This window comes from Enoplosus armatus, chromosome 6 (assembly GCF_043641665.1).
Source record: "Enoplosus armatus isolate fEnoArm2 chromosome 6, fEnoArm2.hap1, whole genome shotgun sequence".
NCBI lineage: Eukaryota > Metazoa > Chordata > Actinopteri > Centrarchiformes > Enoplosidae > Enoplosus > Enoplosus armatus.
This window is the reverse complement of record NC_092185.1, coordinates 21,957,507-22,028,744: the sequence shown is the minus strand read 5'-3', so window position 1 is coordinate 22,028,744 and position 71,238 is coordinate 21,957,507. Positions and strand designations below refer to the sequence as shown.

The following is a 71,238-nucleotide window of genomic DNA, read 5'->3' as shown; positions in this document are numbered from 1 at the left end:
ACCTTTCACCCCTTTCAATCCCCCCCTCAGTGGACAGCACAGTGGCACAGTGATTAGCACTGCAGCCTCACAGAAACACCTCCATCTTGTTTCTGTGTGGAGTTTGTATGTTCCTCCCTGTGTTTGTGTGGGTTTACCCCTGGTACTCAGGTTTCCTCCCACAGTCCCAAGACATGCACATTAGGCTCATTGGAAACTCTAACTTGACCCCAAATACATTAAAAATCAAATAAACAATTAATCAAATAAAAATTCAATCATATTTCTGCATGTGTCTGCTTCTCTGAATAACAATATACAGTATAAATACAATCGTATGACATTATGGTTGGTATAAAGTACAAGTACTGGTGTCTGTCATCAAATAATGCTTTTATAAGTTGTGATTTAATCAACACTGAAATCCTCTTTGGACAGAATCAATGTTACGTAATAAAAGATGTCGTTCCAAATGAGCCAGAAGCTGGTTCTGTAATCGACAGACAGTGGTGGAAAGTATTTAGTCAACAGTAAATTATGTAACTGTACAAAGCAAAGGTGTATAATAGGGTTTGGCGACTGGACGAATATATCAGCGATTGGCTGAGTCCATCGCCGGCTGTTTTCTTTGGGAATGTATTTCTACTTCTACTCCACTACATCTTAGAGGGAATTTTGTACTTCTTAGTCCACTACATTTATTTGACTGCTTTCATTACTACTTACTTCATAAATTAAGATTTTACATTAAAAACATATAAGTTTATAAAATAAGTCTAATTATTAATTATTACTTGTCACATTTCAGACATTTCTGAGTTTCTGTCAGTTCCACCAGAGAGACATTTCACCTCTAAACTTCTCATGTGGTTTCATGTCAATAACTGTTCAAGGCCCAAAGAGATAAATGAATCAATAAATTAATTAACAAATATAAGTAAAATGTAAATGTTTTAACAAATATGTTTATTACGAAAGAAGCACATGTAATATTCACACCTCCCCAAAGTGACACAGTTCTTCCATGCCAGTGAATAAAATTGCTAATAACCGATTGGACACTCAATGAACTTTTGGATTAGGCTTCGTGACAGTGTTTTCCAGGTGTGATAGTGTTTTCCTGTTTGTTTTTTTCTATAGATCCGTGAGCAGTAGTCCTTTCATCCACATTTCAAATGAGTTTATACAGTGCCAACAGTAAAGAGGGAGGTGTATGTGTGTGTGTGGTGGGGGAGTGGGTCAAGGCCAGATATAGTTTTCATATCTAGATTTAACATGAAGATCAAATTCAGACCAGTTTTTTTAAGTATGATTGATGGGGTCCTCCAGTGATTTTGTGTTGCACTTCCTTTTAGTTGGTCTTCTCATAAACAGATTTTAAAAAGAGCAGCAGATGCAGTATTGTATTCATCTCCTGTATAGATCAGAGTGCAAAAATACAGGATCCTACATTTTCTATAATGCTGCTAGAGCGCATCTTTAGTTAGACCCTCGTCGTCTCAAGCTCAAACCAAGATAAGCCTGTTATCTGTATGTATGAGGGTTATTTTTTTTCAAACTTTGGAAAGCTACTTTCAGAGCCACAAAAGACACAAGTGTTTTTACAGGCTGTGTGGTAGCTACTCCTCGTGATGAGTAAACTGAACTTCACGTTCCAAACTGTCCCTTAAAAGTGCTGCTTACAGTGCATGTTAATGCATCAATAATAATATATTGACTATTTCTACCCTTGATGCTTTTAGGTACTTTTACTGAATAAAAGTAAAGTGTTTTTATACTGTGTTATTAGAGCTACTTTCAGATCACAATACATCTCCCCACACTGGAGGAGAGCTAATAAATCCATTATCATGAAACACCCCTTTTTGTTTTTTAGTATTTACAGCTCTGATTGAGTCAATGATTCTCTATAGCGGCAGATGAGGCTTTTTACTGCTGTAGATGTTTAAGGTTGTGCTGAGTGTTCAAAATCACCAAATTTGGCGATACATTCACTGGACAGGAAGGGTTTCAAATATTGTAATCTAAAAGTAACTAAAGCTGTCAGACAAATGTGGTGGAGTATAAAGTGCAATGTTTGCCTATAGTATAAAGTTGCATAAAATAGTAAAGTAAGTACCTTAAATTCCATTAAGAGACCTATGTTTTTTCCCCTCAAACTTTATTGAACTCTCAAGTTCACAAAAAATCAGAGCCCGAATTATCAACAGATATGAAACATGTGGTCAGTACAGTAAAATGAGATTCAAGAAACTTAAAGTCGTAATGCATTTTGTTTCCATACATTTAAAGAACCATACAATAGTCCACACGCTTTAAAGAAAACATAAAGAAACATGTTATTTGTGAGACAGAGTTTGTCATTGAAATTTAGGAAATTCAAGTCAAGTAAGTGAGGACTGAAGAAGATCTCTGGACATGGAAAAGGTGAGGGGAGACACCAGGACAGTGGAGACAGGGACTGGGCTAACAAACTAAACCTGTTTTTCAACAGATTCGATTCTGCCCAGTCTCCCTCCCCCACCTATCCTGCCCTCCACTCCGCCCCCCTCCTTGTCCCCTTCCTTATCAACACCAGACCGTCACCAGTCCACAACTCCCACCACCCCACCCCCCCTGTCACCCCCCACCCCCCTCTCCTTAACAGCGGACCAGGTGAGAAGGGAGCTGAGATTCATCAAGGTGAGAAAGGCCTCAGGGCCGGACGGTATCAGCCCCAGACTCCTCAAGGACTGTGCAGACCAGCTATGTGGGGTGGTCATGCACATGTTCAATATGAGCCTCAGTCTGAAGAAAGTCCCGGCCCTGTGGAAGACTTCCTGCGTGGTCCCGGTACCCAAAACGGCGCACCCCAGGGAACTCAACCACTTCAGGCCTGTCGCCATGACCTCTCACCTTATGAAGACCATGGAGAGGATCATCCTCAAACACCTGCGACCCCTGGTGAGCACAACGCTGGACCCCCTCCAGTTTGCTTACCCTCACGGAATTGGGGGCGATTCCCACCTGGAATACACTGGAAGCACTGTGAGGATCATGTTCTTTGACTTCTCCAGTGCCTTCAACAGGCTCAACAGACTGATTAGGCGATCCGGCTCTGTTCTGGACTGCCCGCTGGACTCCAGTGAGGAGGCGGGGGATAGGAGGATGTTAGCCAAGCCGACATCCATCATGGACAACACCTCTCACCCCCTGCACGAGACTGTGGAGGCCCTGAGCAGCTCCTTCAGCAGTTACACCCACGGTGTAAGAAGGAGCGCTACCGCAGGTCGTTCATTCCGACTGCTATAAGACTGTTTAACAGCACTGCATAATTCTGTACATTGTTGTTGTATTCTGTTGCTAGTGCTATAGTGCAAGCCCATAAGGCTCAAACTGTTGGATGATCTATGATTGTGTTTGCAGGATATTCAGTTAAGAATTAAATGCTTGCTTGAACCAAGGACAAAATATGTTATTGCGCGTAGGATGAGAGTGTACTGTGGGAAAGAAGACTGAGTTCCTCATTAGAGACAGTCACACGAGGTGGTTAGGGTGAGACAATGTCTCAAACTTCTGCTTTACACATGTTGTCTTCCCTTGAGTGCGCTGAGTTTCAGGTAACACCCAAGGTCGGAGTCAGACGAGAAGGAGGAAACCAGCGGAGCCAATCAGAAGACAGGACAATGCCCGTGCACATTCTTTTGTCCGTACTTGTTTAAATACACTGGATCAGGGAAATATAGTTTGTCAGACTGTGGACTGATCAACACTGTTGTTGGTTAGGGAGAGGCACATCTGATCCAGAATTCTGTAATTGCTCATTGCTTGCTAAAAAGATTCACTAAAGAGTTTGAACTAAATTCTTTGGTGTGGACAATCACTCATTTCTTGGTCTTTTGAGAATTCTGAATACTGTACTCACCCCGTGGGGGTGAGAGTTTTCCTGCCAACAGCACCAACAGCAAAAACTCCTTCAATTTGGTGACCCCGACGTGATTCTTAACTGACCAGCAGCGACTGGACAACGAGCGCGGGAGGCAGGTGAACACTGCGGAGGAGAAAAGGGGACCCCAACTCACAAGGTAAGCACCACCTTTTTTTTTTTTACCAACATTCTTTTTATTGATTTTTACAACTTAACACCCCCCATATTATTCCAGTTCTTGGTTGGGTATCAGTTCAGTGAGTTATACTCTATTCTAGTCCGTTTTATAGAAAAAAAAAATCAAAACATATTTCTGTTGTATTGGTCACTGCGGAGGGCCACTATCTACCCGACCCCAGGCACTTCCATCATATGCGTCAAGTCTGTTCCCGTTATGTAGTATATGAAGGGGTCCCAGATCTGATGGAAATTATGTTGTTGATGTTTTATTGTATAAGTAATTTTCTCTAAAGGGAGAGTTGTAGATAGCTCGGACAACCATCTGCTTACTCTTGGTCTTCTGATGTTTTTCCATGAGAGGGCTATTACTCTTTTTGCCTTTATGCTTAAATCTACAAATATTCGTTGATTCTTTTTAATTTTCAAATTATTTGGGTATAAACCTAATATAAACAGCTGTGGGACTAAGGGTACTTGAATCTGTAAAATGTCTTGGATGCATTGTTTCACTTCTTGCCAGAATTTTTGTATTTCAGTACACTGCCAAATACAGTGGAAAAGTGTACCCTTTCCCTTCTCACATTTGGTACAGATATCGGGTATGGCTCTATCATATCTGTTGAGTTTTTCCGGGGTTATATACGTTCGCATCAACCAGTTATATTGCAGTAACTTCAGACGAGTATTAGTAGTTCTCGATTGTGCTTTGGTACATGCCTCCTCCCACTCTTCCATTGAGATGTCTTCATGTAAGTCCTCTCTCCATGCCTCCAGCCTCTCCACGGATGACTCTGTACATCCATCTACCAGGTACTGATATATTTTGGAAATTAAGCCCTTCCCTAAACAATTCATGGTCATTAATTTTTCTATGATAGACAGTGAGGGGATGCATAAAGTTTGATTTTGTTGTGTTCTAATGAAGCTTCTCAGCTGCAGGTATTTAAAGAAGTGTTTATGGGGTATGTTAAATTTATCAACTATTTCTTCAAATGTCATCAGCACCTTTTGCGGGTTGTAAAGATCTCCTATTTTTCCCAGCCCCTTTGTAGCCCAAGATTTAAATCCCTCATCTGCTTTTCCTGGAGAGAAGGAGTCATTTCTCCATATTGGACTGAAGACAGAAAGAGAGGACGTCTCTTTCAGATACTTTCTAACTTGGTGCCACACTACAATCATGTTTCTCACTATAGGGTTTTTTGTATTCTTTTTAAGATTTTTGACATTTGCTGAGTACAAATAAATAGGGAGGGGTAGACTTAGCTGGAGTTCCTCCATCTCCTTCCAGAGCGGAGCATCTCTGTCTGTGAAGTAGAACAACAATGTTCTTAACTGTGCTGCCCAATAATACCAAAGTGGAGTGGGACATTTAAGCCCCCCTCTGTCATAAGGCAAGTACAATAGTGACAGTCGTGTTCGGGAACGTCTATTATTCCACAAAAATCTAACAAACAGTCTTTTTAGTTGGGTGAACAGGTTACTTGGAGGAGGAAGTGGAAGATTTTGAAACAAATACAATAGTTTAGGCAGTATATTCATCTTAAGGACATTTATTTTCCCTATTAGTGACATTGGTATGGGTGTCCACCTAACCAGTAGTTTTGAGATTTCTTCCATTAGTGGTTCGTAATTACTGGCTACCATATCTTTAAGTCGTGGGACAATTTGAATGCCCAGATATGTGAAGCAATCTACTATTTTAAATTGAGTGACTATTTCAGGAGGACTTTTACTTTCTAATTGATTTAGGAACATTATTGATGATTTAGATTTGTTCAACTTATAGCCTGAGATTCTCCCAAATATGTTAATGAGTCCTAATAATTCAGGAATAGATTTTTCCATATTTTTAAGAAATATTATTACATCATCCGCAAATAGGGCCAGGCGATGTTCCTGTTATCCAATTGATATGCCTGTTATGTTTTGATGTGTTCTTACAGCTATTGCCAGTGGTTCTATAGCCATAATAAACAGCAGGGGAGATAAGGGATCTCCTTGTCTACTTCCTCTTTGTATCTTAATGGTTTTGGAGATATTACGGTTAGTCATAATTTCAGCATATGGTTCTGTATAAAGTAATTTTATCCATTTATTAAAGTTTTCTCCGAAACCAAAACGTGTAAGGATCTCAAATAAGTAGGGCCATTCAACTCTGTCAAAGGCTTTTTCAGCATCCAATGACAGCAATGCTGTATCTGCTGTCCCTTTTCCCTCATATAGTATATTTAGAAGTCTCCTAACATTATGGAAGCCTTGCCTACCTTGGACAAAGCCGTTCTGATCTTTGTCTATAATGTTTGGAATTATTTTCTCAAGCCTCCTGGCTAGTATTTTACTCAAAATTTTTAAGTCTACATTTAAGAGACTGATTGGCCTAAGATTTTCACATTTGTTGTTTGGTTTGCCCGGTTTTGGTAGCAAAGTGATTAGTGCTCCTCTTAAGGATGTTGGAAGGATTCCATTATGAAAAGATTCACCAAACATTTCTAATAGTGGTAGCATCAGTCTATGTTTGAACATTTTATAAACCTCAATGGGTTTCTCTAATTCTTCTTTGATTGCTTCTGATATCCTAGGAATGTGAATATTGTCCAAAAAATAATTAAATTCAGATGTATTTGGGTCTATTTCTGAGCCATAAAGCTTTTCATAAAATTTCTTAAAGGCTTCATTTATTTCAATTGGGTCTACAATGTTTTCATTATTATCGTTTTGTAGTTAAGTAATAAGTCTTTCATTCTGTAGTTGTTTGATACGCCATGCCAGCACTCTGCCAGGTTTTTCACCTTGATCATAGAATGTCTGTTTAAGTCGTAGTAAACTTGACACTGCTTTCATTGCAGATATATCGTTATATTGTGGTCTTAGCAGAAGTAGTTCTTGGTGAGTATCCCAAGAGCCTGACTGGTAGTATTTTTCTTCTAATTTCTTTATTTTTGTTTCCAATGATTTTGCTTTCTTATACGTTTCTTTGGCTTTAGAGCTAGTAATGTTAATTATCTGTCCCCTAATAAAGGCTTTAAATGCCTCCCATCTGATACTTCTTGAGGTTTCTGTTGTGTTTGTTTCAAAATAGTATTTGATTTGTTCTTCTAGAAAGGTAACAAAGCCTGTATCAGTCATCCATTTTGTTTTGAATCTCCATTTGGGAATATCGCTCATCAATTTGGAATCATGGTAGACTAAAGAATTTGGGGCATGATCTGACAGGAGTATGGGGTCGTAAGAGACCTGTTTTATTTTACATTTTAGTAGTGCTGAAACCAGAAAGAAGTCTATACGTGAGTATGACTGATGTGTACTGGAGTAACATGAATATTTTTTATCATTGGGGTTCTCTTCCCTCCAAACATCGATTAGGTTCATTTCTTTCATGAAATGCTGAATTACGTTCCTACTTCTCGGATGTGATTTGTCCACTCCTGAGCTTTTGTCCCTCTGCGGGTCTAAAGTGCAATTAAAATCGCCTGCCATAATACAAGTACCAGACAAAGACGCAATACAAAGAAATAGGTTTTGGAAAAATGTAGGTTCGTCTGTATTTGGAGCATAAATATTTATCAGAATTAATTGTTCCCTGAGAATACTCCCCTGAATAATCAGGTAGCGTCCTGCTTTGTCTTTGATAACTTTGTGAATCTGTAGCGGAATGGAATCATGGACCAAAGTCATGACACCCCTTGCCTGAGAGGTGAAGGGGGCTGACAGAATTTTCCCCTTCCACCTCCTCCTCACTTTTAGCTCATCTTCATACATTAGGTGGGTTTCTTGAAGGAACACTATTTTAGACTGTAATACTTTAATCCTGTTCATAACTTGTTTGACCTTTTTTATTTTTTGTAGTCCTCTGCAGTTCCAGGATGTAATTTTAACCTTCAGTTCAACAGACATATGAACAAGTAATTTTGAACTTCCCCAACACTTTGAGTAATTTCCAACCAGACAAAAAGAAAATAGAACAAAAACAAAATACAAAGTTATTTCCCTCTATCATCATCGATACACCTGAATATTCCCCAGTCAGGTGTTCCCCCACCTTCTAATACTGGACCTCCAGAAAGCAAAGAGCTGATCCACGCAACGTGAGGATCAGTATAGCTAGCTGATGGAAAAATAAAAACAAAATAAGCCTAACTACTCTGCTACTATAATTCAGTTTTTAAATAATCCAACAGGTGAAAATGGCACCTATATTTTCTTAATTAAAATAATGCATATTAAACCAGTGAACTGTTTATTATCTATAGACGGGGGAGGGAGAGAAATCAGAACTTAATGTAACAAATTAAATAACTTTCACTCTCCACAAACGTCAGGATATCAGAGTAATGTTCCTTTAACAGTTTTTAAGTGATGTTTCTTACTGTTATCATCCGCTTATTAATACTTCAGTCCGGTTGTTTATCCGACTGGACCTTCTTAATGAAGTGATCGGCTTCGTCGGCGCTGTTGAAGATGTGTGAGCGGTCCTTGTAGGTCACTGTGAGTCGGGCAGGATGGATCATGCCGGAGCCCCAGTGATCGGAGTCGCCGCCGTGTCTCCTAGAACTCTTTCAGCTTCTTGTGCATCTCCGCCGCCATGTCCTGGTAAAACCTCGCCGGTTGGTTCTTGTAGAGGATCTGCCGCTTCGCCCTGGCTGCTCTCATCACCGCTTCTTTCTCTCTATAGTTCAAGAACTTCATTACAAGGGTCCTAGGCGCGGAGTTAGTTTTATGTTCTCTTCTTGGTCCGAGCCTGTGTGCTCTTTCCACCGTGAATTTTCCCCGGTGCGGCGCCAACTCGGCGCTAGCATTAGCATTAGCATCGGCGCCAGCGTCAGTGTTAGCTTCCATGGCTTCATTGTTAGCGGTTAACTTGGACTTGACACTCGGTGTTGTAAAACCCTCGAGGCTAGACTGGAGTGCCCGGCCGCGGCCCGTCCTCCCTTGTGACATCGGTACTTTCCTCAACGCTGATGTTGCAGTTAGGCCGAACGTCACCCCCGAAACAAGCTTTTTAGGAAGGATTTGGTGGTTCTAGTCGCAGAGCAGACTTAGCCCTCTCATGCATGGATTATGATAAACTCAGTCAGGATTTTGTTTTTATACATCTTTAGGGATGTAAAACAAGATTTGAAAAAAAAAATTTTTTAATCTTTATTCTATAAAGATATATTTATCTGTCCACTCAAGTGTACTTCATGCATTTTGTACTGTAAAAAACATCAATGTAATAACATAGTAGTTATGTAGGTATAGTTGTAATTTAGTTATAAAGTTGTAATATGGTATTATGTTGGAGTGGTAGTGGTTGGAGAGGTAGTTGAAGTGATAGTGGTTTCTATTTGAGCTCTATTGATTGATTCAGTCATTTTTTTCACTAAGCGTTTCTATTCACTTTAGGGATGTAACACAAGTTTACAAAATAAAGACATAATCTCTCTGAACTAAGGATAGTGTGACAAAAGTAACAGTCACTGAACTGAGCGTAGATCCTCATAGTATCTAGTTGGTGTTTCTCATATTCCTGTGAAGTTTCTGAACTGTTATGTCTGAACTGAGCATCTCCTCTCCTCTTTTTGAAACTATTTTCTATGATAGTTGCCAAAGCATCCGGGGCACAAAGCTACAAGACACTGCACGCATGTGTACTTGGTTCTTCGTGTGCACGCAGCATCTTGGCATCTGCTGGCATTTTTTGTTTCCTTAAGCTCAGGCCAGTGGTTTCCAGGGGCATACCGGATCTCAGGGGGGGCCTTAGACACTGCTCTCCGTTTTGCCAGTGGTGGAGTGCAACTGGGTCTGCCTCTGGCGTGTATCTTCACGGATCCTGCATTGATGAGAGCACGAGCTGTCGATGCCTTGAAATGCAGAAGATCCTTTGCTTCATTTCCAGACATTCTATAGAGCTGCCAGGCATTCACAGTTGTGACGTCAAGGAAGTGAAAGAACACCCTGATGTACCACCGTTTGTTTCTGCGTCTGTGGGGATACATTGCGACACACTGATCCATCAGATCCACTCCACCCATATGCTGATTGTACAGCTTCACAGAGAACGGCCTTTGGATGTTGAGCATCTGCTTCTCTTTCTTGCTCCATCTCTGTGCCACATCTATTGGGGACAGGCCAGTGCAGGAAGAGGCCATGTGAATCACTGAACTATCCAACCAACGGGTGACAGTGATGTTTTGCCCATTGGTCACGACAGAGACAGATCCTCTTCCTTTTTGCTTGAGTTGCTTTTCACTGCTGAGCTTCTCTGTTGCTTCTGCATGTGCCAGTGCCATCCAGCCTCCTCACCTTCACTGTCACTGCTTGATTCTATTTCTCTGCTTGCACCTTTCTGTACTGGCAGCCATTCTTCATCACTGCTACCAGAAGCACACTCTTCCTCACTTGAGTCTGGAAACTCCTCTATTACCCTGTATGCCGTTCTTTCTGAGCCCTACAAAAATATGGATGTATATATTTTTTTTAAAAACTCAAATTACATTCTAAAAACATAAAGCAGTTGATTTAAAGCCAAAGCATTACAGGATATGAATCATTTGCAAGAACAACATTGGTAGTAATTGACATTGCATTTAAGTTGAAACATAGCTTGTGATGCATGATGTACAATTGAGTGGACAGATGATTAATCTGTATTTCCTCCAAATATAAAATCAAATCTTTACATAATATGTCAGCTTAGATGTTACTTGATGCAATTATATTTTTTTTACCTGCACTGGTGTCTTTTTATAGAAGGTAGAAGCCGAAATAGCGGAGGTGATTGGTCTTTCTCCCTGTCTGTCGGCCATCTTGTTTTCACTGGCTACTTTTTCCCATTGCAATGACCAGCCAATGGGATTTTTTGTATGGGATGATGCAATAGGTTCCACTAGAGTGGACTATATGCAGCACTGGCTGAAATTGCAGGCATATATAGAGAAAAAGCACTTTTAAACAGCTGTACACTGTAGTGACCTCTATGCATGAAAGGGTTAAACACGTCCTTTCAGCAAGCCGCCATAACCGGAAGTCAAGCACCACCTTTTTAACAAAAGTGTGCATATTGGACAGTACTAAATTATCCTCCAGCACGTAGTTCATTCTTCCTCCTGCTAGTATTTAAAAAGGTGTAATCAAAGGAGCAAGCAGTGAGCAAAAAGGTACATAACGTAGACAATTCAGAGGAGGTTTCGGACCTATAATTCCTGAAAAGTCTAGTGTTATTGTTGCATGCACACGGGTTCTACGAAGTAGGGGGCTTCGGGCCTTAAAAGCCTACACGTAGGTGAGTCTCGTAGGGGGCTTCGGGCCTTAAAAGCCTACGAGATTGGTATTGTGTTATTGTTTCTACGAAGTAGGGGGCTTCGGGCCTTAAAAGCCTACACGTAGGTGAGTCTCGTAGGGGGCTTCGGGCCTTAAAAGCCTACGAGATTGGTATTGTGTTATTGTTTCTACGAAGTAGGGGGCTTCGGGCCTTAAAAGCCTACACGTAGGTGAGTCTCATAGGGGGCTTCGGGCCTTAAAAGCTTACGCGTAGGTGGTTCTCGTAGGGGGCTTTGGGCCTTAAAAGCCTACGAGATTGGCATTTTGTGTTTGTATTCCTGTTCTCGTAGGGGGCTTCGGGCCTTAAAAGCCTACGAGATTGGCATTTTGTGTTTGTATTCGTGTTACGTAGGGGGCTTCGGGCCTTAAAAGCCTACGAGATTGGCATTTTGTGTTTGTATTCGTGTTACGTAGGGGGCTTCGGGCCTTAAAAGCCTACGCGATTGGTATTTTGTCTCTTAAAAGTTTTAAAGAGCACCGGGAGCACCGAGTGTTTAAACATAAGTGTTGTGTTAAGGGAACTGTCGGTTGGGCCTGGTGTATGTTAATTATTACATGTATCACCAAGAAGGTAAAGTATTGGGCTGGTTTGGATGGACAACTATTTCATGAATTAAAAGATCAGGATACTGTGTGAATCTTAAACACCCAGTGGGAGACCGCAGTTTCTCTCTAGGAGGATCTGTAGAAGATTGTCTCTCAGCTGCCCCGATTGACCTACAGGAGTAATTCATGAGATATTTCCATGTGTAAAGTACATTAATCAATTTGCAAATACATAACTAAAGGATTAATCTATAAACATGGAAGGTGAATTTGATCGTGAGAAAGCAGAGTTTGATATTCCCACATTGAAGAAAGACTCAGGAGTGCCTGGGACTTGGGGAAAGAAGTGGGAAGTAGTAAAACATAATGTGCTAGTGTGTCAGCCAGAGAAGAAAGGAGGGAAAATCTTAAAACAGTTAGAGGACTGGTACGGAACAAAACGACAGCTTGGCTGGTTTCCGCATGATGACTGCAAAGGAGGCATAAAAAAGACCCTCCAGACACGACTGACACAGCTTAAGAAACAGCTAAAAGAGGCAGAGCGAGACCGTGACGCAGCAGGAATGTTCAATAGACAAAAAAGTAAGAAGCGAGTGGAGGAAGTGCAGCAGGATATGATGTATGTAAATCTGATCTTGGTTTCACATCCCGTCACCACACTCAAGTCACTCTCACCCCCCTCCGCACCACCCTGTGGAGGTGAAGGGTATCAGATGGTAATGCAACATCCTGGCGCCCCTCCTCCCTATAACCCACCTCTTAACCCAACCCCAGGCCCCATCTCTCCACCCCCACTCCAGGCACCAATGATAAAGTTCGAGGGAAGGGTGAAGTAGAGGAGCTCAAAGGCCAGCTTTTGAAACTACAGCTCCAGCAGGCCAGAGATCAGGCGTCAGATAAGAAAGCTAGTGCTAAGCAACATAAGCAAATGCTGCAGATGGCTTCCACAGAGGTGGCTGCCACTCCAGCTTCTCTTCCACCCCCAACTCCACCCCCACCTCCCCCTCCTCCCCCTAATCCATATCCTTATTACCCCGTACACATCCCAGTACCAGTACTCACGACAGGTCAGATGTTCCAGGGCACAGGAAACCAGGGAGGGAATAATTAAAACAATGGACAGAAACAGGGAGGGAGGAAAGGAAATAGGGGGGGAGGAGGCGGGGGATAGAGGAACAGGGGATGTTTTATTTGTGGAGCAACTGATCAGAATCAGAATCAGAATCAGAAATACTTTATTGATCCCCGGGGGGAAATTGTACAGCACCGGTGCTCCCATTCCAGAGTAGGAAAATAGCATAATTTAGAACTAAAGGTATGTACAAAATATAAAAATAAGAAATAGAAAATAAAAAATATACACATTTACAGTATTTAAGTGAAGTGAGGTAAAAAAATATATATATATACAGTAACAATGTATATATATGTATGGATGTGTTGCACTGTAGTGTATAACTATATAGGTATTGCACTATACATGTATTGCACTTAAACAATCACAATAAATAGTGAGGTAGTGTATGACAGATGAAGTAGATATAGATACAGATTTCCTGTCTCTTCCTGAGTGTCTGACACTCAGAGGGAGGAGTTGAACAGTCTGATGGCCACAGGCAGGAATGATTTCCTGTGGCGCTCTGTTGTACATTTGGGAGCAATGAGTCTCCCACTGAAGCTGCTCTTGTGTCCGACCAGTACGTCATGGAGAGGATGTGAGACATTGTCCAAGATGCCCCGCAGTTTAGACAGCGTCCTCCTCTCTGACACCACCGTCAGAGAGTCCAGCTGCACCCCCACAACGTCACTGGCCTTGCGGATCAGTTTGTTGAGTCTGTTGGAGTCCGCCACCCTCAGCCTGCTGCCCCAGCATGCAACAGCATAGAGGATAGCACTGGCCACCACAGACTCATAGAACATCCTCAGCATAGTCCGGCAGATGTTGAAGGATCTCAGCCGCCTCAGAAAATAGAGACGGCTCTGGCCCTTCTTATAGAGGGCATTAGTGTTCTTTACCCAGTCCAGTTTATTGTCTATGTGAACTCCCAGGTACTTGTAATCCTCTACAATGTCGACACTGACCCCCTGGATGGAAACAGGGGTCATCGGCGCCTTGGTCCTCCTCAGATCAACAGTCAGTTCCTTTGTTTTTGTCACGTTGAGCTGCAGATGGTTCTGCTCGCACCATGTGACAAAGTTCTCCACAGCAGCCCTGTACTCCTCCTCATCACCTTTGCTGATACATCCAACTATTGCTGAGTCGTCAGAAAACTTCTGAAGATGGCAGGTCTCAGTGCAGTAGCTGAAGTCCGTGGTGTAGACGGTGAAGAGGAAGGGAGAGAGGACAGTCCCCTGCGGGGCCCCGGTGTTGCTGACCACTCTGTCTGACACACAGTGTTGTAAGCGCACATACTGTGGTCTGCCAGTCAGGTAGTTGACAATCCAGGACACGAGGGGGGCATCCACCTGCATCTCCGTCAGCTTCTCACCCAGTAGAGCCGGGCGGATGGTGTTGAACGCACTGGAGAAGTCAAAAAACATGACTCTCACAGCGCACGCCGGCTTATCCAGGTGGGCGTAGACGCGGTTGAGCAGGTAGATGATGGCATCCTCCACTCCAAGTCGGGGCTGGTAGGCGAACTGAAGGGGGTCCAAGTGTGGCTTGACCAAGGGCCGGAGCTGCTCTAGGACGAGTCTCTCCAGGGTCTTCATGATGTGGGAAGTCAGTGCCACGGGTCTGTAGTCCTTGGAGCCACTGGGACGCGGCGTCTTTGGAACAGGAACGAGGCAGGATGTCTTCCACAGCACGGGGACCCTGTGGAGACTCAGGCTCATGTTGAAGACGTGGTGAAGTACTCCACATAGCTGGGGGGCACAGGCTTTAAGCACCCTGGGGCTGACACCATCGGGGCCTGCAGCCTTGCTGGAGTGGAGTCTCCTCAGCTGTCTTCTAACATGGTCGGCAGTGAAGCACACTGTAGAGATGACCGGTGGGGGAGGGGTGGTGTCGTCAGGTTGAAGAGTGCTGTCAGCCTGGGGACTGGGGGACGAGGTGTGAGGAAAGATCTCACAGGGGGGTGGGGGGCTGTGAGGAGCAGGAGGGGGTGGGGGGAGTGGAATAGGTGAAGGTTGGAGGCAGACAGCAGAAGAGTCATGGGGGGGTTGAGCAGGGCCCACCGAGTCAAATCTGTTGAAAAACAGATTAAGTTCGTTGGCCCGGTCCACACTGCCTTCAGCTCCTCTGTTGTTGCTCGGCCTGTAACCCGTGATGGTCCTCATTCCACTCCAGACCTCTCTTGTGTTGTTCTGCTGGAGTTTACACTCCAGCTTCCTCCTGTACTTCTCCTTGGCCTCCCTGATCTTTACCTTCAGTTCCCCCTGGATCGTTCTCACCTCGTCTCTGTTGCCAGCTCTGAAGGCCCTCTTCTTTTTATTCAGTATGGCCTTGATGTCCTTTGTCACCCATGGCTTGTTATTTGAATAACAATGGACAGTCCTTGCTGGGACAGTGGAGTCCACACAGAAGTTGATGTAGTCCGTGATGCACTCTGTGAGCCCATCAATGTCCTCTCCATGCGGCTCACAGAGTACCTGCCAGTCAGTCACCTCAAAATATCCCTGAAGTGTCTCATAAGCCTCCTCTGACCATCTCCTCACTGTCCTCGTGGTTGCAGGCTGGCTCTTGACTAGAGGCACATAACAGGGGTTGAGGTGCACTAGGTTGTGGTCTGACCTACCCAGAGGGGGGAGGGGGGAGGAGCTGTATGCATCCGTAACGTTAGCATACAGTAAGTCCAGGGTCCTCTCCTCTCTAGTGGGGCAGCTCACATACTGTGTGAAGGTGGAAAGTGTCCTAGCCATGGTGACGTGGTTGAAGTCACCCGAAATAGCAATGAGTGCATTCGGGTGTTGAGTCTGTAGACGGGCTATGGCGGAGTGAATGACGTCACACGCCGACTTCGGGTTGGCAGAGGGGGGGTGTAAACAGTCACAACAATGGCATGTGAGAACTCCCTGGGCAAATAATACGGCCTGAGTCCTACAGCCAACAGTTCAATGTCCGGGCAACATACACGATCCTTGATGGTGATGTGGGAAGGATTGCACCACCGGTTGTTAACGAGAACGGCAAGCCCCCCTCCTTTGCGCTTACCGCTCCCGGTGCAATCCCTGTCGGCCCGGACGGTCTGAAAGCCGTCGATGGATACGTTGTCGTCGGGAATGTCCTGGTGCAGCCATGTCTCCGTAAAGCACATTAAACTGCACTCCCAGTACTCCCTCTGACTCCTGGCCAGCGCCGTCAGCTCGTCCATCTTGTTTGCCAGCGATCTCACGTTGCCCATGACGAGAGAGGGGAGACACGGTTTATATCTCCTTTTCTCCATAAACCTCTGCTGTCTCGACCCGACTCTCTTCCCTCGTCGCTTCGTTCCCCCTCTGCATCCTCTGTGTGTTTTTCTCCGGATTTCAGCGGGGATCTCCGATGATCTGGTCTCCAAGCCGGCCGGCTTCAGAGCGATCAGCTGATCTCCGGAGTAAACAATGCGGCCTAGAAGTTGCTGCGCGACCGTCCGATGTTTGAATGAAAGTAATTCCAGAGTGAAAAAAAGTACCAGAACTCTCTCCACCAGCATGTTTGAAGAGGGTACAACTTCAAAAGTCAGTACTCAAAAAGTTCTGAGTTAACTAAAGAAATAAAGGAGAAAAGTACGAAAAAGAAGAAAACAAACAGGAGCGACTGTAACCGGCTGCATGCACGTCGGCGCATGTGCTCAAGCAAAAGTTGGGTCAAAGATTGCCCTTATAATAGCTATGGTCAGCAGCAGGGAGGAAGCGGTGGTCCCCCAGGGGGGCCAGCTTTCAACCCACCCCAGCAGGCACCCAATCCACATATGGCTCCAGGAGGATGGTCAGCACATCCTGGTGGGTGGGGGTAGTTCCCACAGCAGCCATAGGGATGCCCAACAGAAGGGGAATTACAGGGCTTGGCAGCTCCCTGTTTTCCTCTGAAGGTGAATGGGAAAACAAAATGGGTCATGGTGGACACAGGAGCTCGCTACTCAACCTTGAGTGATCCACCTTGCAGACTCTCACCCACCTATGTTTCTGTTTTGGGATTTTCTGGCACTGAACAAAAACTGCCTTTCACGGAGGAAACTGTTGTGACTGTGGGAAATCAAACGCTGAGACACTCTTTTGTCTACGCCCCTGACTGTCCTGTGAACTTGATGGGAAGAGACTTGTTGGTTCGCCTGGGGGTTGCAGTGAAATGTGCACCACAGGGAACATCCCTACATTTTCCTGACGGAACTGTGATCACCTGTGACTCTTCTTGTGACATATCGGGTAAACAAATGCCCTTGGGGGCCTCAGCTCCATATACTGCTGCTGAACCACCAGCTGACATATATTGGGTACTGTTAACTACAGAAAAGAATCCCTTGATAGACCAATTTGATTTATGGGCTCCATGGATTCACTCTCTCACCTCCTACCACCCTGTTCCCGACCCTCCCCATTGTACTCTGTATTATGACAGGAATGAAGATTGGATATATAAAGCTCAATTTGAGGAGAAGGTGGAGGGTGATATCTGGACCCTCCATGTAGAGGGCATATATGTGGGCCAGGAAGGAGTGGCAGCAATAGTTATACTTCCCGAGGACAGGAAATCTTGGTATGAAATGTCAAACACTGCCACCCCACACATATCTTTGGCCTTGCATGCTGGGCATCAGGCCAAAGAGTTGGGTCCCATGGTTAAGAAAGCACTCACACTCACAGATTGGCAGCCCACACAAATACCTAGGGTGTTTATCTCCCCATCCACTCACATGTACCGTATCCAATATCAAACAGACCTTAATGGCATATGTCAGCATGAAACTCTCACCAGGCATCATGGTAGAGAACGCACTGACGGGGATGGGACGCAGGAAATGCTCAGGACCCTACCTGACTCACTGTGGTCACCTGGACCCTTTGATGTTGGTTTTTGCAAAAATGTGAATCCTGTCACTTTCTCTGTCCAACCTACAGCTGCTCCTATTTGGCAACCACAGTGTAAACATAAACAGGAGGCCACGGATGGTATTAAGCCCACCATAGAAGGCCTGTTACAGGCCGGGGTGTTGAGACCGGCACAGTCACAGTGGAACACCCCCATCTTACCTGTTAAAAAACCATCTGGCACATATAGAATGGCTCATGATCTAAGAGCTATCAATCGTATCATTACCTCCCCCGTCACCCCTGTCCCCAACCCCCATGCTGCTCTTGCTATGCTGGATACTTCACACCAGTTCTTTTCTTGTATTGATCTGGCAAATGCTTTTTTCTGTCTTCCCCTGGCTCCACACCTGCAGGACATGTTCTCTTTCACATATGGGGGGCGGAGACTGACGTATACGTGCATGCCACAAGGATTCTTACTTTCCCCCTCCATTTTTAACGACCTTTTGCGTGCTCAGCTTGCTGACCTTGATATACCAGACGGCTGTCTGGTGGTCCAATACGTTGATGATATTTTGGTAGCGTGTCCATCCCCTCATACATGTCTACAGCTCACCCGCTCCATCCTAATGCGTCTGCATACATGTGGCTATAAAGTGTCTAAAACTAAGTTACAGTGCTGTAGAGCTTCTGTTACTTTCCTGGGGAGAGAGGTCTCCGGCACGGGTGCTGATATCTCTGCATTACACAAAGACTCGATTTTAAATCACCCACGGCCAGAAACAGTTAAGGATATGCTCTCCTTTTTGGGTCTCACGGGATACTCCAGACATTTTGTGCCTGATTATGCAGGTAGGACTGAGTCTCTGCGTGCACTGGTTAAAACTCAGGGGTGCCGCAATCTCAGTGCCAAGTTGGATTGGACGGTGGAAGCCGATTCAGATTTTATTTGTCTCAAACAGGATCTGTCACAGGCCACATCTTTGGCGCCCCCTGATTACACTCAACCGTCTTTTCTTGATGTTTCTGAGAGACAGGCGTCTGCATATGGTGTTCTCTATCAGAAACAAAGGGGGAATAGGAGAGTGTTGATATATTCTAGTGTACTGTTTGATGTGCAGGAAAAAAGAGCCGCCCCCTGTGTCAGATATGCAGCAGCAGTTGCTAAACTGACAGAAAAAATCGCACACGTAGTCATGCATTACCCACTGATAATCTTAACCTCGCATGCCACAGTGGCATTTGTGACATCCTCTGCATTTACACTGACACCATTGAGACAGAGCAGGATTCTCAAAGTGTTAACACAACCACACATAACATTTGTACATCAAGGTATCAACATGGCAGAACAAATCTTGGAAGGGACACCACATTGTTGTATAACAGCTACACAGGACAAGACCAAGGTGAGGGCTGATTTGAGTGAAACACCTTTGACAAACCCTGAAGTGGAAATGTACACAGATGGCTGTTGTTTTAGACATCCAGACCGTGGGTTACAAGCAGGATATGCTGTGGTAGAGCTAGGGACAGGTGAGACGCTCAGAACAATCAAACAGGAACAGATGACAGGAAGTGTGTCAGCACAGAAAGCAGAATTAAGAGCAGTCATAGCAGCGTTAGAATTGTCACAGGAGAAAAGTGTAAATATTTATACCGATTCAGCTTATGTACATAATGCAGTTCACAGGGATTTAACAGGCTGGATACAGGCAGGTTTCATGACAAGTGGAGGGGAAAGCGTGGCTCATGAAAAAATGATGAGGGAATTAGCGGAAGCCTTACAACTCCCTAAACAGGTGGCAATAATGAAAGTCAAAGGACACAGCACTCTAGACGATAGAGAAGCCAAAGGAAATGATGCAGCTGATCAAGCAGCAAAACAGGCAGCAGGATACACTGTAAATATGATAATGCTAGCCACAGACACACAGATCGCTGATGATGTAAATATGGAAACAGTCAAAACAGCACAAGAGACTGTATCAGAGGAAATAAAGACTCAGTGGAAGTCAAAAGGGGGACAGCAAAACAGCCAAGGAATATGGCATGTAAATAGTCAAGTGATAATGCCCCCTCAGTGGCTACACAGCATGTTGACAGACTCATGGACCTGACCACAGGAGCATCGGACAAATGACACATGACTTACGACACTGGTGGATTGATGGCAAAAATGCTATAATTAAAAACTTTGGTAAAGACTGCTCAGTGTGTCAAACCTGTAATGTAAGACCAGTCCTTAGAGTAGAGGCTGGCAAGTATCCAGAACCAGCTGCACCAGGCCAGGAACTCACTATTGATTTCACAGACATGTTAAACCGTGAGGGTGGGAAACGCTATATGTTGGTGATTGTGGACTCCTTCTCAAGGTGGGTTGAGGCCTATCCCACTGCGAGGGAGGACGCCACATCAGTGATAAAATGTTTGATAAACCATTACATTCCCACTCACGGTTTTCCCAGACTAATTCGCTCTGATAATGGAACACACTTCAAAAACAAAGACCTGGAGAAAGTTGAAAAAGCATTGGGATTGAAACACAAATATGGGACCGTATATCACCCTCAGTCTCAAGGTAAAGTGGAAAGGATGAATCAGACATTAAAAAACAAGTTACTGAAAATTGTAATGTCATACAAACTTAAGTGGCCAGAGGCCCTGCCTTTGGCCCCTCCTGGGAGTGAGAGCTGCAGTAAATAGGGAGACTAGTTTGACTCCTTTTGAGCTACATCATGGCAGTGAAATACCTGGTCCAACTCACTCCCTGAAAGAAATCTCTAATGTGGGTTATAAGCCATATTATGTGAAAATAAACGCTCTGGTGTCAGAATTCTCCATCCCCACAGATCCACCAACAGGAGAGGGCCTCTCCACGCGGGGACAGGAGCCAGAGCCAGGACCGGAAGGACCTCCAGAGTTCCTGTATCTGAAGGCCATAAAAAGAAAGTGGAGTGAACCACGGTGGACAGGACCGTTCAAAGTGACAGCCAGAACGCAGGCTGCAGTAAAACTGGCTGGGAAGTGTAACAACTGGTATCACCTCTCTCAGTGCGCCAAGAGCGCCACTGGACAGGAGAAGGAAGCAGAGAGGAACTAAAAAAAAGAAAAGTAAAGAGCATTTTTAATCACGAGTGTATAACGAAGTTCTATAATTCATATGCTTCTTTTGATTTGTGTGTGTGCGTTTAAAACAGAAATTGGGGCCACTCTTCTGAGGAGGACAGAAGTCCCACAGGGGAAGGTTCTCACGTCAGATATGGGGGGAGGTTCCGCCCCATCGCAAGAATGACCTGTTGAGGACACAGGCAGACGTGTTGAACTCAGTTCGTTGAGTTCAAAAGGGGGAGTTGTTGTTGTATTCTGTCGCTAGTGCTATAGTGCAAGCCCATAAGGCTCAAACTGTCGGATGATCTATGATTGTGTTTGCAGGATATTCAGTTAAGAATTAAATGCTTGCTTGAACCAAGGACAAAATATGTTATTGCGCGTAGGATGAGAGCAGGATGCAGTTCCCCATATTTTTTTATATCTGTATTTATTATATGTATATTGTTTTTTAAAAAAATACTTCTGGTTTTTATTGACACAGTGCTTGTCTGCTGTGTGTTTCTGCACCTTTCTGTCTTTGCTGCTGTGACTTGTAAATTTCCCTGCTGTGGGATAAATAAAGTCAAAGTCTAAAAAGTCTAAGTCTAATTCATCTCAAGTATGATATCTTGTTGACTTTTGAGAAAAGGTCAGAAAAGGGGCCCAAGGCATAGCTGTAGCTTTATGAGCAGTTACTGCTGCAAAGAGGAATGTGATGTAAAAAAAAAAAATGCATGTCACAATCTCAAAAAAACCTTGTACAATCAATCAGATCTAAGGTCACATATAAAAGTGATCCAAATATAATGTGAAAGTATGAGATTTTTGTTCACTCTGCACACAAAAACCTGGGTTTGGGTCACATTTGCATGACACATAATTGACATAATTGAACCCCCATTTGATGGGTTTCAGTCATGTAAAACACATTTTGTTTCAGAAAAAAACTTGCACAATAGTTGCTTAGGTTTCTAGGACAACCGAGCCTATGTGTACAGATGTTCTCAGCTGTAATTGTACACTGTATGGACCTGTAATTGAACTTTTCAAACTGGTGATGTGGCAACTTGGTGCTCCACATCTTGTCTAGTCCAACAGCACCCTCTGGTGGTCGCAATTATACATTCATCTTACTGTGCATGACATGCAACACTGAAACCTAAAAGCACTGATACTGATAGCTGCAGCACAATCTATTGGTCAAATAAGAGTCGCAAAGCAAGTGTCATTTGGTTTTGGCAATAGATAGCAGGACAAACCTGGCAGTTTGTGCTTTTTACTGGTGTAAGAGCCTGGGACATCTTTCAGGAGCAAGGCGACTTCAGAAACCTGTTGCCATTTTTAGCATTGCCTCTCCTTTTCTGAGCATTGCATTGTTGAACCATACTTATTCATGTGAGAAACCCATTTTTGCTCTTTTCATATAGGCTGTGCAGACAATAACAAAAATATACATGCATGATACAAAATACACCAGATTTGTTTACCATTGTGAGTCACACATCTTTCTGTGACTATTTTGTAAATTACTATCATGTTTGGTAAGAACAATCGACAATAATTCAGAAAACTCTTGTAGAAAATTAGGATTATGCTTCGGGGGTCTATAAATGCTTAATGCAAGAACGTGTTGTTGAGTTCTAATAACCATGGCTAAATATTCAAAGGTTGAGAAATCTGCATTCAGTGCAGGTGAACAAGTTAGAAAAGATGGTTGCTATTCCACATTATTGTTATTTTGAGCAGTAGAGAAGTCTAAAATACTGTATACTTGCACATAAATGCCAGCCTGTTTACATTTAAGATGAAATTGTCTTGTGTTTTTTAATTTTATATCTTTGTTTCCTCTTTATTGTTTGATATTACGTACCAATGATTGGTTATTTATAACCCTATTGGATTGATGGACATTTCAAGCATTGTGAGCAAGTGAATTCTGACAATAACTTGTATGTGCTGCAACTGACTCTCGACCATTGTCGATTATAAATGATAAATTATGCAGGTCATAAAATCAGTTTTCCCAACAGTATCATCTTTAGCTTTAATCCACAATTGTACCTTTCACTTTTTATCAGAGAACCAGATGTTTTCTAACATCGTTGCTGGTGCATTTCCAAACTACAGGGTTAGAAATGCTTCAACTGTCAGTCACCTGACATCGTGTTTTCGGAAGAATGAATGAATTTCCGTAACCAGGGGCGACTGGGATAGCTCCTCCCACTTTTTCAGTCTACAGAGAAAAAGCTGTTAGAATGCTCCATCAAAGGAATGGAACCAACTATGATGCTTTGATGCAGGATTCTACAACTGCTTGAGTCATCACCACAGGCTTACATTAGGACACACACAGAGTGACATTAACTCATACCAACTACACACAACACACACGTTACCAGTCAAGTAGGATCTACTACAGAGACAATCTTCTCCACACAAATAAAGTCCACTACAGACAAAGACAGTCTACAACAGATAAATACAGTCTGCTACAGACAAATAAAGTCCACTACAGATAAAGACAGTCCACTACAGACAAAGACAGTCTACAACAGATAAATGCAGTCTACTACAGACAAAGACAGTCTGCTACAGAAAAATAAAGTCTACTACAGACAAAGACAGTTTACTGCAGACAGTTCAATGGATCGAAGAATCAACCCAGGAAAAAGAGTTCGTTTTGTTGACGATGCTCGTCAGGGCCGTCCAACACCTCCTCTGAACTTACACTTTCTGCAACATGATCTTTATAACGCTCACCAGGAGATCTATCGCCTGAAAGAGCAGATAGACGACCTGTTGCAGAAAAACAAGAACTTACTGACCCAAAAGAGGACGCTTTCCCAGAAGAGCCACGATGGTCTAATTGAACTAAGGAAGCTGCAGGGGCTTTTAGAGGCCAAGGAGAAGCAGTTCCAGGAGGAATGCAACATGAGTGGCGCAACCATCAAAGACTATGAGTCACAGATAAGCTACCTCATGAAAAATATGCGATTCCGGGTGAAGCAGGTGAATTTCATTAAGCACACGAACCAGCTGGAGTACAACAAGCTGAAAGAAAAGTCGGAGGAAGACACACAAAAACTCTCACAGGAGCTGTTGAGAAGAGAAGCTGAATTCCTCGAGACTGAGAGCGCTTGGGAGGCAAAAATCAACGCTCTGGAGCAGAAATTCAAGGAAGAGCTGGCCGAGAAAGAACAGAGCTGGGAAACCAGACTAAAACAGGTCCAGGACGAGACGAAAGAACTGGCCGAGACAGAACAGAGCTCGGAAACCAGTCTAAAACAGGTCCAGGACGAGACGAAAGAACTGGCCGAGACAGAACAGAGCTCGGAAACCAGTCTAAAACAGGTCCAGGACGAGACGAAAGAACTGGCCGAGACAGAACAGACCTGGGAAACCAGTCTAAAACAGGTCCAGGACGAGACTAAAGAACTGGCCGAGACAGAACAGACCTCCGAAACCAGTCTAAAACAGGTCCAGGACGAGACGAAAGAACTGGCCGAGACAGAACAGAGCTTGGAAACCAGTCTTAACCATGTGGAGGAAGAGAAGCAAGAACTGGCCGAGACAAAACAGAGCTTGGAAACCATTCTTAACCATGTGGAGGAAGAGAAGCAAGAACTGGCCGAGACAGAACAGAGCTCGGAAACCAGTCTTAAACAGGTCCAGGACGAGACAAAAGAACTGGCCGAGACAGAACAGAGCTCGGAAACCAGTCTAAAACAGGTCCAGGACGAGACGAAAGAACTGGCCGCGACAGAACAGAGCTCGGAAACCAGTCTTAACCATGTGGAGGAAGAGAAGCAAGAACTGGCCGAGACAGAACAGAGCTCAGAAACCAGTCTTAAACAGGTCCAGGACGAGACAAAAGAACTGGCCGAGACAGAACAGAGCTTGGAAACCAAAGTACAACAGGTCGAGGAAGAGAAGCAAGATCTGGAGCTCTGTCTGAAAATGCAGGAGAGGAGAGGTTTCTGGTCTCGCAAGAAGGTGATGACTGGACAGACAAAGGTTGAGAAAAAGAAAGAAAAGCAAGAGAAGGCAGAGATTAAAAAGAAAGAAAAACAAGAGAAGAAGGAGATGATAAAGAAAGAAAAGCAAGAGAAGAAGGAGATGATAAAGAAAGAAAAGCAAGAGAAGAAGGAGATGATAAAGAAAGAAAAGCAAGAGAAGGCAGAGATTAAAAAGAAAGAAAAACAAGAGAAGAAGGAGATGATAAAGAAAGAAAAGCAAGAGAAGAAGGAGATGATAAAGAAAGAAAAGCAAGAGAAGAAGGAGATGATAAAGAAAGAAAAGCAAGAGAAGGCAGAGATTAAAAAGAAAGAAAAGCAAGAGAAGGCAGAGATTAAAAAGAAAGAACAGGAGGAGAAACATAAAAAGGGACAAGAGGTAATGACGGAGAACAAGAAGGGTTTTTGGAGCTGGATGCACAAGAAGAAGTGTGACAGCATCAGTGAAGTGGAGATGGAGGCTGCTGGATGTTTGGCTCAGGCTGGACAACAGTAGCTCTCCCTTCACCTCCCCACCCTCCCTCTCCTGACGCCCTCACCCGACCCTCCATCTTTCAACCCCTCTGCCCTACTTCCTCTCTCCTACACCCTCCATCTTTCAACCCTCTGCCCTACTTCCACTCTCCTACACCCTCCAAAAAACACCCCCACCTGCCTCTATCTTCCTAACCCCTGCTCTCTTTCCACCCTCTAACCCCTTTCACCCCTATACCCCCTCTCTCTTTCTACCCTCTAACCCCTTTCACCCCTATACCCTACCCTCTCTATCTCCCCTAACCCTTTCACCTCTATACCCTACCCTCTCTCCTATCTCCCCTAACCCTTTCACACCTATACCCTACCCTCTCTACTATCTCCCCTAACCCTTTCACCCCTATACTCTACCCTCTCTACTATCTCTCTTTCCACCTTTCACCCCTTTCAATCCCCCCCTCAGTGGACAGCACAGTGGCACAGTGATTAGCACTGCAGCCTCACAGAAACACCTCCATCTTGTTTCTGTGTGGAGTTTGTATGTTCCTCCCTGTGTTTGTGTGGGTTTACCCCTGGTACTCAGGTTTCCTCCCACAGTCCCAAGACATGCACATTAGGCTCATTGGAAACTCTAACTTGACCCCAAATACATTAAAAATCAAATAAACAATTAATCAAATAAAAATTCAATCATATTTCTGCATGTGTCTGCTTCTCTGAATAACAATATACAGTATAAATACAATCGTATGACATTATGGTTGGTATAAAGTACAAGTACTGGTGTCTGTCATCAAATAATGCTTTTATAAGTTGTGATTTAATCAACACTGAAATCCTCTTTGGACAGAATCAATGTTACGTAATAAAAGATGTCGTTCCAAATGAGCCAGAAGCTGGTTCTGTAATCGACAGACAGTGGTGGAAAGTATTTAGTCAACAGTAAATTATGTAACTGTACAAAGCAAAGGTGTATAATAGGGTTTGGCGATTGGACGAATATATCAGCGATTGGCTGAGTCCATCGCCGGCTGTTTTCTTTGGGAATGTATTTCTACTTCTACTCCACTACATCTTAGAGGGAATTTTGTACTTCTTAGTCCACTACATTTATTTGACTGCTTTCATTACTACTTACTTCATAAATTAATATTTTACATTAAAAACATATAAGTTTATAAAATAAGTCTAATTATTAATTATTACTTGTCACATTTCAGACATTTCTGAGTTGCTGTCAGTTCCACCAGAGAGACATTTCACCTCTAAACTTCTCATGTGGTTTCATGTCAATAACTGTTCAAGGCCCAAAGAGATAAATTAATCAATAAATGTATTAATAAATATAAGTAAAATGTAAATGTTTTAACAAATATGTTTATTACAAAAGAAGCACATGTAATATTCACACCTCCCCAAAGTGACACAGTTCTTCCATGCCAGTGAATAAAACTCAATGAACTTTAAGGCTTTTGGATTAGGCTTCGTGACACATGTCTTCCAGCTGGTCATCACCCAGAGACATGAGACCATAGGGGTTTGCTTAAAACATTGACTGATTTCATACAAACTAAACACAATTAAATGTAATTTCATTGTACAAAGCTAACATCAGGTCAGGTGTTTGTGATCCAGCTGGAGGTTGGATTTTCATTGACACATTGAGGTTGACCAGTTATCAGCCCAGCTGGTGAGTTTTGTCAAGTCAAGTGAGCATTTATCTCAAGTATAATATGTTATTGACTTTTGAGGAAAGTTGGTCAGAAAAAGGGGCCAAAGGCATAGCTGTAGCTTTATGAGCCGTTACTTCTGCAAAGAAAATGGGTGTCTCAATCTCAAAAAACAGTTGTGCTCTGACCGGCTGCATTGCAATCAATCCATTTCAGAGCTAAAACTAATTCATGATTTTGTGAGTTGTGAACTCTTCAGACTGGTGATGGGGCAACTTGGTGCTCCACATCTTATCTAGCCCAACAGCACCCACTGATGGTAGGAACTATATGTTCAGCTTACTAACTAGCGCTGAACCCTAAAAGCACTGATACTGATAGCTATTGGTATACAGTAGATTGATGAAAACAACATCAGTGCTGACTAGACTTGGTTTTAGTTTATAGCATTCTTTAAACAATAATGAAAACATGTGAAATGCAATATATCTAATTTTGCAATCAAGATTACCATGCATGTAGATGCATATGGTTTACCACAAAACAGTACATTTCAAAGATTCAAGGTTTATGGGGTCAGTCGAGCTGTGATAACGTCCCTACATACTGCATGATATGTGGTAATGCAGCCGACTATAGAGAATTCATCATTTTGAAAAGCTGGCTGTGTTCAGGTTTCAGTACTTTTTTAGCGTATGTGACTCGCTGTAGTTAAGAGTTGTGTTTCTCTCCTTAAACTGATCAGCTGGGAGAAGCTTGATTTTAGCAAGAGAGAGAGAACTCTCGCACTCTGCCATTTTGCTTACAAAAAACTCTATTAGAGATACAGCGTTTTGGTCCTTAGACCTTCATCAGGTAAAATTAATTTACAAAAAAAATAGTTTAAGCAATCAAAAGCAATTCATATGGTTGCATGTAGGAACAACCTCAATAATCACACGATTGTAGTGAGTTTTGAAAATCATACCCATACGAAAATTAGCCCTTTGGCACTGTTGGTTGAGTAGGATGTGTTCTAACACAATTTATTGACCGCATGGATTTAAAATACTGGGCTCGTCCGGGATTTGAACCCGGGACCTCTCGCACCCAAAGCGAGAATCATACCCCTAGACCAACGAGCCACGCAACATATATTTTTTACATCCATTTATTTACTCTCAGACTGGTGATGTGGCAGATTTGAGGTGGAGAACTCATCTGATTGAACAACACCTCCTAGTGGTTATTAGTGGAAAAACAACACACAGACCAACAGTCATTTGTAAGGATAATGTTTAGCTTTAGAGATAAAACACCGATTTTAGACGCTTATTTCAAAGAGCTGTCACAAATGATGGGTATGCATGCCCTTATGCTTATGACGGGTCACACTTTTAGCGTTGGACAACGATTAGCTTTGCATGTAACATACACATTAATTTTGCTTGCTTGTAATATACACATATTACACAACTTCCCTCATCAAAATCCAGCGTACTAACCGCTACAATTTTAATTTTTGGGTTTTATATATATATACGCGGATACTGTCTAAATGTCTAAATGTCTGAATGTCTGAATTCATTAGCTGCCTACAAGTCTTCGAAGGGGTCAAACTTAACCCAACTTTCCTTCTCAGTCCGCATGCTGGAGTTAGCTGTGGGCTAGTCAACCAGCACCAGTGCCTGACAAGTCCGGGGTTTGGGATTTCATCTTCAAGATGGCAACAGAAGCGAAACGACCCAAGGTTACAGTTTAATGCGTTTTAACCAAAATAAAACCAAACAAAGATGATAGTGCTGGTTGTATATGTGTGTTTGTGTATACGCTAGCTAGCTAGCTTGCTTCGTGTGTGAGTAGCTGCTAGCGGTGCGTGCTGTGTTTGCTGTGTATATAACGTTATATGTGGTAAAGTTAGGGGCAAGCTACTGAAGCTAGATACGTTGTGAACGCAGTGGAAATTGTCATCATTTAAAGTTTATTGGAAACCATATAGGCCGTCAAACAAGGCGCCTTGTTCTTAATAATAGTAATAATAATAATAATAATAATAATAATATGAGAGGTGGTTACCCTCATGTAATTGTGAAAGTGTGGCTCTGTCTTAAATCGAGGTACATTTTCATAGTAAAAGCATACGCACCATAGCACGAGGTCACACGCGCCTGATCACATTATTGCATTTTTTAGGTAGATGGTGGTCCCCTGCAGAACTTTCTACAGTGGTGCGACAGAGTCGGCTTGGTGCTCAGCGGTAAGGTATGTTATCACAACCTGCACTCAGGTCAGCTAGCCAGTATTCTGCCACAGAATATATTAATTAATCAGGCTCTGGGGCTGTGTCAGCCAGGCAGTCTAACTGCCCCCCCCCCCGCCATTTTGTTATTGTTCAGTATATAACAAAAGTGTTTTGAAGGATGTGGACTTGAAATGGTCCATGTCTCCCTAACCACACTGGCCAGGCATTTTAGGATGGATGTCTCTCTCTGTAGGTGTGTGTGAGTAAAGAGGGAACTGTGGCAGAGTATGGGATGCTGGCGAAGGACAACATAGAGGAGGGGGAGGTTTTATTCACCATCCCCAGATCAGCTCTTCTCCACCAGGGAACAACCAAGGTCTCTGCCCTGCTGGAGAAAGGTGACGGTTAATAGTGGCAAACTAGTCTTCCCAAGATTGAAGCTGCCTGCAGCGTCCCCTCTGTTCGTAACCTCCCTGTTTCCTCCTTGTATCCCTCACAGAGAGGTCGCCTCTGGAGAGCTCGTCTGGCTGGGTTCCCCTGCTGCTGGCTCTGCTGTACGAGTACACATCCACACAGTCCCACTGGAAACCCTACCTCTCCCTATGGACCAACTTCAAGACGCTGGACCACCCCATGTTCTGGTAAGAAACAGTTTTAAATCATCGTCTCAACCCCAAACCAGCTTCTTCCTTGAATTTCCTGTTGATGAAGTGTGAATTTCTTTGCAGTAATTTACTGTTCATCCCTTCAGGTCTAAAGGGGACAGGGACAGACTGCTGAGGGGAACAGGCATTCCAGAGGCTGTGGACACGGACTTGGCTAACATCCAGAGGGAATACACAGACGTGGTCCTTCCCTTCATCACCAAGCATCCTGACCTCTGGAACCCCGACACACACACGCTGGAACTGTACACACAGCTGGTGGCCTTTGTCATGGCCTACAGGTTAGTGAGCATGAGACAAAACACACTTGTGTACATAAAGTATAAAGGATCTTCTTTTCCTTGTTGTCCTCCTAAATTCACCCCTGTGGTCTCTTTCGTCCCCTCCACCACCCCCCTCCCTGTTCTTCCTCCACTCTGTAGTTTCCAAGAGCCACAGGAAGAGGAGGACGACGAAGAGGATCAGGAGGAGGACGAGAAGGCCCCGAACCCGCCGATGATGGTTCCCATGGCCGACATGCTTAACCATGTGTCCAATCACAATGCTAATCTGGAGTTTACACCGGTGAAGTCCAAATATTGATGCACTTTTTCTCGTTTGTTTTCTGTTAAATAAAGAGAATATTTGACATTGAGACCGAAGCTTTTCTCACTTTTCATTGTTTTAACTCTTCCATCTTTCTCAGGACAGTCTGAAGATGGTTTGCGTCCGCTCCATTCATAAAGGCGAGGAGGTATTTAACACCTACGGGCAGATGGCCAACTGGCAGCTGCTGCACATGTACGGCTTCTCGGAGCCGTATCAAAGCAACAGCAACGACACAGCTGACGTCCCCATCGCCAACCTGTACAAAGTCGTCACGCAAGGTGATTGACAGATTGTTCTTTAGCAGCGCTGACACATTACCGAGATAGATGGGAGTTTTAGAGAGGCTACAGTGGAGGTGCAGGAGAGGAGATGTGATTAACGGAGGGCAGGATGACATGACATACATCATGTCTTGACTGGAGCAGCTGGAACTTTCTACCAGATGTGCCACTGTTCATTTTCTATGAGACGCGGGCGATTCGCTTCTCCAGGCATTGTAGCAGACAACGCTTCAGTACTCGCACGCCTGTTGTTTTCTATGTAAAATCTCACACACTGGCAGCATGTTAACTCCCCAGAAAAGCACCAGTTTGATCCCATTCACTCCCCAGATCGATGCATCTCGGCTACCTCTACTTCTGTCGGTGTGGTGCGTTCAAAGTGTGCCACGTGCGTCGTTAAATGTAGAGACACTACATGAAACATTCACTGGTGTTCAGCATTTTTGCTGAAAACTGAAAAGATTTGTTCATGTATCAAAATTGTCGGCAATGAATTCCTTGTCAGCTAAGCTTTCCAACACTGAACATGATGCACCTGAACACAACAACAAACTGTCCCCTTTTTCGCCCCACTTGCTTGCAGGCCTGAATGTTACATCGCCTGTTCATTGTGCACAGGTTTGCATGCTAACTCTCCTCATCTCTCCATCCTCCTCCCCTCCTCCCAGGTGTTCAGTCTGATTTGGACCGGCGGCTGGTGGAGGAGCAGTGGGAGATGCTGTGTCAGATGATGCAAGAGAAAGCAGCCTTTGTCTTTGGCAAACAGGGCTGCCTTACAGACACAGAGCTACACACTGCGCTCAGGGTGAGGGAGTGCTGTTTAAATCACATTGTTTGCTTGTTCACCGCACAAAACACACGAGAGACCAGTTTGTTAGAGAGGAATATTTGGAGAATGGCTGCTGTTGGAAACGTAACTTGCTTTGTGTTCCGTCAGGTGCTGTGCATGTCAAAGGAGGAGTTCTCAGAGTTCAAAGATAATGAAGGATGGGAGGAAGATGACGAGGAAGACGAGAAGATCTCCCTTGCCTTTTCTAACGAGGGTCTCCCTGGATTAAAGGCTTCGTGGAAACAGCTAATTCATGACGCAGCCCATCTGACTGTGAAGTCCTATGGAGACGGGGAGGGGAAGGCGGAGGGAGAGGGCGTGGACGGCGACCAGGTGCTGATGGATGACAAGGCGGCACTTGCTGGACTGAGCAGCAGGCAGCAGAAAGCACTGCAGGTACGCTGCGGACAGAAGAGCATCCTGCACAGACTGATGGAGCTCACCAAGTCCTGAGTCCAGCTGCTGCCGTGAGCGGGACCACAGGGGGAGTTGGGGTTGTGTGTTTTTTTTTTTATATCAAGGGGGGAAGTTAAACGTCAGTCAAAATACACTGAATAAATGTTTTGCTGGAGACGGAGCTCTGATTGTCAACATTCCTTGTTTTGTACTCCTGTCAGCAATACACACTATTAGCGTTTTGTAACATCTGCACATTAAACAGGGATCATTATGACAAAGAGCATACTTTGCAATAGTCTGCAGGCTACAAACCACCAACACCCACCTTCATGTCATAAAGGGGGGTGTCTTTAACTGTAGACTGAGGTCATATCACAACATCTGGCTTCAGAGTGGACGTGACAGTCTACAAAACTCAGCCTGTGTATTACAGCCCATGGAAGTTCAAGATGAATTGAACCTGTTCCAAGATAGTCCATGCTTACTGTCAGGATAGCCAGTAGATCACCTCCTGGATCGGTTTGTCACAGTCAAGCACCTTAATGCAGTTTTAAGGGGGGAGGGGCTTTTGTTTCTCAACATGTTTCCACATATGCAAATGTAACATGCAGCAAATAACCTCAATTTGCTATATTGTTAGAATTTGAGTATCGTTTGTGATGCCAAACCAATACCGTTATTGGTTGTCACATTGGAGAACCTCAGGTACCTGTAGGTCTGTTATTATCCATCCATTATTTGAGTTGCAACATTTTCTAGTCCTGTAATCCTGGGGAGTCACGGAGGGCCACCCAGGCCTCTGATATACATAACACAGTAAAACATTTCACATTTTCTAACAAAATACAGGGTTTCAAAAGTAGGTATACCATTTTTGATTGTGATGATGAAAAACAAAAACTTTAAAACTTCAATATTTTAACATGCATTAGTTTGTAAGTAACAGCTGTAGCTGGAGTCAGCACAACACTGAGTATTAATGTGTAAGAATTATGTTTATAAAAACAGATACCTACTTTTGAAATACTTGCTATATTATCACCATCCAATTACTCTTGTAGTCCTGAGTGAACACAGATGCGTTGCAGTTTGAATGCTTTATTTCCTGTATGTATGCATACTGCAGTTAAGTAGCAAGAACTAAAGGCAAACTAGAAAGGACTACAAAATACAACACATGGACCAATACATTTACAAAACATTCAAAATGTTACAAAATGGGCTGTATTGGTCCTTCTATTGTTGTTCTTCAATTTGGATCTTTGTACAAATTGTCAAGATACGATGTCACCATCACAATTTACAAGTGCCAGGGAGAGACTTCCAGAGCCAGTTTCAAATGGACAAACCATCAGCAAACGGTCTCCACCAACACACGACGCACCCGGAGCAGACCCCCACCCCACCTGGGAGACTAAACTCCATCTTCCTGTCCCACTCAGGGATAAAAAGGAATTAAATGAAAGTAGCAGGCGGCTTTTTTTCTTGAATCATCTACCATTCAGCCTCTGAAAGCAACAAAAAAAAGTCAGAAAAAAAAGGATTTGTGTGGGAGGGAAGCAAACCAAGGACTTTGGTAGTGAGTGAAAATATGTTTAGGTGTCTTTACATGTCAGGATACACTTTATTTGACATGTGCATTGATCTCCACTTATCTACTCTCCCGTTCTCCCTTTTTTCCAATATTTACATCAAAGCATCAAAAAAGTATATTAAACAGCATGTCTCAATCCATTCTCTCCATCTCAATTCAGCCCCAAAGGGATAAACAAAAATCTAACTCTTTAGATCCGTGAGCAGTAGTCCTTTCATCCACATTTCAAATGACTGTGGTTGCCAGTTTATCCAGTGCCAACAGTAAAGAGGGAGGTGTGTGTGTGTGGTGGGGGAGTGGGTCAAGGCCGCGGCATCTCTCCCGAGGGCTACGAGCTGGCTGGTGCACAGGCTAGCTGGCACCGGTACCCTCCATCACCTGCTGGGCCTGCTTCTGTCCCATGCAGCACTGGGCTACCGACTGGAACAGCCTGAGGAGAGAGGAGGGGGGGGGGGGGGGGTTAAGACATGAACATCTGGTACAGAGCAGCTGAACCGGTACAAGATGAGAGCAGCAATGAGTTCATCCTGCAGGCTCACAACAAATATTACAGAATGATGAGTCGCACAGGGAACATACTTTTCAATCTCAGGGGCACAGTGCACAAAGTCGTGGCTCCAGAACTTGAAGGCAGGATTCTTGATCAGCTCGATGAAGGTGATGAGGAGACCCCATGGGTGGGGCCTGTTCACTATCAGCCTCTCCAACAGAACCCTGCAAGAGGAGGAGAAACAGCACTTGTAGTCAACTTCAACGCGGTGATACTTCGATACATTCCTAAAGTCGCTCAGATCAGACTCTTGTCTCACCTGGTGATCTGCTCCTGGATGGCCTCGGTGTTGGCCTCTGCAAACAGGTAGAGCATGGTGCAGCTGAAGTAGTGAGTGTGGCTGTTGGGGTAGCGCAGCTGATTGGCAATCGCGTTCAAGAACAGGTAACGCCCTGAAAAGACATGAGGAGAGAAACCTGATCAGAGTGCTTTGCTGAAGTTTTCCCAAAGGCTTTTCACATTTGGCTCTTTGGCTGAAATGTACCTGAAACCTTAGCACAAGTTGGGGGAAAACCCATGTAATGTCAAACTGTTTAGAAACCAATTGCCCAGCACTGGTCTGCTATTTGACAGAAAACTTACCCTCAGTGTCCAGGTCCACAGCCAGGTTCTGGAAAATGTCCATGTGTGCAGAGTGGGTGATGGTGCTCATGGAGGGGGTGCTGCCCTTGTTGTGGATGTGAGCGATTGCCTGTGTGCCTACATACAACACTAGAGCATTGATCAGCTGGATGTTGTAGCGGTTTCCTGGCTCATTAGACACCTGCAAGACAAAAAAACGGTGACGGATTAACAAAGTTATCATTGTCGTTCTAAAGTGCAATACTAACACTAATAATAATAATAATGTAAAATAGATGGACACTGCTCCTACCTGCAGGTTGCTGCGCAGCTCAGACAAGAAAGTGACTGGTGAACGAGTCTTCAGATACGAGTCCAGATCCTTCTTGAACTGGGAAGGCATGACGCCTGTGAAGTTGGTGAGGATACGGGGAGCGATGTTGATCTCACTCAGCATGTCCACCTGCAGCCGGGCGTCAACAAAACAGATTTATGAGGTCACATGTCAGCCTTCTAAAGAAAGTTCAAACAAGGTTGAAGGAAAACTGCTTTTGTGTAAAACCAAAATGTTCTTATTGCGATACCAAACTTATGGGTTCTGCTGATCTAAGACACACCTGTAGTGTAACTGCTGATCTCAAAGTGTGTGTGTTTACCTTGAGATTGGGTGTGAAAGGGTCAGGAAGCCTCATGTTGCGTGGGAAGGCACTGAGGATGAGGTTGCGGAGCTGGATGCAGTTGGGTGGGATAACATCACAGAAGCCGTAATGGTAGTCACACAGGAACTCTGGGAAGTCATGCAGCAGGACCAGGAGCACTCGCAGTGTGCCCTAAAATACCAAGTAACAGTAATTAGTTTCAGCTTTTGTCAAGCAAACATTTAACAGGAACCATCTGTACATTAACTTATTAACTAGTAGAAGTCTATAGCTACAGAAGCTACTCATTAAACTCAATAAATTGGAACACAATCAGCTCTGATTCAGAGTAAATGTCATGATACTGGTACTGGTCTATCAAAAGAAAGTATCACAGCGTATTGTTTGGATTATCTCACTCAGAACAAAAAAAAAGACTACATTCAAATCCTATACAGACAGCTGTTATTTCTGCTTCTTCTGAAGGAAAAATGAGAGCACCTTGTACAGGATTTGCATAGGTTTGTTGAGCTCTACATTCCTCAGGAATGGGGCCAGGTACTTGAAGAGATCGATCAGCAGCTGTGCGTACATGGGCCAACCCTTGAAGACAACGTCAGTTTATTAGACCAAAATTCAAACGCCACAAACATTTATGTATCAACAAGACTGAATCATCTTTGTCTTGCACACCTTCTGCTGCGGTGTGTGTGCCAACATCCTGGCGATGAAGATACGATGGGAGATGAGTTCCAGCCAGGCGTACACAAAGCCAGGTGCTTTGGTGGGTCTCAGGATGTGGAAGGTATTGCTGCAGATAAAAAGGAAAACGTGCAGAAATCATATAAAGCCAGACACATTGAAAACATTTTGAGGACAAAACCAGCAGCAGCCTGACTGATCCATGTGGTCTTACCAGAAGGCGGTGAGTGTCTGGAAGTTGATGGTCTCCAGGACATGTTCAGGAGCATTGAGCTCCAACAGCAGCATGATGAAAATGCGGTGGTATGGCAGCTGCTGGAATTCTGTCTGACGGACATCGTGGTCCTGGATCAACACCCCCACTACGATACCGAGCACCTAAACAAGGACATCGCAGAGCACGTAAACCAGCCGGTCAAAGGCTGCCAGAAATATCCACAGAGGAGACGGGCATTTATATTTTCTGCTGCTGTTCAGATTTTATAATCAAATGGAAATTGAATTGTTGTCATGTTGCTGTACCTTGTTGAGGAGGTTGATTTTGGTCACCGTGTTGGTGGCCTCTCCAGAGTGTTTGACCAGCAGGGCTATGAGCCTAACAAAGGCATCCAGGTTGTGGTAACACTTAGCTCTGATGATGGCTGCACTGGCCGCTGGGTTGTGCTGCTGCTCGGCCTGCGCCCGATAGCTTATCTCCACGCACATTTCTGTGCAAAGCCGGAAGAACCTCGTGATCAGGTCGTCAGTCTTCAGGATGCCCTGCTGGTGCATCTGGATGAAAAAGAAAGGGAGACATAAGCATGAGGAACAAGGGTCACCATGATTGCTGATCATTTGCATTTGACTTGACTGATCAATGAGGGCTCACCTGGCCAACAAATGCAGAAAAAGCTTTGGTGCTATCCCTGCCAGCAGCAGCTGAGTGATACAGGTTGACCCACTCTCTCAGCAGGTACTCTGCCTTCTCCCTCAGGCCTGGAGGGTCATCATATTCTGAAGCCTGTGAAATCCCAGAGTGCATCATGAAGTTGGGTCCGCCATGGGCCCGGTCAATCATGGCCTCATAGTTGGAGCGAACAACATCCATCAGCTGGGGAAGACTGGAGAGGAGGAAGGCGAGATGACAAAGAATCAGTTTTAACCCCCTTTCACATTAGAGTCCTTCAATTGCTGCCAAATTTGGTAAAGATTAAATCTGGATCGAATAGCAAAAACTTCCAAAAGTATATATTTTTCAAGTTGTAGTACAGACTTTGAACCCCACTGCCTTATTTGGTGTCTTTCTGACTTCCACGTAATTGCAATAAATGTTTGTGGTTTATGGATAATAAATCAACTAATGAGGAAAAAAAATAATAACATTGTAGTTATTTACCCCTCAGGTGCATTGGCTCTGGAGTGTGCACAGGTCCTCATTAAAGTCTCAATTGTATGGAAGAGGTCAGCCTCTGTGACGTGGCTGACACTGCGCTCATCCACCAGCAGCAGCTTCACCAACTGCATGGCAAATGCAACCGCCATGTAGTGCAGTCCATTTTCCATCGACTAGAAGATGACAAAAAAAACATTAGCTGGTAATGGTGCTTGAAATTTACCAGACAAAGATAGGTTAGTGACTCACAGATCCATTGAACAAAGTGCAGGATAACATATAGTGTCTATGCACCTTCGTTATGTTTATCTTAAAACATTGAACTAGTGAATATGATTAGAACGTTTTATCACTGTTCAACAGGGAACTAAGACTTGACTACACATGAAACTACTTTCTAAACATGTATCTTAATGAAGTAGAAACAAAAAGAATGACTGCATAAGTATTCACACAAAACCTCAAATGTGTACCTGTGCCAGGTGCAGGTCATACTGCTGCATATTCACAAGATGGTTCCTGATCAGAAGCTCCACTGCCTCTACGTTGTATTTGTACTCATCACGGCATTCGATCAGACACCTGTAAACAAAGGCATATCAGGCACCACACATATTTTACACACCCTTCAAATCAAATAATTGATTCTTGTTTAGCCTTGGGGTAGATAATTGTAAATCTCAAGTGTTCATATGATTCAAATCAGTGAGGGTAAAGTACTTAAGTACTTAAGACAGTACATAAATAATGATTTGAAATCCAATATGTTCGGACTCACCTGGTGATCTGCTTATTGCACCACTGTGGCCCATAGGCACGTCCATCCTGCAGGGCTTTCAGCACCAGCAGATGACACTCCCTGTAGCGGAGCAGCAAGTCTGCATCAGCCCCACTAGTAGCATCCAGGAGACCTTCCACAGCCTAGGAAACAGAGAAACCAACTCAGTAAAACAGGTTAGCATAGATTAATCATATTACTACTATCAATAATAAATAGTAACTGCCCTACCTTCTGCAGTAGGCCAAGTGCGGCGATACCGTCCCTGGAGTTTCTAGCCAAGGCCACAGCTTCCAGCAGGCTGCGCAGAGCCTGGGTCAGGGGGTTCATGGCAAGAGCTGGAGGGATGGCATGAAGATGCTGCTCCAAGTCGGCCATGCACTTATCATAAATCTGAGCCACATCATCTGTGGCCCATGCTTGTTGCTGTCAACAGGAGATAAGAGAGATGGAATGAAGTTCTGTGGGTTTAAAACGGCACCACCTATCTGTGACACACATTCCCTGACATTATCACAAGAAGTGCTTTAAGTGGTTTTAGTTTCTTGTATATTGTATTATGAGACCAACAATAAATAAGCAGCCCTAGTCTTTTGAGCTCTTAAGTATTGTGGATAAAAAAAAGAAACTCACCTTCATGGGCTGAGCCAAGAAGCCAGTGGGTTGGGAGAGATCATTACTGGGTAAGAAACCTGGAACATTCCTGGCAAACTCCTCATATACAGCCAGTTGCTTGGGGTCCACTCCTCCCACCTGTAGCACACATGCAGTTTGTTACTTCACAGAAATTGTATCCACAGACTGTACGCAGTGTAAAATGGCACTAAAATCATTATCCTACTGGACATATAGGATAGATCCAGTAACTGAGGTAATAGTAAATTTAAGATGCAACTAGCATAGGTTGGATCATAATTGATGGACTTTTCCTGATGTATTGCATGACTGGATGTTGCAGTGATCTTACCTTGAGTCTGATCTGCTCGGGCATACGTTCAGCCTGGTAAGTCAGAACAACTGGATCACAATAACGACGCCCCTCTTGACGTGCATGCTTCCTCAGCTCAAACTCCTACAAGAGAAATTTAATTAAGAAATTGGACACTTAATTAATACTAACTTACGTAATTACTTGCAGTTAGTAGAAAACTTCTCTTTGACTAATAACTTAGGCACTCTGTCTTGGGGCTGGCATCAATTCTAGATTTTATACATAATTATTGAACTCTTGAGCAATATTTATAATTAACTTGGCTTATCCATTTTTACATGCATCTCATGCTGAGATACGATGCTGAAATATAAACACATATATATATATTTACGGCTGTTGAGCTAGTCTTCCTAAAGTCTCACCGTGGCTAGTCTCTTGTCCATTTCTGGGCCAGCCTTCTCCACGGCTGTTTTCTGAATGAAGCAGCAAGCCAATTCACAGTTGTCTTGAGCAATCCTGGCTGCAGCTTCTTCCATCATTTCCCTTTGTTGTGGGGTTGGTGCCTGAGGGAATTAAAACCTCATGTTAAAGACGCAGGAACGGTACAATGTGTCATCAAAAGGGGAAGATATCTTATGGAACACTAGTAATTAAAGACATACGCCCTCGTGTGGGCATTCAGCTTACCCTAAGTGCAGCAGCGAAGCTGTTCTTAAGGTTGGTGGCGATGCTCATGAGCAGGGGCTCACGGCAGGTGATCATGGCCATGCCAGCGGTCAGGTTTCTCATCATGTGGTGGGCGGCTACTCGCATGCGAGACTCCTCTGAATCAAGGGCGAAGTCTTTCCTGATGATCTGCTCGCAGGTTGTCATGGCAATTTTGATAGAGCGGTCAACCACAGGGTGCACAAGCTCCTGGACAGCTCGCTCTACTGATTGCCGTACACACTGCTTCAACTGAGGATGGGCCTGTAGCAGAGGGATCTAAAGAGAAAAGGAAAAACAATCGGAAGGATAAGACAAATATTAAAACAGGAAAAAGGAAAAGATGCAAAAAGAGAAAGTGTGTCTCTTTTGGGTGAAACATTTACTTCTCCGTCAGTGGTTTGCAGGTACCCAATACTTACGTTGACATTTATATTGATGTGAGGAGCCAGGCCTGCCAAGGCATACACATTGATGTCGTGGTAACTGAACTGTGGGGTGGGGGGCCCGGTGGTTGTGCAAGCAGTGGTGGTAGCAGCTGGGGTTGAGGGAGGAGCTGCAAATGGAACAAAGTCTCCTGTTGGACACAAAATGCAAATTTGATTAAAATCACAATAAACACAGATGATCCAGACAACATTAACATAAAGCAACAAAAACATGTCATTTAATAAGCTTTAAAAAAAAAAAAAAATCTCGAAGAGGTTCACAGAAGAAAGACGTGATATAAGATAAGTTAATTGCTAAACAGACAAACAAATAAACTTCAATTCGAACTTCAATCTTTCAACAAATAGACGTACAGTACATTGAAAAGCAGCACAAAGTTAAAGTAAATATGGAGCATCTACCTGTGGTAGAAACTGGCAGCAGCTCTTCTGGAGGCTTTGCCTCTTTCTTTGGTGCCGACAGCTGCTCCTCCAGGCTCTTTAGCTTCTCCTTGTCCTTCAGCAAGTTCCCTGGCTTGAGATCGTTGATGTCCAGAGACAAGTTCTTACACAGAACTTCAATCTCAAACTTTAAGTTCAGCTGCACGAAACAAGAGAACAATGTGAGCAATAATAATAATAATAATTCAGTTTAATATGATTTTATTGGAGCTATTGGTAAATACTGTTTATTTGTATTATAGCTAGAAATGGCAACATGCGGGTTTCGGCCTATAAAGGGCAACAGGTTGATATTAATGGTTTAAAAACATGGCAGGGAATCTGTAAAGTTATCAGTGGTCACCGACTTAATTTTAACAGTACAGACAGTAATGTGATAGGCCATGCAATACAGAATGTATTGGCCAACAATGTTTGATATAGCTGGGTTATAGTTAACAAGTTTACTTAAAAACAATGGTTCGTATCCGTTACCAAACCAAAACATGTTGTGGTGTAGCCTTTTTAACTAGGATTTAGATAGACTGCATTTCCATGATCTACAATCTATTACCTTGAGGTCATGTTCCTGATGCAGCTCAGCAAGAACATTCATGATGGCCATGGTCCAGGGGTTCTGGGGCCTGAAGACCTACAACATCAGACACACTGATTAAAATTCACTGTGAAGAATCCAAAGAACTCAAACAGTGGAATCAGGTAAGCGTAAGCCAATTTTATTAACTGTGTACTTTGTAAATATGACCGCATGACATTTCATACTGGGTAGTGTATGAGGTAATGTCAGTGGCATGGAGACATCTCTACATCTACACGCGTGTAACTCACCATACTTCGTAGACTGGACTCCAAAACTTTGGCCACAAAGGGAACCACGTACAGTAGCTCCTGCTGGCCTTTCACATAGGCTTCCAGTAGCAGAGACTTGACCTCCAGATCCTGCGAAAAGGAAAAAAATAAGTTTAACAAGTCTAAAGCCGACAGGAGACCCACCACATAATGAAACAACAGAACCAAAAAAACGTACTGTATAAAGGATAGGCTTGTTTTTGGCCAGTGTAATCATGCCCAACCAGTGGCCCAGGTTCTTCAGCAGGGAGCGATCAGAAAAATTGGCAGCTGCCTTGTCAGAGGTCAACAGGACCTAAAAGAAATGGAGAGATGGGAGGGGGGTGTCAGAAAACACTCAAGAATAGGATATCTAAAGAAAAACATGTTTGTGCTTTTGAAGAAAGCCCTAGAGTTACCACCTTATTCCCCACTGATTTACCTTGATATTCCTGTAAGTCTCATTGAGGACCATCTTGACAAACTCAGGGTTCTTGAGAGTGTCCAGAAAGTTGGAGTAGAGACTGTGGAAGTTGGGCTCAATGCTGACACGCTTCATCACCAGGTACTGAGACACCCAGGGCATAAACTCCTCCTTCACTGTCTCCTTCAACTCCTCAACCTGAAAAAAGCAAATATTGTTTTTTTTTTTTTAAAAAGAAGCTTCTTTGACTATTCCGTTTCTTGAGATAGAGTTATGTTGTTAGTTTCTCTTTACCTTCTGTGTCATGTTGGACTGAGAAAGGTTGTTGAAGATGAAAGCAATTTTCTCCTGGACATTCTCTGGAGGCTCAACAATTCTTTCTGTTTGGTCAGTGGCCACCAGCAGGGTGTCAATGTTGGTTGTGTTTATGGAGGGCTACAGGTGCAAACGAGAACAATTACCTTTTTAACAGGTGTGAGTCGATATACTGTATATTATTTTTATATTCATAAAAAGAAACCAATTAAAAGCATCAACAAGGCACAAATTGACAAGACATCAAAGCGAAACTCACAGGGACATCCTTCTTGAAGGTGCTGGGCGTAGGTCTTGTGATGGTGGGGGTCTTGGCGACTGTGGTTGTAGTCGTTGGTGTGGTGACTAGAGTGCTGGGCTGACCAGGCTGTGGGGCTTTGGGGACACCAGGTTGCTGAGACTGAGCCTGGGCTTGGACTTGTGCCAGTGCCAGACTGCCCGGGGTGGTGATGGAGCCCTGCATCTTCACCGGAGGGTCCCGTGACTGTTGGCCATACTCGATATACTGCACGCACAGGATATTGAAAGGAGCAGAGCGAGAGATTTAATCTATCTGTATGTGGTAATCCCTTTCTCTCTTCACAGCTGGGACAAAATAATGAAAATGGCAAGCAAAGATAAATTAAGGAAACCTGATTACCTCTTGTAAATGGTGGGGAAATTGCAAGAAGTGGGCAATTGAAGCCAAGTGTTGACAATATTGAGGGTAGTCCTTTAGTCTAGAAATATAAAAGATGTTAGCCCGACACCAGATCACTGCTGTTATATTAATACTAATTTTACAAAAGAAAACATTTCAATACCTGTTTTTAAACCTATCTAGGGCGGCAATTCCAAAGTAATACATTTTGGATCCGTACGGTTTTCTTAAGGCTTCGAGAACATATCGGAGGGCCAGGCCCAGGGCCATGTAGGTGACAAGACCCTTCTCAATAATGCCACCAAAAAGGCAGGCAGTGATGTGCAACTCCTTGTCCGGGTATTGGGGGAAGAATCGGTATTCCTCAAACAAGTTCCGAAGCATGCAATTGAACACCTCTCGCTCCCTCTTGATGGTCGAATCCTTGAACCTCTGCAGCATCTCCAGTACCTAGGAGGGGGACGATAACGTAGTAGATCAGTTCATTGGAACAACAGAACTAATAAACAGTGGCCAATAATTAGAAGCATGTGTTTTTGGCAGAGACAAATGAATAATACACTACATACAGTAGTGTCACTACATACTTCATCCACAGACATAGTTGGGTGAGGTGGGTGGTTGTAGATGCGCTGGAAATAACTGTTTGCCTCGTCATCTATCTCCTTACTAAAGTGCTGGTTTGCCTCGGGCCACACCTGAGAAAGGTCAGCTGGAAGAATAGCAGAGAAAGACATCTTTAACAAAGACTGCTCAAGTGATGGACATTCAAGGAAATGACAAAGTAATTAACGCATCAGTGAAAATCATTGTTCAATCAAGTGATACAACAGGAATAAAAAGGCATTAGACCTCTTAAAAAGTGGGGCTGTCAGCATAAGCAGACAAGGAATGGAAGACTGATCTGTATTTCCTCTACAATAGCCAAATTGTATAAGTTGTATGACTGGAAATGAAAAAGAAAGTTAAATCAAACACCTAAATGTTTACAGGAGGTTCAAATTACATGAGTCTTTTCTTGGTAAAGACTAGTGAAAATGTGCAAATCAAGACGATAATCATTATCACTGCAGAGGAAATACAGTGCTGAGCAGCGCTGGGCGAGGCTCTCAGTCACACCACTACCACCACCACTTACAGGCCTTCATCTTACTCTGCTGAAAGGTAGGTGGGTTCAGGCCTGGTGTGCTCATCTTCCTGGTGCCAAAAGGGTCTGTGTTTACTGTTGGCATCCCGAGACTAGAGCCAATACCAGAGCTGATGCTGGAGCCCAAGGGACCTGCAAGAAACATAACTTCAATCATCTCAATCTGCATCCAACCCCACCCCCCCCTCTGAACTATCTTTTGTCCACTGAACTTGGTTCAGTTTAATATGCACAAGTGTTAAGTGACCAAATAGAGTGTTCTGCCAAATTTGTTACCTCTTATCCTGTTATCCCAGTGGCCTTTTCTGAATTTCACAACATGATACAAACTAATAAAGTTAAGGATCTAACCCAAGTATGTAGTAGTTTGCTTAGGCTTACAGCATACATTTAAATGGTTCCAGTCTCATATCTCACTAAATTCAAAGAAGACTGAGTCAAACAGCTATGAAAGGGCATTAAGGACTTGCTGGTTTAGTATGAACATATGCCTTAATAAAAAAAAAGAATCAAATAGCATAGTACCAGAGTCCATACCAGGGAGCTGGGAGGACAGGCTGCCAATACCCCCAAATGGCGTGCTGGGGTTGGGGTTGGAGAGTGGTGGGAAGGCCTTTGCTGGGGATTGGGGATTACTGAAAGCTGAACTCAGTGAGGTTGGGAAACCCTGCATGCTTTGAGTGTGGGAGGTGGCTGTGCCCCCCAGGTTCAAGGAACCCATGCCCGACAGAGGGTCCATCTAGAGAAGAGCAAGAGAGGGAGAAAGAGCAAGAAAGAGCATTAGGCAGGGATGGATTAGTTTTGTTGACACCAAAGTTTGCCTGCAGGAGCATGATGTGGCTTTCACATGAAGATACCTGTACAGGAGAGATGGCATCCAGGCTGCTGGTGCTGGGGGCACGTCCCTTTGGCATTACCCCTGGTGGAGGCTGCCGGGCTTTATTCATTACATTGCTGCAGTTGGCAACCATGGTCAGGATCGTCTCTGACAGCTCCTGGGACACGCTCCTGATGAAGAAAGGGAAACAAATCTTTAAGTTTAAAAAAAAGATAACATTGTATGGTAGGCAGAGTGTGTTTGGTGTCTATAAATAACTATAATGTGATAGAGTACACATTCTTAAGATTGTCTTATATGGTCAAAACACCATCAAATAAGACAAAAGCTGGGCTTCACTTTGAACAAGACAGACATCATTTAATCGAAAAGGTCAACAAACTGTTGTCAAAAGCCAGATAGCCTCATACCCAGCGCAGGACTGCAGGCAGGCCAGCATGGTGGCTAAAGTCTCCGGGGGCAGCTGGGCGCTTTTGGGCTGGTCCTTGTCTGGGGCCAGACCCCCCATAATGGATGGGCAGCGCCTCTTCAGGAATGTCACACACGCCTGGATAAAAGGTTCCTGACAACACAAAATGATTGTAAAATACGTTATTCGGGTGGTATGCTCAAAATACAACGACAAGCAAGAAAACTTTTAGATTAAATGCATCTTAATCAATTTGAAGACTTACCCCATGCTCTCTGATTTTGTCAGTCAGCCATTTATCAAGTTTGAGGTATTCTCGGCGAGAGGCAAGTGCAGCAAGGTCAATAACAAAGGCAAATGGAGTACCATTCAGCAACATCGATAGAGACTGGAGAGAAAAACAAAAACATACTGGCTTACTGATCATCATGAAATTGATACCTCTATTTAGGATAAAGCCAAGGCCACCACAGGATATATGGCCCCATATCCTCTAATTTGTCTTATTTTAAAGTCATGTTGACTAAAACTAATAAATCATAAATTAGTGGAGGAACACTGTTCAGTGAAACAGTCTCATGTGCTACAACATTATTGCCTAATTATTTTGCTTTAGCTTGAAGGTTAGAGAAGTCAGAGAAGTTGTCATGTCAGTGATTAGTCAGTCTATTCTGACAAACCTTTAAGTCCTGGGCCACATCCAGGATGCGAGACAGCTTGGCCTGGTCATACTGCTCCCCTCTCATGTACCACTCAGCCATTGAATGCATAATTAGCTGACGAATAGAGGGAGACTGTCCCTGGAACAATAACCACCAGGTTTTATAAGTACACAGGTTTTATGAGAATATAATCAAGACAAAAAACAAAAACATGACCTCTTGAAATCAATAAGCAACAGAAAGACTGTTTCCAACACCAACCTGTCCATGCCAGGCGTAGTGCAGGATAATGGCAGAGTTAGGGTGGTTGCCCAGAAATATGGGCATTAGGGTAGAGATGAGCTCATGGCGTAGTGTGTGCCAGGAGGTGGAGATCTGCAGCAATGCCAGCACCAACATGTCTGGGCAGTGCTTGATTGGGAAGCCAAACAGCTGCTTCACCTGCTCATACTGGCCCACCTCAGACAGCCTTAGCAGGCTTTCCACCAGGTCCAGACTTTTCCTGTGAAGAGTTAGGGATAATCAGTAAAACACACCACAGCATCAGCCATGTAACCTCTTTATTAATCAACACTGAACCACATTCAGTAGGTCAAACTACACCTTTGCTGTAATATGCTGTGGGAAATCCTGCTTTATGCTCAAATCAGCTGTAGATAATGCATGTTTGACAATGGTGGTTTTATTATCCCATGATATATTTGAAGGACATGCTAGGTGAAGCATTGCTTGAAATGTACAGCTGAGTAACATGCAGGACAGCAAATAAATGTTGGCAATTTGAAAGCAAAGCCTGTATACTTCAAAACTAAACCCAAGAAGGAGAAATAAGCAACTGCTACACCCTTCTACATGGTGGCCAAGTTACAAGCTTCATACCAGGTGGCTATCTCCCTGTTGTCATCCTCTGGTGGGGCCTTAAGGATGTCAATGGCCACAGTGTGGCATGGGTAGTCAGCAAAGCAAAACACTTCTGGGCTCATCAGGGAGTGCTGAATGAATGACAACTGAAGACAGAGACAAAGCAATTAGACATTTAAAGAGACAACACAAGGCTCAACCTTAACCACTAAAAACGCACTATGTCTAGACACAGAAATCAATTCCTAATTGGAATTATGATTCTTTTTTATTAATCTTTTAATTTGAATCCCCTTTAATCAAGTTTGCCTCTACAATTAAACACTCGTGAAATGACATCATTGTGATGGAGCAGATATTAGTCAGTTACCTGTCCCTCAGCGTGTTTCCATGGCCGATAGATGAGATCAACAGGGAAGACCTCCATGCCCAACCCCCTCTGGATGCCATACACCACTATATGCAGGCCTTTACTGTCCCGGATTATAAAGCCTGCGTGGTCCAGTTCGTATGTCACCTCTTTGAAGTTCAGGTTGGGATTCTAGGGGACAAACAAAACTCCACAAGTAAGAAACCTAAGTAGCCTTTTTGTTTATGTAATAACTTGTGTACTGATGCAACATTTAACAAAATGTAATTCCAGAGTGGTACTATAAAATGCTGGGTATATAAGCCTACAAGTGAAAAAAAAAAAACAGGATCAGACTCATGGCCACTGGATAATAGCCAATAAAATGTAACATGTTGGTGTAGGTGAAATGCCATCAGTTTTTGAGCACTTCAGTGGAGTGGACATATACATACATCTGGTTGTAACTGCACAATGTATTCTTTAATACATTCATTCTTGCCACTCAGTGTCAGTGTGTGGAAAATAATGAACATTAAATAAAGTCACAGCTAACTATTTGAGATGAACTGATGGTTCACTTACCACTTCTTTCACGACGTCGATGAGAACTTCAACATTCCACGTGTGTGCCTGCGAGCCATCGTTCTTATCCTTGCCATCGCTCCAGATACCACTTCCTGGAGCAGAGATGGACTGTAAGAGAAAACACAAAAAGAACAGAAAGTTTAAACTCCGATGTACTGAAATGTTAAGAACCCAGAGGCTAGTTTGCTCAGAGCAGCATTAACAAATATTTGTGTATAATATGAAAGGAATGTCAATATCACAGTCATTTGATTCAATCATTTTAATATTTCAGACATAAATTAACCAACTCTCCAGCTCTAGAGAGCTTAGCCTAATTCAGGTCAATGTTATGATTTTACAGCCCTCACATTTACTGTATATTTAAGTCTGGGCTGCTCTCATCAATCTTCATATGAAGTCATTCCCAGCAAAAAGCTCCAATTAACCCACTGTACCCTACCTGCCCAGCACCATGTGGCAGATCCAGGTAAAATAAAACCAATGAAAGTCAGTTTAAATTGAACCTACTCCTTTTATAACTAAGATATTTTACCATGAAAATAAGTCACACCCAGCCTAGGTAAACCTAGTTCCACCACTTGTAGTCTCTGTTCACACAGATTTACTACAACTAAAGTGACAAAGTAGTGTTTTTTTCTATTCTTTGGTATAAATACATCAAATAAACCAAACGTAAGTAGTCAGGGTGACTTTGGAATACAGGCAGCCTATGGTCCTGAAATCAAATATGCAACTCACCTGCAGTGGAATGCCATCAGTTAGACCAGAGTGGGTACGAGCCATCATGCCCAGGACTCTAGCTACCTGGCTGGCCGTCACCTCTCTCACCCCATACTGGAGGATTATGTTTCTGCACTCATCCAGACTGGAGAGACAAATACGACAACAGGTCAGTGCTGACTACGATCCATCACCTTGAACATTCACATATCAATTCAAATCAGACTGAAATTGTGTTAGGGATAAGATTTTGGCAATCTTTACCACTTCTATTGTTGCAAAAATGTGTCCAACTGCAAAATGGTGTAGTGTGAACTGAAGGTGTCTGTGAGGTCTGTATTCAGTGTCTCGGTCATCTACTATGCAGGTATTAGCAACCTGGTATCTAATTTTACAAAGTCTGAATGCAGCTGAAGTGGTCTTTCATATGACTACACTGCATTCACTGGAATTACATTTTAAAAAAAAGATTTGTATACAGAAGAGCATTTAAAAAATATATAATTTAAATGTGTTGGTTGTGAATGTAGTTTAAAAAGGATTTAAACATAAATGAACCTTGCACAGAAGCCATAGCCAACTTCTTGCATGAATTCTGCAAGAGAACTCTCCATCATGGTCTTAGCTAACTCCCCCGAGTCTGGCAGGATCCTGTCCATGAGAATGTCCCGTTTTTCAGGGTACAGCAGTGGTGCGAGCACCACAGGGCAGCGCTCCTGGGGGAAATCTGAAACACAACACACAATCAAATAAACAAATATAGCACAGCAACACTGAAAAGCAATTTATGCACCTCAGGATCTGACCTAAATGGTTGCACCAAATTTGTGTTGACCCTTCATACCTCGGCAAAGTGTCTTCAGGAAGGCGTCAATCTGCTCTTGCCCTACCCCACTGGCTCCCTTCTGGCCAAACAGTAGATGGGAGAGCAGTAGGTGCAAGACCTCTATGGCAATGTCTTGGAAGCCACCTTCCTGGTTTCCTCCAAGATCCGCGTCAACGTATGACCGCAGGAGGTCTGGAAGTTTCTGCTTGATGAATTGCGCAGCTGAGAAACGGTCAAAAATAACTTGTTAAGAAGACTTGCTTTTCTACAAATTTCTCAACATTAAAAACACTATTTCATCTATTTAAAGTGATGTGGTCATTCAGACCGACACTTCTTTCTTGTAAAATATTCCCAAGAACATTTTTTAAAACTCTCAACCATATCAACTTAAAAATTCATTTTCAGGTGATCTAATTGCTTGACTGAGAGAGGGTGTGGCTTAAAGTGAGCCACACCTTATATTCAGGTGTGCACAATTAAACAGCTTTTTGCTGCAGGTAGAATGGCCCGGAAAACCCCCCAACTCATTGTAGACAAGACAAATGCCTTTCAGAAGGATGCAAAATAATTGAAAAAACTTGTTAAAGCGGGATCACCGCACAATTAAATGCTTCATCAGCAACAGTCAACTGGCTCAAAAAACAAACTGAGAAGAATTATTAAAGCATGAAGCCGTCTGCAACCGTTTTCTACCATTTTCATGAGCTGCAACCTTCCTGGGGTCTGAAGAACACAAGGTGCAAAGTGCTCCGAAGTGTTGCCAAGGTAAGGAAGGTTTACACTCAGCCCCCATTGAATAAGAGACAAGCTGAAGCGTCAATCACTCAAGGACATAGGTACAATGGTAGAAGAGGAAGTCTGCAGCCTTCAAGAGGACAATGATATTTATGCAGGACAATGCTCCATCACATGCATCCCAAGTCTAGCCCCTGCTTGGTTAGCCAGCAAAGGCTTTAAAAGATGGCCGAATGATGACTTGGCCTCCCTGCTCTCCTGAAACTACATTGAAAACCTGTGGGCCCTCCTCAAGCGGGAGATCTACTGTGAGGGAAAGCAGTACACATAAAAAAATAGAAACTAACAGATTCAATGGATGCAAGGCTTTTGCAGGTCATTTTCATGGGTCTGTGGAATTAGTACTACATAGGTAAAAAAAAAAAAAACTACTCTGTGTATGAAACTCAAAACTTGAATTTGTAATTATTTTTTCCATGCCGTGGTAAGGTGGTTGTGATTTAAAATAGTCAGAGAATGCAACATCCCTCATGGATTTACCATATTATTCACCGATATTCCATGGGTGATGCCTTTTATTTGTGATCGACAAGTTCATTCATTTGCTGGTTAGACAAAAAACAATGCCAACTTCCCCATAAGGCCAAGGGCAGTAATATTGAGCAGGTGGAAAATATCCAGGCCTTTTGTTTCAGGAAAAAAGGATGTTTACATGCCATGCACATTTCAGCCAAGATTTAATGCAAACCACACCACTAAAAGGATTTGGCAATTTGCACCAACCTATTGTTTACTGACAATTACTGTTTAGATAACTTTCAATACTTTTCACAGTAACAGTGTACTGCTACTTCAAAACAGGGATTCAGATCCTGTTTGCTACAGGTTTAAATGTCAGGCTCTACTGGAATCACTTACCAAAACCACGAAGGTCTGCGTTGCTAGAGTTGAGCAAAGCAAGGCCAAATATCACCTGGAAAATAGATGAAAAACATTAAAAATAATGTGTATTCCCACTTCAGATACACAATCTTTGGGTCAAATGTGTGACTCTTGCATGAATAGTCAATATGTCTTGACTGCCAAATCTAAACCACGTACTGTATGTACATTGTCCCTTTCAGACAGGTAATTAATGAAGCCCATTGCAGAGCTGGCTTACCTCTTGGACCTTGCTGAGCTTAAGAACTTTACTCAGTTGAGTGAATAAGTGGGCCGATGGTTTCAAACTCTGAAAGACAGTTTAAGTCAAACTTAATAAAGATGAAGCAATTTTTCTATTCACACACCTGCAAAATGTCTGTACACACACAAACCAGTGATTTTTTATGGAGATGTAACTGATACTGATTTTTTTGTAACTTGTGGCTATTGTAAACCATGACTCAATATGCACTATATTTCTTGCTTGCTGTTAATAGTATGTCTTAACTCAAGTTTTTCAAATTTTCTTCTCAATAAGGTCTGTCATACATTCAGACTACCACATTAATAAAACTCTGAAGACTTTAAAAATTCTGGCATCTTCTTCTTACCTTCTGGTAGTGTAGAGGATTGTCAATGGCGTAACACAGAGTAGAGATAAAGTTTGGCTTTGATATCAGCGACACACACTCCTGGATCAGAAACTGTGTCTTGGGCAAGTTGAAAATCAAAACGTACCGAGAAGAAGAAGACAGTAAAGAGAACAGAGGCAGGTGAAGAATACGATAAGACAGCAAGTCTCTCACAAGAATAGATATGAAACAATAAGCAGCATTAACTCACTTCCACTCAATCATGGAAATTCTACCATAATCACAATGTGGGAAAACACAATATCAAAACTGAACATCAAGGAACATGCAAATTTATATAAAAGGAAAGATACAACATTTATGATAAACTAAACAGGTTTCACAGTGACACCATTTCGAAATAACACAGTATCACAGAGGGCTATGATGAGAGGACTTGAGGTGTTGCTGTGGTGTCTAAACTGTGCCAAATATAAAAGTGATGGGCGCAAAATGATCAATGTCCCTTGGAGGTACATACTTTCAGTGCAGAGAACATAGTTGTATGCATCCTGTGATTTATAAGCACAGTCTCTCTTTAGCATAGGGCTTCTCTGTCAGATAGAAGACCCTGGCTGATTGGGCCAGCTGTAAAGTTTTCAAATTCTGCTGAATACACAGACAGCGTCCCAAAGACAGAATCAGCTGGCCTGTGCAAGTTATGAATTTTTGTAAAATGGGAGAGTGCTTGTTTGCCAAGTTGGGAAGGTTAACCAACAACCAAACAAAATAAAGGGTTGCAGCACGTATCTGATTTATCAGATCTTGTCTGAAACCTGTAATTTAATATAATGGTGAATGCTTCTACTTTTTTACTGCATGACTATGGCTGGGTCAATGAGAAATGTAGAAGTTTGTCAGGCTCTGTGATCAGTGCTCAGCTAATCGATAAGTGAATGTCAATCTGTACAGAGTTTCAGGATACTCTGACAGCTACCTGTATATCATAGTCAATAAATTCAAGTGTATTGCACTAGAAGGAAAACAACTACAAACTCTGCCCATATTGCAGGCACTGGGGCACTCAGAGGCGTTCTTGTTTCTAGAAAATTCTGCTGGCAAATGGCAAGAATTACATGGAGGCTTCCAGTACTGAGGGTAAGGGGGGCTCTTTGCTCTTCATCCATGCTTGCCCATTCATGGAAATATCAAATATTAATGTTAAATTTACTAAACGTTTGTTGGAGATACAAAACAAGGAAACCTTGTTAATGCGACAACCTGTCTCTTGAGTGAACTTGTCACACTTGTGTCACCACAGCTGATATATAAAAGTGTAAAATAGTTTTTATTGCACTAAATGTTGTAAATGTAAGAGACAAATGTTTAACTGTTATATTCCTGGACTGCAATTACATCAATATAAAATCATTTTGAAGTTTCAATATTCCAAGTACAAGTACAGATTTGTCTGTATACCATTCTTTGTAGTCATCTAGTTTAAAAACAGACCTTGGGAGGAAATCACTTTTTTTTATGCATTTTAAATCTTGTTTTTACTTAAGTCAGCATAGCCCTTATTATTTTGTCATTATCCATGATAGTATTTCTGACATAATCTCTTGAGTTTAAGGAACGGTTCACACCATTTAAAAACTATTGCTTTGAAGTTGGGGTACATTTTAGGAAAACTAATAAATGCTGTGCCTGCAAAAACCATTTTCCGTGTTATAAAAACAAAACAAAAAAAAACACACACACACACACACACTAACACCACTACCAAAGACCTACAAAAAAATAAATAAATATATATCTCAATGTGTTTCTAATCAAAAATTACCTGGTGAAAGTCCTTGCCACTACTTTTACCATCGCCACTGAAATCCACATGGGAGAAGAGACAGCGTAGTAGATGCCTGTCTGCCTCAGGACCGTGACGATTTACAATCTGGGAGAGCACAAGGAAAACATAAGTACATGTGGACACAAGCAAACATTTTAAGACGCTTCACATAAACTATGAGATCTCTATTGACCAATGTAAAAAATGTACTTGATATTTTTGCTACCACTTACATGCTGTATTTCTTGCTGGCTGGCTCTGTAATTTTTCTTTGTTAAATTGTCCACCAGATAGCTGATTTGAGACAAAGCCAGCGAGAGCGAGTCAAGATTCATTGCTGGTTGGGGCGGAAGCAGGCGGCCGAGCACGGCGCAAAATCACCATTATTCCCCTTTAGTCACTTCAGTGATAGGTTACTTCTGCTCCCCCCCCCCAAAAGGTGTGAAAAATATCGGCTTCCAAATTAGGTTTCCGATCAGTGGATCCCGGTGCTAGGTTGAGTCCTTCAGTTTAAAATCAAGTTCAGCATCTGTAATGAGAGGACAAAAAAAGTTAAAGAATTTGACGATTTCTAAAAAGCACACAAATTGTTTTGCAATAGCAACAAAAGAAGAAACAAGAGAAACAAAGGGAGGAATTCTTTTGTGAGGTGCACTGAATTTGGAGTGCTGTAGTCTAACTTTCATGCAGGACAATATTTACACTCCACTGACAACACAAAATATTGTGACCGCTTTGAGGCCTACCTGCATAACAGACCCAGAGCACTGAAATATATTTTAGCGTCTACTGTCTGGGCACTTACCTGCTAATAAATTCCCAAACTATGTTCAATATGAGTTATGGCTACGTAGTTTAGTACGCGATCTTCACGGAGAGCGTGTAGAGTTATATAAACTTGCCGTGCCAGTAGCTTGTACTAGGCCTCGGCTGTACCTTAATGTCTGGCACACAGATTCAAAGCTAGTTAAGTTGGTCACCGAACTAACATATTTCTTCGTTAACAATATCACATTGATTACCGCAGTTTTATCAAACAATACAAAGTATGTAGCAGTAAGTGCAGCTAACCAGGAATTTCTAATGACTAACTTGAATGAACAGAGTTAAAATCACTCACTGAAACAAAGAGCAAGCTAATGTAAGTTAGCAAATCTTTACAGTTAGTCGCAAGCAATCTACATGTTACTGTACGTTAAGCGGAGTCATACTTTTACTAGACATCTTAATGATATGTGGGTAAGTTGGTAAATTCATTTAAAACAAACGTCACCTTTCGGGGAACATACTCCCGTGGCAAGAGGGCAACCTAGCTACTTAAGCTAACATCACCATGACGCTGGTAAACACTTGCTACGGCAGAAGTTTAAGTTAACATTAGCCAACATGTTTACTGAATAATTTAGCTAGCGTTGACGCTGACCGTTAAATCTGTCGCACACTAAAATCATACTTTCGGCCTTTATTCTATGTTCACATCTCTAATAATCTGTATAACTTTCCCGTGGCCAATATCCAACATTAACCTCTGTGAAATGTTACCAACTCCCCGTAGGCTACGAGCTAATGCTATCAAATTAGCATTTTCGTGAAGCTAACATTAGCAACATGAGCCCGTTTCAAGCTGGTGTGTATGAATCGACACAACCAATTAATATTGCGCTTATTTTAAAATCTCCAATAGCCATTTTGACGGGCTAATCGATTACCAAGGCTTCGAGACCGTTACACATGTCTTTGTCGTGAGGTTGAAGGCCGCAAGTATTGCGGATGGGTTTTGCGCGATCGTGCCAGCTAACGTTAGCATTAACCTTGTTAACGTTAGCTTATTTCTACGGGCTACGACTAATCTATGGAGCCGCTAACATTATAGTTGCAAATTCTAACTATCCTGTAATGAGGCGTAAACGTTATTAGACCGAGCCAAAGGCAAAATCTTATCCAGCTAAAATGTGACTAATATAGATATAGAGAGCTACCCACGTTGCTAAATTAAGGAATTGTTACTTTCTTGATGAGACCAATATGACAGCTGCTTTTCAGCAACTAGACCACCCCGCACTGGTGGCTAACGGCCATCCTCCGTATCAATATCGCTGCTTATGTGTTATATCGAAACCTGTCGACAGTTGTTTACCAAATATATTATAAATCTCACCGTGCTCCCAAGAAAGTAATTCAGATGTTCATCCCTTCTTGTTTCTCACAACAAACTTGACGAAATGGAAGGGTCGCTGTGCCTCCAGTTCAGTTTGATTTTCAAAATAAAATGGCGACTGTCACCACCGCGGCGCGCTCACGGTCCGAGACGAGACGAGAAGAGTGCGTGAGCTTATCCGCGCGACACAAACGCAAGGTGCTCGCCAGTAGGCACCTGGTCCGTGCCGGGTGCCATGGAGTCGTTCAATTACCGTATTTAATTCAATCTATATAATGGAAAACAAAGGACATGAACAATGGATTTGTTGTTTCTTTATATAAACGCAAAATGAACGGGTCTTTTTTGCCTCATATTGAGGGAACCCGGATCAACAAAAAAACCACAAGAGAATCTATGTAGGCCTACTGTCTGAATTGTTTAGGTTTATTAGCAATAGAATGTCACACGAAGAAATAGAAATAAGCTACATCCAACTGGCTTTCCCCCTTTTTTTCATCAAGCCTTAGCCCACCCAAGAGAAGGAACTAAATGCCTGTTAAAGGGGCATTTCACAAATTTTATCAGAAGGAGTAGGCCTCTACTTAGCCTGTCAAAACAGTTGGTCGTCATCTTGGTGGATCTTGAACATTAGACGATGAAAGAGAAATTAGGGTTGTTCTTGTAACACTATTTTTTGAAACATCAGGGTAAAGATCAAGCAAGATTGCCCTGTTTGCCTCACACAAGAAGTGCATATGCTTACTGTGCTGGACTTATATTTTATTTCCAATGTTACCTGCAGGAGGATGATACCAATAGGTACCCACAGTTATTGCAGCAAGCTTGTGTCCACAAGCAGACGATGCGCATTCTCCCTAAAAAGTTTGCTTTGAGTAAAAAAGCAACTAACAAAAAACAGCAAGATGAAAGCAAGGGAGGGGTATGACAAGCAACAAAGGTCCCCAGCTGGAATCGAACCCAACAGTGCCCAACAGTAAAGTCAAAGTAATCATAAACCATGACCAAGACCATAGCCAAACTAAGGGACAAGAGCTACAACCAGAGAATGACATCACAGTTTAAAAAAAGGTCAGGTCTGATCTAACTTTGTAATGATCTATCAACAGAAGATAACCATCACTGGTCCAATCATCAACATAGTGGCGCTGAAATCATAAAACTAAATGGCTGGATACCAATTAGAGGTAAGTGAGAATATTATTTTTGTCGGGTGGTAACTCTTTAAGGGCCAAGCATCACGAAAGGATCAAAACACGATAGTGCGAGAGAAGTTCAGTTTTATTCCCATTTTATTTCGCTGCCAGTGTTGTAGTCCAGTAGGTGGCGGTAACACACCAGTGAGATGGGTAGACAACCGCCAGAAGAAGAACTCCTCCTCCTCCTCCTCCTCCTCCTACTCCACTACAGGGAGAGTTGTAGTAGAACAGTGGTGGAGTAACATCAGGAATCCTATTCTTCTCTAGTTGTGATTAAAAGCTCAAGGTTTATTTGGGCGAAGTTGCAGTGCAGATAAAATGTCGTCTTGGGCGAAATCAGCTGCAGCTGCCCGGCGGCCACCAGCTAACCCAAATGGAAGGTAAGCCGTATGGTTCCCTGTAGCAGGTTTAGCATTAGCAGCTAACATGCTAGGTAGCAGCCATAGCAGAAAGCAAACAGTGTGGGTTCTACCAACTAATACATATCCCGTCTTCACCAGTTAGCGATTGAACGTTAGTTGTATTTGATAATGCCCACACCAAAAACTCCTTCTTGTGTTGTGCAGCTCTCAGCAACTGCGTCTGTTTCGGAGATCAGCGCCTTACCCCACCAGAGAGGAGAGGACCGAAGACCTCAAGGATGCCCTGGAGAGGTACCAGCCTTACATTCACACAGTTCAACGCCTCTGTTTCACGGCATTAATCTGCAGTGTTTGTGTGGCAGTTAGTGGATATTACGCAGATTGTAGTCCAGTCACGGCTGGGAAGCATTCTTGCTTCGCTGTTGAGGCCCTTCGTTTTGTTACGGATTTCTATTTTCAGCAGTGAAACAATAGACAAGAGAGTGGCATGTTTAGACGAGGCAGGTAGCTCAAAGCTTTGACATGAGATGTGTTAGCACAAGGCACAACTACATTCAACACAAATGGAGCGGAGAGAAGAAGATTTCGCCACATATAACCTGTTATATGAGACTATCCCACAGTATGTTTAGTCATAATCAGTGACCACAGGCTCCTCACTTGATAATAAGCAATGTGTTTGTGTAGTTGCTGCCACCACAGCATGGAAGTGAATGGGTTTTCGTTTGTGTTGCCCAAAGCATCAATAACTGATATGTGAAAAATGAACCAACAGCACTTCTTTCCAGAAATAATGTCACTTCTGTCACTGAACAGTTTTCTACCAAAGAAACAGCTGTTTTGTCCCCCAGGGATTTAAAAATGTAGGTTGAAATAGTTAGGTGGTATGATTTGAATCATCATTGAAATGTTGTTGTGTATTCCAGGTGATTAGTTCTCCCTCTACAAGAAACTTATGTTCTCCTGCCCCATAAAAAAAAATACTGCAAATTTGTTTTTGCACAGCGGTACATTCATGTCTGAGACCCAGGTTCTGTGAAGCACACTTCACTGTGGGGGTTGGAAAGAAACTGCCGCCTGTTGGCATATGGAGTCATCATTTCAGAAACTCTGTTTTCAGTCTTCATAACATCTTCAGCCATATCAAGTCATCGCATATAATGACCTTGTGAACAGTAGGCATAGAAATGCCTCCCTCATTAAAATGTCACATTAAAAGATGCTCCCTTTGCACCGCTTTTTCTTTCAGTTATGAAGAACTGGAGCAAATACAAAACTACAGTGGAAGTGTGAAGTACGAGGGTTACAAGCATCAGACAAATGGTGAGGCTCTTACTGTATATTGATCACTAAAAGCACAGCAACACATTTTTACCTTGGAAAAACTCATTATGAAAATCTATGCTTTGTTATTGTGCCACTACATCTTAAATGAAATAAAACAAAAATAACTGGCATCCCATTGGTTTATACTTTTGAATAACCACTCTTGTGTTATGGTGCGTCCCAGTATCCTGGTTACAACAAATACATTCAAAGTTAAATGCCATTTTATTAGCATTGCTTACTGTTAATTGCAAATGAAACAAAAAAACTTATCGCATTTCTCTACCTGCAAATTCCCCTCTTTCTTTCATCCTCTACTCTCTCCACTCCATCTCCCTTTACCTCCCCTTCATTCCCTCCCAACCCCTTCACCATCCTCAAACCCCCCAGCCAAGCCAGAGGGCTGCACTCCAGCAGACAGACGGAAAGCCCTGTACCAGAAGTTCTACAGACAGGTGCAGGAGGAGAGGAAGCCGGCCGACTGTGTGGTCCTGTCTGTCACCAACCAGTGCCTGTGAGTACTTACAACAAACATCTAAACCACAAGCAGTTGAAGCAGAACTATGGGTGATTTATACATGCTGGGTTTGATAGTTTATACTTGGCTGCCAGTCAGTGAGACTACAAACGACTTAGTTTTGCTCCCACACGTTGTAGTTTACTCTGCTGGCTGCCAGTCTTCTGCTGCCGAGTTCATGGCTTTAATTTGAAAGCTTTGTTCATGTTTTACTTGCTGCAAGACTTGCATCCACTTTCACTTTCATACGTGGACCACTGAGAATCAGCGGATTTTGTGTCGGACGTCAGAAAACATTGAGAGATGGACGTACAAATTGTTGGTTTTGGTGTTTTTATGGGATTTGTTGACAATAACAGAAATACAGAATTGCCAGCCTTGTTCTTTTTGATATGATTTTTATATCCGTCCAATTATCTCTGGTCCACGAAAGTTTGTGTATAATTTTCTACAATTCCTACACAGTTTATCTGAATGCAAACACCCTCATGTAGCAGTAAGCTACAAGTAATCGTTGGCTGACGGCTGGATCAGTTTTGGATTTGTTAGATTTAACTGTTGATTACCAGTTGACCCCTCGAGTATGTGTATTTGACAGCAGCACCCCCAGTGGCTTTTAGGTATGTAGAGGTCTACAGTGAGGTGGTAAATCATCGTCATGCCAAAAAAAACAAAGAAAACAATGCCCCGGGCCGTGTTCTTCAAATGTGGCTTGACTAATTCATGCTAACATGCGGTTATCAGGCTAAAATAATCCTGTTTATTCTCATCCAGCCGATTTTGGTTCTTTGAAAACAGATTAAAAGATTGATTTGTTAATCCTGGATGAATTTATCTTGTATGATAGTGCCCTCTTATTTTTAAATAAAGGCAAAATGAATGGAGAGTTGAACCATGATCATCTTCCCATCTATTCATATGATTGGCTGAGTGCTGATCATGTGATTGCAGGCACATGAGGTAGGTGTATTTGGAACCCTCCCAGCATGCACTGGGGCAATATATTCATGGACATGAGTCTCATTTTATGTGTGCTTCTGCATTGTTAAGGGGGTCATTTTCTTCTACATTGTGCTCTACAATGTTTCCACACTTTCATCACTGTTAAAACAGGTTTGTGCTGAAGGACTTGATTTTTATGCCAACCCCGAAGAACCGAAAAGATCCAGACAAATTATCAACATTCTAATCTGGATAACTCTGTTATCCACAGCAACATATCTGACTCATGTCATTGTCCCTAAATGTCTTTTTAAAGCTAGTTTGAGAATACATGAGGTTTTCTTTACTCCTACACATCTTGCTGTCCTCCTGGTATCCTCAGGAGCCAGCTGATAAATAGCAATTCCGCAAACACCAGATCCAAATTTCACCTGCTTCACTTTAAATGCAATTTTATGACTGCGCTCTAATTGTCTGGAAAGACTCACTTCTGTGTTCTTGTGTGCTGTCAGCACTGTGATTTTGCAACCATCTTATAAATAAAAATGTGCATTATCATGCAGTTACACAAAGGTTACATTAGTCAGTCCATTCCCATGAATAAATTTGTATTGTAATCGTATTTATATTTATTACTGCATATTGAGAATATGCAGTCCAGGCTACCCTTGAGTGCAGTTTTAAAGTTGAAACTGATGTGTCTCCAACAGTGTCAGACACACACACACCTTTCCACCAAAGCTTCAAAGTTGTTGAATACAGTCTGATCTAAATGCCAATACATGACATTTCTATTCACTGTACAGTACATACCAAATATGACTTGATCACGCATTCTTTCAAAACAAACAAAACAAAACGTATGTTACATACCAGTGACATGCTAAAAGTACGCGTACTTTATTTCATGATAAATAGAAATATTCAGTGTTCTCTTTTCACATGTTTGCTAATGGTTCAGCCGTGGATGCTGTACTGAGCTCACAAATGAACACCATTAAATTGATCTGCCCTTACCCCATTTGGGCATAAATGATTATACAAACTATTGTGTATTGTTAATACTGTTGCATCCTAAGTAGTAGTAGAAGCGCCCAACACATTTACACGCACTACACAATGCAACATCAAAAATGACACTCATACACAGATGGCAACTATGGAACTGTGTCTGCATTTACGTTATTGTTACAACTAACCAGCAGACTAACTTGGAAGTGGCGCTAACACTGCTATGCCACTAATTATGACACCTAGTGTGCAAATTAGAGTGTGTAACAGTTATCAGCAGGTTATCTGGCATTTATTACTCAAACATCAAAATGGATTGAATTTATCAGTGCCGTAACATGCTTAACAACTGTTCATGATACCTCTTAAGTCAGAAAATACATGTATGTCAGTAAGCTGTAAACCCAGATGACGTTTGTTGTAAATTAAAAAATATATGTGTAGTTAAGTATTAAGTAAAGGTTACTTTTCTTCTTGTTCTTTTGTTATTTGTTTCAAGTGTTTGGTTTTGATTAAAAATACAAATGTAAAAGTAGGACAGACCATTAATATTGTAGTTCAAATGTTATCTGGTAACAGAACTCATTTTGCATAGTGCATTTATTCAAAAGGCTCTTCACAACTCTGGAACAAATTCGCTGTAGACTAATAGTCAGTGTTGCCATGAGGAAGTGGTTCAACTGTAGTTGCAACTGCACTATCAAATGTATAGTGCAGGTGTTGAAGGAATACTCCTTTTTAAAAACCTGTTATGAATAGTAAACACTCACCCTCTGTAGGTTCAAAAGGTGGCTCTGGCAGCTGTAGTTGGCTTGGATGACTGAATTCCAATCGTGACACAGTTTCACTGTAGGAAAACAAGCAAAACAAACACCACAATGCCCATAGAAACTTCTCAAAACACTCCTGCAACATAAACCTATTTTCCTCTGTCGTTCTTGTGGTTGGTACATTACAAACGCTAAAATATGGCTGTGACTTGGAACTACGCTTGTTTGTGTCGGCCACTGCGTACAGACAAAACATGGCTTTTGTTTTTCTTTTATCCAATTTTTCTCAAACTGCTTTGTCTACTTCTGTGTCGGTGGATCAATTCCTACATTTACCAGAATTGGTATCTCTAACTCTAACAGATTTCCCCTTGTATGGTTGTTGAATGTTGGAGCAAAGTGTAAATCTGGGAAACAGCCCTTACTCCATGATTTGTGGGGACTAATATGAAAACATGACATTTACCATTGACGGTAAATCCAGACATTTATCCACAATGAAGACCACCACTCAACAGCAAACTGCCAATAGCTGCTATAACGGTTTTAAAATGTTTGATGTAGGTTTTTCCTTTGACAGAAGGACCACAATTCTTTGCAAATTCAACATCAATTTCATCAAAATCTGTTTTACCTGATGTATTACCTAAACACATACTACTACAACACCAAATACATTTATTAGAGACCCATAAACTTGTGCTAGTGCCACACAAATCTCTTTGTCCTGTCTAATTCAATATACATACATCTAGAATTCACCACACTAAAGGAATGATGACTTGCGGTTATATTTGTGTTGGTAAAGCACACTATATATCAAGAAAGAACCCTCTGATTCATATATAATTTTAGGTTTCTCTACATGCCAGCTGAGTCACTTAATATAGAAATGTCAAGTTAACAAAGTGTTTCTCTTCCTCTCAAAGGGATTACCCCAAATCGCTAAGCCAGTGCTTGCAGGAGCGTGGCCTATCAGTGGAAATGCTCTACCTTCAGGCGGAATCAGGCCTGACCCGGGCCCTGCAGGATGTCCGAGCAGACGGCTCCTCGTTATGTATTCTGGTGGAGCAGACAAACGTAGCTCTGTCCTCCTGCACTGTTATCATATTCTCAGAATCCCTCAAAAGTAAGTCCCTACCCCTCATTCCTTCAAGCTTAGCCAAACCACCTCAGCTACAACCCTCCATCCCTTTTCAACTGACGGGCTAAAGAGATTTACGTTTCTAAAAAAACAAGAAATACTCCCATTAAAACACCAACATGTAGCGTTCTAAAGCTACTCCAATGCAACTGTTGTAACACTGTCTTTGTGGATAAAACATTTATATTAAAGTCCATCAAATCTACACAATATTCATTCAGTATATACATCAATGGCACTCTGTTGACAGACAGGCTGGCTACCTCTGGTATACAGTACAGTACATAACATTACATACGTAACAAACTGAAAGAAACCCAAAAGTAGCAAAGTAGTTTTGTAAAAGCGATAGTTCAACATTTCAACATCAGCTTTCTTGCCAAGAGTCAAATGAGATCAATACCACTCTCCTATCTGTCTGATAAATATGAAGCTACCAGCACCTCTGAAGCTCACTCATCAAGCGCTACAATGATAATTTGTGATTTTATGGAGGGTTATATGTTGGACTATTCTCATCTTGTCGTCACTGTAAGGGTTGCTGGGCAACCAGTGGAGACTCCAGGAAATTACTGCACCCCGGCTAATTATTTTACCTTTGGATGAATCTAGGCTAGCTGTTTCCAGTGTTTATGCTAAGCTAAGCTAAGTGGCTGCTTGCCATCGCTTTATATTGACCGTACAGACATGAGAGTGGTATCAAAAGCGTATTTCACAAAACTATTCCTTTAAAAGAAAACTATGATTTACCACAATTTGGGTTTTATTTTCATAGCTTGGGCCATTGGCTTTATTGGTTATGTTAACATTGTACTCACCAAAGTAATTGCCGAGGTCTCTACATGGCGGCTGCAATCTGAAACACAAGCTGTCAGACAAGATGTAAACAAATTCCCAGGTTAGTCAAACTTATTTAGAAGAGAAAAAGAAGGTGAACTACTAAATTGTAAGCCAAACTATCTGTTGTAAACATTACAGTTTCCAGACCGACTTTCTGATTCAGCTTTGACCTTCTGTGCTCTAGTAGTGCACACGTTTTTTCCAGCTCTGAAAATAAAACCCAAGTTGTAATAAATCGTTTTCCTTTTAAAAGCGGACTCTCCATGAAACTTTTGTACAATTTACATTGCGAAACAATGATCAAAATTTCACCAAATAGTATGCAGAACTGTGTCCCTACTACAGTTATGTCTATATATACAGTGGGGTCCAAAAGTCTGAGACCACATTGGAAATCTCAAACATTTTTTCACGTAAACCTGGAAATAGTCAAGTTTGAGGATTCAGAAACATTTAAAAACACAGATCTCAAGTGTTTCGCCTTCTGAGAAATGGTTTAGAAACTCCTACTCGTCCTCTGAGACCACTACAAGACAGCCTGCGTTTGACAATACTTTTGCTGATTGGAGTCTTGCGTTCTTTATTTAGCAGATTCTGTATCTGTGATGAAGTTGGTATTTTTTCTATCAGGGAAGTAATTTCATCATGTGGGAAAACACATTACTGAGTGGGCCTAAGTCATTAAGCAACTTGTGTGATTTAGATGCCCCACCAAATCGGTTATTTTTAAAATAGCGTACCAAGTACGAACAAATCGCCATGATACAAATTGCAAATATGTATTGCAAAAAAACAAGAACATCAAAACTGTGCATGTGATTGCTCCATGATGATGCTACTCTGTGTAGCTCACCACCAAAGAAACAAAAAAAAAGAACCAAAAGATGCCCTAAATACATTTTTAGTCTGGTCTACACAACAAAAATAAAATTGATCAAATAAAATGAAATTCATGTACTCTTTGTCCTTTTTAAAGCAAATATAATAAAGGGATTATTTATTGCACCAGATAATTTCAATACACAAATCATCGACGGTTTATTCATTGTGCTTATGCATCACATGTCTGAATGCATATTAAAAAAATCGAAGCTGACTAATTAGGCATTTTATGTCCAGGAACATGATGCAACAAAAAGTAAAGTTACTGATAAATGCACATATTTACACAAATTGCATGCCCCCCTTCTTCCAACAAACCACAACTCTCATTCAAAACTACCTATTCAAAATTACTACCTACCAAAGCACCAATTTATCAGCTACATTCACAATAAAACAAAATCGATTTCACTATGACCTCAGTCGCCTGTAAGAACCCCATTGATTTTACTGCTATTTCTGTGTTTTTTTGGCTTGTCTCATTTCCCCTGACACCTCACCCTTAACCCCCCCCAGTACATCGCAACATGCCCAAAGACCAAGCCATGGACTTTGTTGCAGCCGAGTACAGTCGCGGACTCGTCAAAGAGCGCCCACAGAGGGACCCTGCCGACATTGCAGCTCAGGCGTCGCAGCTGCTGGATGACTTTCTGGATCGAGAAAAGATGGAGCGCCACACTGTTCCCTCTGAAACCCGTCCACTCCTCATGCTGTTAGCTGAAGGGGTGCATCTCTACCCTGAGGAGCTGGAAACCATCTCAGAGTATGTCCGGTCCCGGCAGGAGCACATACAAGGTGGGACGCTTATAGAACTGTAGTACCTAGAAGAGCCGGGACTGGTTCTGTGTCAGTATTACTGATTGCACCTTTTAACTCATTTTCTTCCACGTTTTTTTCCTTCTTTTTTCTTTCTTTCTTTCTCTCCAGCCTCCAACACTGAGGGGGAGAGGGGTAACATGCTACCTCCAGGACTAGGGAAACCACCTCCTCTGCTCCCTACTCCACCTGGACCTCCTCAACCCCAGCCTGGAGCAGGGGGGGGCATGATGGACCACGCACCACCTCCACCTGCTCCTCTTTTGCCTTCACCAGGTTAGACTGCAATTGACCCCTTTTTTCGTTTTCAGACAGTACGTGGTAAATAGTATTTGCTAGCACCTGTGTCGGAGCTCTCTAAATTCATTCTGCTTGCGTTGTCTGCAGTACAACGCAATGCATCCATCTCAGGTTACACTTTTCAGACGGTTCCAACACTCGTAGGCAAGCCATTCTAGTTAACCAGCCACTTTTAGGCTTTTCAGTAATCTTTTAAGGAGAAATCTCGTCCTGTCCTACGCTATGGGGTCTCGTTTTGGAGAGCAACTGAATTGTCAGAGGCTGAATGCGTTTATGAATGTGCTCAAGCTAAAACAGAGTGTTAAGTTGCTCTTTTCGTTACATTTTTCCCCGTTTTCAGATTTTTGCTGTTTACCTGGAGAAACATATAATTAGTATTATTACATTTCTGCATTTGCACATTTGTATTTCCAGCACTTATTATTTTAACAAGTGTCTGTGGCAGACCCATGGCTCTGATCAGTCAGTTCAGTGTGTAAATCTGTTTGTCTGACTTAGGTAGGTAATCCAACAGCAAAACAACAAAAGATTTTGTCATTTGGGTTTCTTCATTTGAAGACAAATTTGCGTTGAGTTATTGACATAAGCCTCTGTATAGACACCATGAGTCACCCTACATTTGAGGTACATCTCCTCAAAAGTGAAGTGTCAGAAGTGTCTTCTGTCTCTCCTTTTAGGCTCTTATCCTAAAACCAAGCCTCCTCCTCTACTGTCCTTGCATCGACCTCCTGGTCCATCATTAGGGTCCTCAGCTTCACGGGGCCCTCTGTCCTCACACAGCCTGTACGGCGCCCCCGCTGTGCCCCGTGGGCCCCTACTCCACCACGCTCCTCTATACCACCCAGGCCCCAGGGGTCCTCATGGGAGCAGAGCGGCCCCGCCCACTCTAAAGAGTTCCCGGCCTCCACTGCTCTCTTCTCCAGGTGGGCCGCTTGTACTTTTTCCCCTTTCACTTTTGTCTTGAAATACAGTCTGTCCTTTTATGTATCTAGGTTCAGTATGCTGTTAGGACTGCAACCCAGCATTGATTATAGGAATACTGTGAACCAAAACAAACTGCTGGGTATAAACAGACCGTGAACTTCAATTTAACCTTATTGTGTAACATTGTTTTGTTTTGTTCTCCTCTCTCCCTCTGACTAGGTGCCCCTCTTCCACGACCGAGCGGCCCCCGACACTAAGAAATGACAGACACACTGTAACCCGTGCAGGCTACAAGTGCCAGCAGTGTTTTGAAGATTTCAGCTGTAGAACAGAAGACACCTGGACCCTGCGTAGGATACCTGTTCTGACCTTTTTTTCCTTTTTTTTTTTAAAATAGTAAACCACACTCACTTAGATGAAAAAGATGATGGTTAATGTTGGTTATTCTATCATCCTATTGTGGATGGATTGATGGAGGACAACATGGAGTGTTCTCATGACTGATCATTTTAAGTGTCTTTTCCAAGACCCCTTTGTCATCATTGTTTATTTCTTCTCTTTATAACGTACTGCGTTTCTCACCCAGTCATCCCATTAAAAAGAAAGGCATGTTCTGTACTTCCAGTTGGCAATAATGTTGGTGCAGGTTACAGCAACAAGCTGCACAGGAGAAACGGAGAACATCTGACTTGCCTAGCAGAATGCACAACAAACCCTGGTCACCAATGGACAGCTGGTTGATATTTAAAGCAGTAGAAAGGCGAGGTGTTGGCGGTCACAAGATGGTAATAGGACTATTTTTCTGTATATAATATAGCAAGTAGCTTGCCTGCTGTATACGATGTTTCAAGATGGTGCTTAAAATTTCAAAAGAAGTTTTAAAGATTTCAAGATTTCAACAACCAATTAAAAGTTTGTCTTTACAAGCTGTGTTTTTGGCTCAAATGGAATTTAAATGCCATTTTATTTTTTGACATAAGTAGAAGGACATTGTCTCATGGTCCTCGTTGTATGTTGTCAACATGTATAAATGTTGGGCACCTTTTACAGCAAATCCTCCCCTTTTTTATTACATTCAGTCTTCACTTCTTGTGTGCTATCTTTATAGACACGCTCATGATGTATTTCTGTAGAATGCCTTGGACCACTTGGACCTAAGAACAGAAAGCTACCATGCACCTTGGTACAGCATGGTTCCCCCAACAACATCTGGACTTTTATGCAAGCTTTGTTTTGTCATCCAGAATTAAAAAAAGGACCAGTTTATGTCGCATTAAAACGCAAGAGGCAGCTTGTAATGTTTGCCAGAATGACCTAAAGGAATATGAATCTCATGATATATATTTTTTTGTCACTAATTTATACAAACTGAACTGAATGAAGTGAACAAATATTGTCTTTTCTTCACAGAAGGGCGTCTAATTTTGACAACCATCTTAATACAGAAAGCTCCAATGCAGCACGTCTGGCCAAGCATGGCGTGTTGCTATTAAACCTGCAGATGTAATGAGATCATCACGTTCACTCTCGCTTATTGTAATTCAGGGAAGAACTCATAACTAAATGTTTTGTACTGCAATTTTTCTGGCTGTGTGCTGTTGATCGTTTTTATAACTTTTGACTCATTGCAAAGGAACTGTAGAATATTCTTGTGTGGTTGTTAATATTAATTTGCAATACAATATGTGGCATTTGCGGAGTTCAGATAAGGCAGCAATCCAGTTATGAAGTCCTCTCTCCCTGTCACTGTACATCAACAGCCCACAGCTTGTGCCCTGTGTACTTGTGTTTGTTACTTTGGTTGTGAGGAATCCTCTTAAAAGAGGTCATTTGTGAGAAGAAACCTTTTTAAAATGCGCAATGTTTTCTTCCATGTTGTAGATAATCTTTGAATCCTGTACTTTTTTTGTTTTGTTTTTTATAAATATATATAAATTGTAAATGTTCAACAACTTTGCCCTGTGGATTAGTTTTCTTCGGTGTGCAGCAGTGTTAATGTTCAGCAGGTATGGAGGTGGAATCGTGATTATATTTTCAAAGAAAACATCTACAAATGTATGAATATTTTGTTTTGGTTTGAGTGTTTCACAGGTTTTTCTTTTGTTCAAGAGAGAATTAACCATAAGAAATAAAAATGACATCACTTTACGTACACACTCTCCTTGTCAATACTGTTTTACAACAGTGGATGTTATTAGGATTTTTAGCACTAAGCAACAGATCTCTGAAAATGTAACTTCATTTATTAGCACTTGTCTACCTAAATGGACACTTTACATCTGCCCATCGGGAGCAACCCGGGGTTCAGTGTCATGGAGCCGCAGCTGCCCCAAGTTGCATGAGGACTGTAGGCAAACAGCTATTGTCAAGCCCCGCCACAAGTCCTGGTTTCATGTTACCCTCGACCCTCACGAGCCTTCCGAGGGCTGCTGCACAGAATCCTAACAATGGCATGGTAGTGTTTGGTGTGTTTATGTTGATGTGTGGTGTTGGGATTACACCAAACGTGGTGTTCAGTGTGGTGGGCAAAAAGCTCAACATTGATTTCATCAGATCATAGAACCCTCTTGTGTTTTTTTTGTTTGTTTTTTTCCAGACTCTCTCACGCCTTCTGGCAGTGTTCTTCAGCGGTGTCTGTTATGCTCCAGGCACATTTACAGCGCTGCCAGATTCCTTCAGTGTTTTTCATGATTGACCTTACTTGACTCTATGGCGGTACTGTAAGGTCATGGGATATTAAGTGGCATGGAAATATTATTCTATCCTTCCCTTCACTGGCCCTCATTAGCACTTAACTTGCTGCAGGCTTGTTTGGTATTTTCCTTTGACTTCATGATGTAGTTTCTCACGGGCCCAAGTCAATTTACTGATTATCTGAATTTCAATCAGTTGTTATGTATTCTTTACTTTTAAAAGGGACTAAAAAAATGGCTGCAACAGTGAGGATTTACCAGGGGCGAGGACCCAGATGCAGACACATGCAAGCAGGAACAGTTAAAGGAGAGTGTCACAGTTTTCAAGTCTGTCCTCAAACAATAGTTACCATATAAACATTGAAACAGTTCTTGTTTGCCGTATTCGTGCCTCCTGTTCATACTGGCTGTGGAGAGATCCCTTCCAACGAAATGATGGCGGATAAAATTCACAGTCCTCGTCATCTGAAGCTAATATGATTTAGACAAATCAAGTGAGTATCTCCCAAAGTTACTGTCTTTTTTTTAGTATGAACGTGGATGTGAGCAGTGGCTGGGGTTTGGAACAGAGATACAAAATGTGTTTTCACATCATATGCAGCCAATTAAGTTTTGTATTATATCTCAACTTTAAATTCCCTGCACGCCCTCACAGGTTGAAGATGGGTGCAGCATTACTAGGATTCATGCGAGGTCACTATACATTTCAAGTACGAATAAGGATGATAACGTGTACCTTGTGCCACTCTAACAGGTTGAACAACTCTAACAGGATAGTGAAGGAAATGCCAATCACACACACACACAGTAAGGACAATAAGTGAAAACACCTGTGTTGGTGTTGTGTGTGTGTGTGTGTGGGACTTAATTTGACATTAAAGGGTCTTTCCTGAATATATCCTCTGTGCCTCAGTTTTGTAAAACAATCAAAGATGACAAAGTCTCGGTTGGATGCTCTTATGGGCTCTACGTGCAGCGTGTGGGTGTTGCTGTGTTGGGATGTATGTGCCAACCAGCTCTGTTTCATTCCAGCATCATCATTATTACTGAATGACTATTACATTCAAAGGCCCTGCACACCCACGGAGGTGCTATTCCTATTCAGGTTGAGGTTGCATGGAGCTGAGGTCATCAAAGTTCATAAACCAATAAGAATGATGAAGTTGTAGGTTTACCTGCCCGTAACAGGTTCAACCAGAGGAGAATCAGAGACATGTTAATCAAGTCTAGTCTGTACACACCCATGCAGTCCTCTGAGGCGCTCTAATCAAGCAAAATAAGTGACAACACCTGTGGGTGTAGCGAGAGCGCACACCCAGTGGTGGAAGAAGTACTCCGATCCTTTAAGTAAAAGTACCAATACAACAGTCTAAAAGTTTGAATTACTTCATATACAGTTTGGTAGTTCAGTCCAGTGGTTCCAAACCTAGGGGTCAGGTCAAAGGGTTGAAAGGGTCCTCAAGAGAAATCTGAGGGGTCGTGAGGTAATTCATGGCACAGGAAAGAAGAAATTGCTGCAATTGAAATATTGAACAGTTTCACCTCTTTTGGCCTCAAGGGCCGTATTTAAAAGAATGAGAAGTTTACAGGGGAAATGTCCTTTTGTTGGAACTGGTAACAACTCATAGACATCTGAAACAGACAAAGACAACAAAGACAAACAAACACAACAATGTGTTGTATTTTATTAGATCATCATGTTTTTGTTTTTTTAATGTAAAATCTTAATCTGAAAGGTGAATAGTAACTACAGCTGTTTAAATAAATGTAGTTTAGTAAAAAGAGCAATATTTCCCTCTGAAACGTGGTGGAGTAGAAGTAGATAATGGCATAAAATGGAA

General features: G+C 42.5%; 3 protein-coding genes and 1 non-coding gene across 4 annotated transcripts; 2 read left to right on the top strand and 2 right to left on the bottom strand.

The window, feature by feature from the left end:
• Positions 1-28,168: 28,168 nt before the first annotated feature.
• Positions 28,169-28,240, bottom strand: trnap-ugg (transfer RNA proline (anticodon UGG)). Its single transcript has one exon. It is a non-coding gene; the product is annotated as a tRNA-Pro (tRNA).
• A 503-nt stretch (positions 28,241-28,743) lies between these two features.
• setd6 (SET domain containing 6, protein lysine methyltransferase) lies at positions 28,744-32,277 on the top strand. The gene is made up of 9 exons (XM_070907744.1): positions 28,744-28,845; positions 29,289-29,357; positions 29,591-29,735; positions 29,837-29,978; positions 30,089-30,283; positions 30,425-30,566; positions 30,688-30,868; positions 31,540-31,676; positions 31,809-32,277. Exons 1-9 carry the CDS (start codon positions 28,819-28,821, stop codon positions 32,151-32,153), a joined length of 1,383 nt encoding a protein of 460 aa, XP_070763845.1. The 5' UTR covers positions 28,744-28,818; the 3' UTR covers positions 32,154-32,277.
• Positions 32,278-33,187: 910 nt separating this feature from the next.
• On the bottom strand, positions 33,188-55,702 carry cnot1 (CCR4-NOT transcription complex, subunit 1). Its single transcript, XM_070906689.1, has 49 exons — positions 55,672-55,702; positions 53,747-54,042; positions 53,511-53,618; positions 51,707-51,805; positions 51,334-51,402; positions 51,090-51,144; positions 49,452-49,655; positions 49,166-49,334; positions 48,626-48,752; positions 47,882-47,992; positions 47,318-47,488; positions 46,966-47,093; positions 46,348-46,588; positions 46,105-46,224; positions 45,690-45,812; positions 45,426-45,577; positions 45,035-45,185; positions 44,715-44,916; positions 44,169-44,324; positions 43,618-43,742; positions 43,194-43,480; positions 43,031-43,109; positions 42,650-42,895; positions 42,370-42,510; positions 42,094-42,273; positions 41,851-41,967; positions 41,652-41,762; positions 41,377-41,454; positions 40,785-40,962; positions 40,356-40,489; positions 39,916-40,212; positions 39,651-39,791; positions 39,262-39,366; positions 38,928-39,047; positions 38,526-38,720; positions 38,295-38,437; positions 37,990-38,098; positions 37,520-37,689; positions 37,013-37,244; positions 36,667-36,915; positions 36,359-36,522; positions 36,136-36,253; positions 35,944-36,045; positions 35,461-35,634; positions 35,118-35,267; positions 34,826-35,006; positions 34,503-34,635; positions 34,273-34,407; positions 33,188-34,123 (listed from the first exon to the last, which is right to left on the bottom strand). Exons 2-49 carry the CDS (start codon positions 53,846-53,848, stop codon positions 34,045-34,047), a joined length of 7,161 nt encoding a protein of 2,386 aa, XP_070762790.1. The 5' UTR covers positions 53,849-54,042; positions 55,672-55,702; the 3' UTR covers positions 33,188-34,044.
• Positions 55,703-57,152: 1,450 nt separating this feature from the next.
• LOC139287099 (nuclear receptor coactivator 5) lies at positions 57,153-67,158 on the top strand. The gene is made up of 9 exons (XM_070908079.1): positions 57,153-57,250; positions 57,437-57,523; positions 58,482-58,555; positions 58,949-59,072; positions 62,728-62,927; positions 65,181-65,459; positions 65,592-65,756; positions 66,458-66,703; positions 66,924-67,158. Exons 1-9 carry the CDS (start codon positions 57,189-57,191, stop codon positions 66,959-66,961), a joined length of 1,275 nt encoding a protein of 424 aa, XP_070764180.1. The 5' UTR covers positions 57,153-57,188; the 3' UTR covers positions 66,962-67,158.
• The last annotated feature ends 4,080 nt before the right edge of the window (positions 67,159-71,238 follow it).

Coding starts and splice junctions, on each gene's coding strand:
- setd6 (XM_070907744.1), top strand. CDS start 28,819: ATGGCAACAGAAGCGAAACGACCCAAG. Junction 28,846..29,288: donor CAGAAGCGAAACGACCCAAG/GTTACAGTTTAA, acceptor TGCATTTTTTAG/GTAGATGGTGGTCCCCTGCA. Junction 29,979..30,088: donor CTGGACCACCCCATGTTCTG/GTAAGAAACAGT, acceptor TCATCCCTTCAG/GTCTAAAGGGGACAGGGACA.
- cnot1 (XM_070906689.1), bottom strand. CDS start 53,848: ATGAATCTTGACTCGCTCTCGCTGGCTTTGTCTCAAATCAGCTATCTG. Junction 36,254..36,358: donor CAGACACTCACCGCCTTCTG/GTAAGACCACAT, acceptor TTTTATCTGCAG/CAATACCTTCCACATCCTGA. Junction 35,635..35,943: donor CTATGCAAATCCTGTACAAG/GTGCTCTCATTT, acceptor TTGGTATTTTAG/GGCACACTGCGAGTGCTCCT.
- LOC139287099 (XM_070908079.1), top strand. CDS start 57,189: ATGTCGTCTTGGGCGAAATCAGCTGCAGCTGCCCGGCGGCCACCAGCT. Junction 57,524..58,481: donor CTCAAGGATGCCCTGGAGAG/GTACCAGCCTTA, acceptor TTTTTCTTTCAG/TTATGAAGAACTGGAGCAAA. Junction 59,073..62,727: donor TCTGTCACCAACCAGTGCCT/GTGAGTACTTAC, acceptor TTCCTCTCAAAG/GGATTACCCCAAATCGCTAA.